The following is a 72,089-nucleotide window of genomic DNA, read 5'->3' as shown; positions in this document are numbered from 1 at the left end:
TAACCTGTCACCAAACCCTTATCCCTCATAACCTGTCACCAAACCCTTATCCCTCATAACCTGTCACCAAACCCTTATCCTTCATAACCTGTCACCAAACCCTTATCCCTCATAACCTGTCACCAAACCCTTATCCCTCATAACCTGTCACCAAACCCTTATCCCTCATAACCTGTCACCAAACCCTTATAACCTGTCACCAAACCCTTATCCCTCATAACCTGTCACCAAACCCTTATAACCTGTCACCAAACCCTTATCCCTCATAACTTGTCACCAAACCCTTATCCCTCATAACCTGTCACCAAACCCTTATCCCTCATAACCTGTCACCAAACCCTTATCCCTCATAACCTGTCACCAAACCCTTATAACCTGTCACCAAACCCTTATCCCTCATAACTTGTCACCAAACCCTTATCCCTCATAACCTGTCACCAAACCCTTATCCCTCATAACCTGTCACCAAACCCTTATCCCCCATAACCTGTCACCAAACCCTTATCCTTCATAACCTGTCACCAAACCCTTATCCCTCATAACCTGTCACCAAACCCTTATCCCTCATAACCTGTCACCAAACCCTTATCCCTCATAACCTGTCACCAAACCCTTATCCCTCATAACCTGTCACCAAACCCTTATCCTTCATAACCTGTCACCAAACCCTTATCCCTCATAACCTGTCACCAAACCCTTATCCCTCATAACCTGTCACCAAACCCTTATCCCTCATAACCTGTCACCAAACCCTTATCCCTCATAACCTGTCACCAAACCCTTATCCTTCATAACCTGTCACCAAACCCTTATCCCTCATAACCTGTCACCAAACCCTTATCCTTCATAACCTGTCACCAAACCCTTATCCCTCATAACTTGTCACCAAACCCTTATCCCTCATAACCTGTCACCAAACCCTTATCCCTCATAACCTGTCACCAAACCCTTATCCCCCATAACCTGTCACCAAACCCTTATCCTTCATAACCTGTCACCAAACCCTTATCCCTCATAACCTGTCACCAAACCCTTATCCATCATAACCTGTCACCAAACCCTTATCCCTCATAACCTGTCACCAAACCCTTATCCATCATAACCTGTCACCAAACCCTTATCCCTCATAACCTGTCACCAAACCCTTATCCCTCATATTACATTACATTACATTACAGTCATTTAGCAGACGCTTTTATCCAAAGCGACTAACAATAATTGCATTTAACGTAGGAAGAGCCAATGTACTACTACTTGCCAGAACTCACAAGTGCATCTTCTTTCTAAAACAAACAAGTGACTAAGAGCATAATCTAGTGCTGAAGGCAAAGTGCAAGAATCACAATCTAAAGTACAGTGCAATAAAATATAATAAGTGCTTAGGTGGGAGGATTGCTGTAGTACTTCTTGAAGAGATGAGTTTTGAGCCTGCGACGAAAGATGGGCAGCGACTCTGCTGTCCTGACATCAGTGGGCAGCTCATTCCCACCACTCATAACCTGTCACCAAACCCTTATCCCTCATAACCTGTCACCAAACCCTTATCCTTCATAACCTGTCACCAAACCCTTATCCCCCATAACCTGTCACCAAACCCTTATCCCTCATAACCTGTCACCAAACCCTTATCCTTCATAACCTGTCACCAAACCCTTATCCCTCATAACCTGTCACCAAACCCTTATCCCTCATAACCTGTCACCAAACCCTTATCCCTCATAACCTGTCACCAAACCCTTATCCCTCATAACCTGTCACCAAACCCTTATCCCTCATAACCTGTCACCAAACCCTTATCCCTCATAACCTGTCACCAAACCCTTATCTCTCATAACCTGTCACCAAACCCTTATCCCTCATAACCTGTCACCAAACCCTTATCCCTCATAACCTGTCACCAAACCCTTATCCCTCATAACCTGTCACCAAACCCTTATCCCTCATAACCTGTCACCAAACCCTTATCTCTCATAACCTGTCACCAAACCCTTATCCCTCATAACCTGTCACCAAACCCTTATCCTTCATAACCTGTCACCAAACCCTTATCCCTCATAACCTGTCACCAAACCCTTATCCCTCATAACCTGTCACCAAACCCTTATCCCTCATAACCTGTCACCAAACCCTTATCCCTCATAACCTGTCACCAAACCCTTATCCCTCATAACCTGTCACCAAACCCTTATCCCTCATAACCTGTCACGCCACCTTTGTCAAGCGCCTCCACAGCGGCAAGATTTCTCTCTAAATCTACTACACTCTTATTTGCCCTCAAATCTACAGGCCATAGTATCAGCGGTTTCACACAAGATGCCATTGTGATCGTTCGACCACCATTTCCTGCCATTGCGAGAGTTGATTAAGGCCCAGGTCTACACCAGTACCAGGAAATGTCAAGAGGAAGAGAACAAAGACATATTTCTTCTCAGAATATTAAAAGAGGTGATAAACTGAACACAGGACTGCGCCTAGAGGAAGGGTTTTTCTGTAGAACACTAAGCTAGCCCTGAAGAGCAGGGAGGAACAGCTGCCCAGTGTCCATGGACTGGGATTCCCATTGAAATGTTACTGTAATGTCAGCAGATAATACTATATTATTGTAAACATATATACTGTATAATGGTGCTTAGTAGCCCCATTGAGTGCAGTGTTGGGGTCAAACTGTGCTCTGAAATGCTCCAAGACCATCACATCCGCTCAGAGAGATGTGTACAGTTCAGTCAGTTAAAGGGTTTATTTGTTGAGTGAGTTTTGAGATTAGAGTAAGTTCAAATTCATGTATCTAATTCAGAGACTTTTGCTGACATTGCTTTCTCTTGTATGTTTTTACCGAAGGAAAATTGACATCAAGTAATAATGTACAGGCCAAGTAAAAAGGCCTCTGCAACTGATACAATCTCACAATACCAGTCCAACAACTAGATCAGCATAAAACGCCTGGTGTCTTTAATCTGGGAGGGGGGGGGGGGGGGAGTCTTTTTTCTTTTCTTCTCAGAGTTCATTCTCTAGCAATGCAGGGCTTTAGCCTGTGCTCAGCATGTTCAGCCTAGCCAGGGAGGTCGTACTGTAGCTAGATCTGTTTTCAATTAGTGCTTATTGCTAACCGGCCTTTGATCAGAGGATCTGGATCCACCGAGGGACCACAGGAGACCCAGGAACAGTCCTCTGAGATTTGGCTTCAGGGTGGATCTTTGTTCTCTGGGGAGACAGAACCTCTCCCTCCCCTAACCCTGCTCTCTGGGGAGACAGAACCTCTCCCTCCCCTAACCCGGCTCTCTGGGGGGACAGAACCTCTCCCTCCCCTAACCCTGCTCTCTGGGGGGACAGAACCTCTCCCTCCCCTAACCCTGCTCTCTGGGGGGACAGAACCTCTCCCTCCCCTAACCCTGCTCTCTGGGGAGACAGAACCTCTCCCTCCCCTAACCCGGCTCTCTGGGGGGACAGAACCTCTCCCTTCCCTGACCCGGCTCGGGTTACAACCCAAACGATACGCAGACTACAATGCTGCTGAAACAGTACACACACAGGCAAAGCTGTGTTTAAAGTCACTTTAATATCACTTTAAATGTTTGTCTAGCAGTGTTATGATGCTGCTTATTTTCAATGAGATGTCACACTGTCAGTATCCTTCCGGTAATGTTACTTCCTGTTCTGTGGCTTTGTCATTGATACCATACATACAGTGAGTGGTGTTCCACCCTGGATTCCTGGATTGTAATAACTACCTTATAACCATAACCACTACTTACTGGTAAACATTATAGGTGTGTTGCCACATTGCTGCCATTATTTCTGCAGATTAAATGGTCTGTGCTCTGCATTACTTATTGCTCAACTGTGTGTGTGTGTGTGTGTGTGTGTGTGTGTGTGTGTGTGTGTGTGTGTGTGTGTGTGTGTGTGTGTGTGTGTGTGAGAGAGAGAGAGAGGGATGGCCAGACACATTGACAATCTTGAATGTATTAATTGTTGCCAGAAAACAAACCGTGTCATCCCTCCAGGGCCGGACTGGCCATGTGGCGTACCGGGCAAATGCCCGGTGGGCCGGACCTACTTGTGGGCCGATCTAAAAAAAAAAGAGCTAACGAACGGCCCATAGAGCAGGGACAGCGGCCCATTGGTCCATTTTCTATACTGACACTGGGCTGGCCCAATCATATGTAGGCCCCACCCCTCCCTCTGTTAGTTTCAGGTGTCATTTGCGTGGGCCGTTAGAGAGCCAGCTGGCCTGTCCCCCCGTCAACAAATCGCGCAGCAGCACCCCCCCCCCCCCCCCGTCAAGAAATCGCGCAGCAGCATCCCCCCCCCCGTCAACAAATCGCGCAGCAGCACCCCCCCCCCCCCCCCCCCCGTCAACAAATCGCGAAGCACCCCCCCCCCCCCCCCCCCGTCAACAAAACGAAACTGAAGGTGTTCCATCTCACCGCGTCGGCTCGGCTAGTGGCCTGACTGGGGCTACATTTCCCGGTAGGAAATATTCACCCAGTCCAGCCCTGGGTCCGGCCGATTGTGGTGGGCCGGTCTGGGCCAAAAATGCCAGGGCCGATTTTTTGTCCCAGTCCAGCCCTGCATCACTCCGGTATGCACCGCCACCAGCTGTGTGACCTTTGACCTTTGAAGAGTCAGCAGAAATCATCAGAAATCCCTTGGCCGTAATTTTGCTGACATCATACCTGAAACATGTACTTCCATGGCGTGTGATTGTGTCAGAGAACTACTGGAAGGTTCACTTCCTCTATTGTATTCAGGAGTTTCCAGGCAGGAAATGTTGAACTGTTTTACACTCTTTGTGAACTTTGTGTTCATTCCTTTTTTCTAGTTACATGTCTCCCGTAGTCCTGCAGTTCAAGGTTCCTGGGTTGGACGTCAGCGTGGAGTGAAGGTTCCTGGGTTGGACGTCAGCATGGAGTGAAGGTTCCTGGGTTGGATAGAAGCGTTAGAGTGAAGGTTCCTGGGTTGGATAGAAGCGTTGGAGTGAAGGTTCCTGGGTTGGATGTCAGCCTTGGAGTGAAGGTTCCTGGGTTGGATGTCAGCGTGGAGTGAAGGTTCCTGGGTTGGATAGAAGCGTGGAGTGAAGGTTCCTGGGTTGGATAGAAGCGTTGGAGTGAAGGTTCCTGGGTTGGATGTCAGCGTTGGAGTGAAGGTTCCTGGGTTGGATAGAAGCGTTGGAGTGAAGGTTCCTGGGTTGGATGTCAGCGTTGGAGTGAAGGTTCCTGGGTTGGATGTCAGCGTGGAGTGACAGTTGACAGTCATGAGGGGATGACGTCAGAAATGTCCCCGCTCTTCAAACCGTAGCGATAACATCACCGTCGTCTAGAGTGCTGGCGGCATGCTCTGAATACCTCATGGTTGAAGGAGAGGTGTACGAAGACCATGGCGGTAAAAAAAACAACAACATTCCCTCGGCTAATATATCCAAAAGCTTTAAAGTGGGCCTAATAACTGCTCCTGTGGTTATTATGCTATTTTCTATCAGAGTTACAACCCGTTCCGGGCCTGGTCTGGTCAGGAAGCATGCCCAGCCCATAAGACAAACAAGCCGGGTGACTCCCATGAGATCATCCACAGCATGCCAGCTGAGTGGCCAGCTACCCTGTCCACTGCCCACTCCCAGATGCTGAAACACAACACACCCGCCCAATATTAGCACAACAAACAATCACAATGACCTCATGGTGATATTTAAGAACACGATGCAGTATTTTGTTAGAACGCCTTAAGGGTTTCCACAAAAGAAGAGCAGGGTTTGAAACAGCAAAAATGTAAATTAAGAGTGTTACTGCTGGGAATGTGGTCAGGCAAGGTTGGGTGTGGCAGGAGGTTGCTCTTAAAGTCATTATTTTAGGAATATTAGGACAGAATCTCAAGTTTCCACTCAAAGTATTTCCTTTGTGTTCTTAATACTGGCAGCAGCTCGATCTACAGTATCCCCAAAATCAAATTACAAAGATTACACACTGTAGGTCAACTCTTGAGTCAAGATATGTAGTTTAAACTGTTATGATGATGATGAAAACGTTGAAAACAACAGGCCGGAGTCGTCCATTCTCTCTGAGTCCATCCAGTCATGGCGACGGGGGAGAGGGGGGAGAGCGGGCGGCCGGTACCTGGCAGAAGGCTCTGGAATGTGGGAGCAGTAGGCATTCTTCAGCCCTGTGTTGTTTTTATAGTCCCTCGCACAGGAAGCCCACTCTGCTGGGGCCTCATTCATGTTGTCTGAAAACCGCTGACCGCTACGCTCCCTATGGCTGCTCTCCGAGACACACAAACACACACACACACACACACACACACACACACACACACACACACACACACACACACACACAGACTCATTTGCTTTTGTCCTGGGGTCAGGGGTCAGTGTACTCTCCCCTCCCCCACAGGCTCAGAGTTTCATTTATAGCTCTATTTACAACAAACAATAAACAACAAACAACACCTGGGGGAAGATGAGGGTTCTCTCTCTGTGACTTCAGTCCTATCCGTTTCAAAAGATGAACTTCAGATAAAGTGAAAGAGTCTGGATTCCTCTTCTGTGCAGGTGACAAGCCTGTGTGATTGAATCACCCAGTCTTCTCCCAGAGTGGTGAGGTCACTTTAGTAAATGTGATACTATAGTCCTGTGTCTCAGAGTTCAGCTGATGAAACAAGATCAGACTTTATACAAAATACTGACATGTAATTTTGCTGTGTGAGCATTTTACACCACCTGGTGTGTCAACTGCTCATGACAAGCGTGATTCATATGTGTCAACCATGACATGTTTTAACTTAGTGAGTAGACCTGTAGATCTTATGAACTTGATGTCATTTCCTCAGGAAACTAGACATAAAATCACAAACTTGGCACTTTTAACGGTCATATATGTATTTATACATGACCAGAGCAGCACAGGGTGTGCTAATATGTGCACTGTATGCATACTTGTGTAAACCTGCAAAAACCAGACCAGCCAATGGCTGTGCTTGTAGTGTCAGACTGTGTGGTCAGCCAATCAGAAGAGAAACGCTGCCTCAGTGCTTTCTGCCATGACACCCACCGACACACACACACACACACACACACACACACACACACACACACACACACACACACACACACACACACACACACACACACAAATCGGATGACCAGCCAATGACCTCCCAGTGTCCAGAATACCACCTGCAGTCCACCACAATGATCCAGCGAGCTGACATGCATCACATGGTTTAACAAGACTGCTCTCTAGTCCTGTATTCTAGTCCTGTATTCCAGCTCTCTAGTCCTGTATTCTAGTCCTGTATTCTAGTCCTGTATTCTAGTCCTGTATTCCAGCTCTCTAGTCCTGTATTCTAGTCCTGTATTCTAGTCCTGTATTCCAGCTCTCTAGTCCTGTATTCTAGTCCTGTATTCTAGTCCTGTATTCCAGCTCTCTAGTCCTGTATTCTAGTCCTGTATTCCAGCTCTCTAGTCCTGTATTCCAGCTCTCTAGTCCTGTATTCTAGTCCTGTATTCTAGTCCTGTATTCCAGCTCTCTAGTCCTGTATTCCAGCTCTCTAGTCCTGTATTCTAGTCCTGTATTCTAGTCCTGTATTCCAGCTCTCTAGTCCTGTATTCTAGTCCTGTATTCTAGTCCTGTATTCCAGCCAGACACACAGCACAGATGAACCTTTAGGAATCAGTGCTGAACTGAGATGTGTGTGTTTGTGTCTGTGCTTGTGTGGCTCTGGGGAAATGTGTTTGTGTCAGACTGGACATCTGGTCGACCGTACGTTTATGATCCCACTGCGTACGGATGTATTGACCACGTCTGCTCTGTGGTCGCCAATCAATGGTCAATCAATGGTCATCAGGGAGTTGACCGCATTTCTGGGAGTTTGGATGGTGGGTGTGTTTGTAGGGGTGTATAGTTTCCCAGTCCTGACCCAAGCTGAATGTGTTTGCTATCAGATGTAGTAATAGACACTGGGAACGAGCAAAGCCTAACAAATAAAGACCTAATATACAACTGACTTAAGTGTTTCATCAAGGAAAGTACATTGACATCAAAGCCCGGTCCACTTGGAAGAGCTTGTAGTACCAGAACACGTCCGGATTATTTCAAATCACGGTTCCCATCTGCAGCAACGGGACACGCTCAGCTTCCAGACCCAAAAAGAGAGAGATTCTGTCCATTTACTGAAGCCGAGCGATCCTCTTCCCTGAAGATGAGCAATGTGCTGCTCGCTATGATGACAGATTAAAAACCAGCAAGACAAATACTGGGTCCAGGGAGAGGGAGACGGGGATTTATTACCTGTTCACGGGGGAAAAAAGTGGCCATGGGTTAGTATTATGGGTTAGTATCATGGGTTAGTATTATGGGTTAGTATTATGGGTTAGTATCATGGGTTAGTGGGCTAGTGTGGGGATAATTATCCTGGGTTAGTATTATGGGTTAAAGGGCTAGTGTGGTGATAGTGTGCTGGGTTAGTATTATGGGTTAAAGGGCTAGTGTGATGGTGGTGATGGTGTGCTAGGTTAGTATTATGGGTTAATGGTCTAGTGTGATGGTGGTGATAGTGTGCTGGGTTAGTATTATGGGTTAATGGTCTAGTGTGATGGTGGTGATGGTGTGCTAGGTTAGTATTATGGGTTAATGGTCTAGTGTGATGGTGGTGATAGTGTGCTAGGTTAGTATTATGGTTTAATGGTCTAGTGTGATGATGGTGATAGTGTGCTAGGTTAGTATTATGGGTTAATGGTCTAGTGTGGTGATAGTGTGCTAGGTTAGTATTATGGGTTAATGGTCTAGTGTGATGGTGGTGATAGTGTGCTAGGTTAGTATTATGGTTTAATGGTCTAGTGTGATGATGGTGATAGTGTGCTAGGTTAGTATTATGGGTTAATGGTCTAGTGTGATGGTGGTGATGGTGTGCTAGGTTAGTATTATGGGTTAATGGTCTAGTGTGATGATGGTGATAGTGTGCTGGGTTAGTATTATGGGTTAATGGTCTAGTGTGATGGTGGTGATGGTGTGCTAGGTTAGTATTATGGGTTAAAGGGCTAGTGTGATGGTGGTGATGGTGTGCTAGGTTAGTATTATGGGTTAATGGGCTAGTGTGATGGTGGTGATAGTGTGCTAGGTTAGTATTATGGGTAAAAGGGCTAGTGTGATGGTGGTGATGGTGTGCTGGGTTAGTATTATGTGTTAATGGTCTAGTGTGATGATGGTATTAGTGTCCTGTGTTTGTGGGGTTCTTATAATACTGTAAGCCTATATTGCTGGTTCTGACCATGAGCTTGAATTCTATGGATTTGGAAATAAATAAATACAAATGGAGTAATCTTTACTTACAATGGAAGTCCAACTGAAACAGGCCTGTTTTATCTGGGTCAACCAAACCTTCAAGGGAAGGTGCAATAGAGCTGAACTCTTATTGATCCATTCCTATAAGAGGAAAGTTGCAGGTCGGATGAGTGGACAGGAAGATGACTCACTACGTTTACTGACACAATGTAATAGTGTAAGTGTTGTTCTCAAGAAACAAAGTAAAAAATAAAAAAAATAACATAACAAAGTACTACTACAGATTTCATCACAGTTATGTGACATTCTGAATCCCAATGAGACATTTCACAGTTCCTGATCATCTTTAGACTAGATAGACTAACGTTTTAGACTGGTGTGCAGTGGTACGACCACACCTGATATGCCCGCACTTTGTGATTAGTGTAGCAATGTGGGATAGAATGACCAGTTAATGAGACAGGATCTGTCAGCTGTATTTCCCAATTTACTGTAGGACAGTGACAAAATGTCATCGCTGTACAACTATTCGATATTGTGGGATATGATTAGTTGCTAACATGTTTGAACGCAGGTGGCCTGGAATACAGCAAGCATTACAATGTATCACTAGAAATATTAACTTTAAAGTTCTTATAAAATCAGTGTTCACTTTGGTTTGAATACAAACCCTGTCATGTTCAGACAACAAAGCAGGTGAACATAACAAGCCAGAAGAGCACATTAGGCAAATGCGAAGAAAATGAAAATGGAGTCTTAATAGTGATCTAATTTGCCATCTGGAGGATGCCTGTGCTTAGAGCCGCGCTAAACCAATTCAGCCAAGAACTCTTTGTCTCTCTTAAACTGTCTCCCAAGCTATAATCTAATACCAGAGGGCTCAGGCTCCTTTCACAGCCGCCTTATTCCTTCCTCTCTCACACACTTGCTAAAAAGGGAAAACGACAACTTAATACCACACTAGTCTGGCATGCTGTGCGCCTGGTGGAAAATGAGGAGATAATTGAGGAAATTAAAGTTCCCTGTTATCCGCAGATGTCCAAGGGTTGGGAGACCTGCTGTATTCTGCATTCAGCATGTTAGCAACATGGCTTTGAGGTTTGCGTCCTGACTGCCCACCATGGAGCATGTGACACTGTAGCAGGAGAGACACATTTGAGAACCCCTCAGGTTGGCCTATTATAAACCTCACTGCAGATATGGGCTAACAGGATTAAGAATAGCTACAGTAATAGGTCTACAAATGTAGATGTCTGTTTTTGCAAAAGAACCTCTCAAATATCTTGTACAGTTTAATCAGGAATAATATTCTGAAATTGGATCTGTGATCATTGAACAATAGGCTAGGAATTGGTTTGTTAGTGTGTGAGTCAATGATCAAAAATCCAAATAGGAATTGGGATATGAAGTTTAATCTTTTATGATTTTTATGATTTATGATTTTCATGATTTAATCATGTGTGGGCTGATGTCATCATTGTTGAGGCTTGTAGGTGCAGATTGTGCTGGATTATACAACTCTGGCTGATCCATTGATTGCAAGTCATCAATATGTATTGCACTGTGTGATTGAGTAATTTAAGTAGGTTAAAGACACTCTGTTCTGACAACTAGCTGACCTGTTAAGATTGTGCTAGGCATATACAAGAAAGTTACCACTTGATTAATAAAGTATTCTTTGATTTTGAAACAGTAGCTGTATGTTGTTATTTTGGTTGACTGTTGTTATTTTTATGGGTTTTCAGCAATGGGATTCCTTTTAAGATGTGACTTTAATAAGATGTGAATTAAGACTGAGCCAATGGGGCGGCTGTGGCTCAGTGGTAGAGTGATCGTAGGGTCGGCGGTTTGAATCCCTCCTCCTCCTGTCCACACGTCGAAGTGTCTTTGGGCAAAGACACTGAACCCCAAATTGCTCCCAATGAGCAGGTTAGCACCTTGCATGGCAGCTGCCGCCATTGGTGTGTGAATGTGTGTGTGGATGGGTGAATGAGAGGCCATTATAAAGCACTTTGGATAAAAGCGCTATATAAGTGCAGTCCGTTCACCTTTACCAGTGTTGCACCTGAACATGGCCACTCTGGCTGAAACATTGTGTTTTAATAAATCTCTTGGGAGCTTTGGAAACTGTGTGCAGACCTCTCTTCTTTCTTCAGTTTATAGTTTTTGGTCGAGCACCTGCCACTTTTCTCCTTTTTAGTTTTATTACAAGGCCAAGCAAAAGCCAAAATACCACCTTCTCACTTGGCGAGTACGGTAGCTCAACAAGAACATGACCTTCCCTTGTCTGAGGTCATGAGTTCAAGCCTTGGGCGATGCAGAATAAACATGCTACTGTCTATTCAGGCATTGTACTGTGTGGATCTCAGACTCATGATTTTTGGACATATTTTTAATTTAAGAAGTTTTAAATAATTACAGTAGAGACCCTCATGTATTTGTCATTTGTCTCCTCCTCTTCCTCCTTCTTCATATTCCTCTGCAAATCATCTTCAGCTGTGATCCACCTTGTTTTTCTCACAAATAACCGGTTGTGTGATTACAGGGGAGATATTATCATTATTTTAACTTTAAATGTTACAGCCATGTGTGTGCCTTTTCCCCTTCCATGCGTGTGATGTTATAACCAAATGAAGATCTCAAGTGACAGCGTATCTACAGGATCTGCTGTCATTGTCACGCACACGTTAGTCACAGGGTCATGAAAACGAGGTCAGCAGACGACTGAATCATCACAGACCAACTTCCCTCACTTCACATTCCATACATTGAGTTCCACAGTGTGCCAGTACTATCAGAGTATATACCAGTACTATCAGAGTATACTGTATATACCAGTACTATCAGAGTATACTGTGTATACCAGTACTATCAGAGTATACTGTGTATACCAGTACTATAAGAGTATACTGTATATACCAGTACTATCAGAGTATACTGTATATACCAGTACTATCAGAGTACACTGTGTATACCAGTACTATCAGAGTATACTGTATATACCAGTACTATCAGAGTACACTGTGTATACCAGTACTATCAGAGTATACTGTATATACCAGTACTATCAGAGTACACTGTATATACCAGTACTATCAGAGTACACTGTGTATACCAGTACTATCAGAGTACACTGTATATACCAGTACTATCAGAGTATACTGTATATACCAGTACTATCAGAGTACACTGTATATACCAGTACTATCAGAGTATACTGTATATACCAGTACTATCAGAGTATACTGTATATACCAGTACTATCAGAGTACACTGTGTATACCAGTACTATCAGAGTATACTGTGTATATCAGTACTATCAGAGTATACTGTATATACCAGTACTATCAGAGTACACTGTATATACCAGTACTATCAGAGTATACTGTGTATACCAGTACTATCAGAGTATACTCTGTATACCAGTACTATCAGAGTATACTGTATATACCAGTACTATCAGAGTATACTGTGTATACCAGTACTATCAGAGTATACTGTGTATACCAGTACTATCAGAGTACACTGTAAAATGTATACTTTAAAAGTAATATAGTGAACAACTCCATGGCCAATAGATGGAATTATGTGTCAATTCTAAAATGTAGGGGTTAAAGTTATCTTAGTGAGAACTTCAAATTGGTGAGAAAGGTGAATACAGACGGCTCTTTCTCAGAAGCAGATGGCTCTTTCTCAGAAGCAGACACCTTTTTTTCTCAGCTTGTAATGTTGCCAGACAAAAGCCAATAAATCTGCGATGACAAACAAACCAAGATGTGCCAAGGCCGTCACACGGCTGTGTTCTCCAGGGCAGCCAGTCTCCATGTTCAACACCAAACTGGAGCCCGTTCATTTACCAGACTAACCTAGAAACTGTGGGGGACGTGTGTTGGTATGATGTTCAGGGAGGAAGACTTTTTGGTCTTCATCACTTACCAAAGGTGAAGTGTTGAGGTGGCAAGGATCCTGGCAAGAGGCGTTGACACTGATTCTGGCACTGGGTCAGTAGCAGTAACTAACACCACAATTAATCCTTCTAATTAAGGATTCCAATTAGAATCCTTCTAATTGAGGAAGTGAAAGAATGTTCTAAGCAGAAGAGGTGCTGAGAAGGAAATTATGTGTAATTAAAGTATAACGTTACATCTTAAATCCAAAGCCTAGCGTGCTAATGACTTGGGGGTATGTTCACCTTTCACAATATATGACGGGTATTGAGAAAGCATGGGATGACTAACATCCAAAACAGCACATTTTAGTTTTAATTTGCTTCATATTTAACGATGGGGATGCATAACATTTTATGTGGGCTAAAGAAGATTTGATACTTTACTAATCTTCTGAGACCATTTCTGGTTTCATCTGACCGTAAAGGAAGTCAGAAAAGTGCCAAGGCCTTGACTGAGGTTTTACAATCGTATCTATGGATTCATGGGCCAGGTGAAAAAGCAGGTGAAAAACCTAGGTGTCATTTAATAATGTTAATTATTTTTACATTTAATATGTCCAAAACCGCTTTTTACAACCTGAAACATAGCCAAGGTTCACCCATCTCTCTCTAGTGCACACTGAGAATCTTAGCCATGCTTTTAGCCATGCTTTTATCACAAGCACACTTGATTAAGGCAATGCTGGCTTGTGCCTCCTGCGCCAAGCACTTTATGGACTGATTATACTTGAAAATTGAAATGCATTATGTGTTGTTTTTTGTTAGGTATATAGGTTTGTGGTATATAGTTGTCTGTATATGGTATATGTGAACACACACCAAAAAACATTCCTATCAACTGTATTGTTGAAATGGCTAAATAAACTTGAATCTCCAGTCTGGCCTACCCAAGAAAGCAACTGGTCAGAAGTCAAAAACAGAAAATACAGAAGCACAAGTTCTGACCAAGACCAGACATACAGCAGAGCACACATAACCCCAGTTTTAAAGTCTTTGCTACCTGTGAGGTCCAGAATTGATTTTAAGATTATTTTATTCGTTTTTAAATCAATCAATTAATGAAAATATATGTGCACCGCAATTTATGTCAGACTTGCTTTTAAGGTCTGAACGCTTTCGAGTCCTGCGGTATTGTGGTACTGGTCTTCTCTAACTACCAACGCCCAGGACTCAGACATGAGGCAGCTTTTATCTTCTCTAACTACCAACGCCCAGGACTCAGACATGAGGAGGCAGCTTTTATCTTCTCTAACTACCAACGCCCAGGACTCAGACATGAGGCAGCTTTTATCTTCTCTAACTACCAACGCCCAGGACTCAGACATGAGGAGGCAGCTTTTATCTTCTCTAACTACCAACGCCCAGGACTCAGACATGAGGCAGCTTTTATCTTCTCTAACTACCAACGCCCAGGACTCAGACATGAGGCAGCTTTTATCCTTCAGGCCCCCAGCCCCTAGCCTGCCAGAGAGCTTGAGGAGAGACAGAACTTACAGCGCAACTTTGCATTCGGATGCTCTTATTGTGTTGCATTCATGTTTGAAATGTGCAATACAGATAAAAAAAAAAGTTTTGTTTGACTGATTGATGGGCGCTGATTTCGGATAGCTGTTAAACTGATGCTTAATGTCACAAGATATGTCATCATGTTTCCTCGTGTCGTTGCTAAATGTCACAAGATATGTCATCATGTTTCCTCGTGTCGTTCTGGTGTTGGTTAACTGTTCAGTTGTTATATAATGAATCAATATTCAACTTCCACGTGGAACTACCCGCAGATTTGAAACAGGCAGAGGGATAAAGCGAGGATGCCGTTAAGCACCATTCGTATTCTTACTGGTCACACAGGCAGTGGCACTTCACGTCAAAAAAAATATAGTTTTAGAGGTTTTAGAGGTATTGAAGTAGTGGAACAACAAAATGTTGTCAGCCTGCAGATGACAACACTAAAGAATAATGATACACAAGTTTTAACTCAGGATAGAGTGAAACAAGGCTTAAAACCCCACTGCTCCCCCACTTCCTGTATAAGACTTGGTCTCTCCCTTGGCACCCCTGTATAGAAGGACTTGGGCTCCTCCACCTCTGATTTGATCCATTCCTACTCAAACAAAGGGGGGCCGCACATGGGTGGTGATCAATGGTGGATCAATACAATGCATTCAAAATGGTGTCATGTGATTTTGAAAATGGGATGCACCAAAAATAGTCATCCAAGTTCAAATGGTGCATGACTTCTCGGACACAGCATTGCCCGTGACAGATGGACTCTGCTATGTGTACGCTTCTGCAACAGAAAAGAGCCTTGTACATCTTGAAATTAAATTACATGTTTATCCCTGACTGCATCATTTTGAGATGCCCTGATTTGATTACATTTCATGCCGAACACAGAGCAGGATGTTAACCGACACACTCCTGCAGATGGTTTTTGAGGACAATGTAATTTCCTACCCATTTAACATCCCCTATTATATAATTGAGGGAAGCCAAAGGCGAAAAGTAATGGCATAATACCATTTGGTATTGTCTTTCTTTTCAATGATCACACTTCTATCTACAAGAAATAAGAAATGGATGAAAACTAAATAATGAATTCAGGATTGAAAATGTTATGCTGCACATGAAACAGGTATTTGGTAGTGTGACACACACTAAATATGCATTTATTAAAAATCATGGGTTTAAATAAATCTGTTACATAGGTTTACAGGCAGCATAAAAAGTCAAACATGTATACATACAGATACACAAGATGTTACAGTAGAAATTGCTTACATTTCCAGAATTACAGTAGAAAATGTTTCCATTATATCAAATACAATTAATACAGTAGTGTCATGGCACACCAGATTCATAATGACTCCCAGAGCTGAGGGAATTGAAAACCACATATTGAATTAGCGCAGTACAATATGATATACAATAGAGAAATACTTCAAATGCAACATATTGACTAATATATTGAGAAAATATTGTCCGTGTGAAGCTACAGCAGATGGTGACCTCATAAGGAAACAATCCAGACCAATTGTTGAATATGTATAATCAAGAGGTGCTCTAGAGGGGTCAATTAAACACATATTTAGGGTTACAGTGTACCACAGACTCGTACCTTAGAGCTAAGAGTAAATAATTGTGCCAGGATAAATGTACCAGGAGGATACATTCATCTTGTAAGCATACAGTGTCATCCTACTTGACTTGACATATTTTACATACACTTAAAATTAAGATTAAGGCCAAGAGAAAAAAAAATGCTGTGCACAAAAATACAAAAATAAGCACTAATAAAAGAGTGGCTACATTTATATTTTTGATTTCATTTTAGCAAGAAACCTAAAAACAGCTCACCAGTCAGAAATGAACAAAACACACAACATATACTCCATCTCAACCATTCAGTCATAATCTCTTGAAATGAACAGCCAAGCTAGATATTGGACTGGAAATGTTGATTTTATCACTTATATTTCCCCAGCTGTGACTGCATGGTGCACCAACAAACCTAAACAAAATCATACTACCTCAGAAAGTGAATATTCATGCAATCCTTAGAAATACGCATGTAAAACGTACATACTGTACCTGAGTTTATGCTGCTATGAGTAATACTCCCACGTATGACAATAAATTGCACAATCATATCAATAGAAGATCTACATTTACTCGAAAACAAATCTACTGTATGTGTCCGTGTAGTAGTTCACAGTATCAAGCCGTTTGATAACCTCAACACAAATCCACGTTTTTGGTTATCATAGTGGGCAATGAATACGTCTTCATTATGTACAACAACCAGGTAACTACACGAGCGACTTTGAACATAAGTAACATCATACTGTTCAGTTCAACTTAATTTTACTTTAAAGGTTATTCACCCTCTGTTCATGTTTTGGGGGTGTACTGTGCCTGTAATAGTAATACTGAATATAGTAATGTAAAGTAAAGTCAAACAAGCCATAAAAAGTAGCGGTGGATATGGATGTTGAACAGGGTGCGTTTACTAGTGGTTGTAAATAAACTGATGATGAGTACTTGTATGCGGCCTAGCAGGGTATTGATGATAGTGGTCATGTACTGATTGTCAAATAGCATGGGTAGAGAACTCTGATCCCGAATGGCTGTATGGTTTGCAGTCTTTTGTCTCCTCTTTCATAATGAAAAGTTAGAACAAATGGCTGCGCAACATACAATCGTCCAGAGACAGAACTCTCTGACCCTGAATTGTGGAGTGCATAGGGTCATACTACCCAGTACTGGTTCTGCTGGATTGTAGAGTGCATAGGGTCATACTACCCAGTACTGGTTCTGCTGGATTGTAGAGTGCATAGGGTCATACTACCCAGTACTGGTTCTGCTGGATTGTAGAGTGCCTAGGGTCATACCCAGTACTGGTTCTGCTGTAGAGTGGGGTTGGGGACTCTAATCAGCTGTGAAGAATCTTCTGGGTCTGCGCCGTTCCAGGAGCAGGGCGGAGAAGGTGCACCATGGGAGTTGCTGGCTGACCGTTGATTGGGCAAGAGTAGCCTGTCGAATACAGCGCTACTGGGACAGCTGGGGCTAAGGGGGGTAACAGTTACCATGGGAACAGTTGCACTCCTCTGAGGTTGGCCCAGATAGGACGAACTGCTTGACCCACCAGGAGTAGACGAGGGCTTTGTAGCAGCAGGTTTCTGCTTCCGCTTCCTGTTATGTCGCAGTAAGACAACAAGCACTACAAAGATGATGACAAGGAGCAAGAGGGCCAACAGAGGCAGGATGACCAGCAGGGGGTTAGAGGCTGACTGAGCGTAGGACTCCACTCGTACCGGTGTGATCTTGTAAGGGATGTCATCTCTTGCAAGAGTGGGTTTCCCAAGAGTCGTAGTTGCCGAGTTATTCCGGCCATTACCCCAACGGTTGCGACCTTTGACCTTCTGTTGGTTCTTACTGGGGCGCTGGGTAGAGAGTAGCGAGGTGGACAAGGCTGGGGAAGCTGTAGTGATATTGGTTGTTTGGTTAGAAGTCTGGAAGACGGGCGTAGTGGTCAGAATGGGACTCTTTGTGGTCTTGAAAAGTGACGGATCGTAGGGTACGACGGTGAACTGGAACTCTCCTCTAGCGGGCTGGTAGTTCTCCGCTATTAGGACGAACACCAATGAGTCGTTCAGTTCTTGCACACCAGTCATGTTAGCGTTCAGCTCGACGGCAATCTTTCCTTGCCTTACGTCTTGGAACGAGAACGCCTCGACTAGTTCAGCTACCTTGTCCTTTTTGCTTTTTATTCTGACCACCTTTCCATACTTTGGCTGGGCGACAACTTCAAAGACGGGGTCACTGCCGCTTAAAGCAGCCAGTTCAGAGGCATTTAGAAAACCTGTGTTCAGTTTGACAGGGATGCCATTGGGAATCCTTACCCCTTTGCCAAATTTGATCAAAGGACTAACTGTGATGTTGAGGACCTGATCCGTTACATTAGCTTCTGAGGTGAAGGCTGAAAACTCAAAGCTATCTTGACCGGACGTAAGGGTCACCATGTGGTAGGAAAGGCTTCCTATACGAAGGTCCTCCTGTTTAAACTGTGTGACCTCTTGGTTGTCCATGAGAAGCTTGCCGTACCGTGGAGGCCTAGTGACCTGGTAGTGAACTGTAGTGTTCCTTCCATTGGTCTGAGCAGCCAGATTCTCCTGGGTCAGCGAAACTGAGGTCTGCCCTTGCTCCAGCATCAGCCCGGTGTTGTTGACCAGTGAAATGGTGATCTCTGTTACTTCAAGGTTGAAGAGTTTGTAGACCGGCTTATGATGGCCATCTGTGACACTGAAATAGAACACTCCAGATGCAGGACTTCCATCGTGAATGAAGTGCACCTTTCTGCTATCAATCTGTGCCTGGGTGAAGGCCACTACTGACTCATTCAGTCTTCCTTCAAGCGCCAAGTAGCCATTGTTTGGCTTGCTGATGACAGAGTACTGGACATCCTCAGGTGGGTTGTCCAAGTCTTCAACTTTAAGGTTTTCAGGACCCAGGACAACAGTGTCTCCTTGTACCACACTCAGGCTGGGGGCTTTGGTCTTCAGCACCGGTGGTTGGTCATTCACAGGGGTTACAGTGATGTTGAACCACTCCTCTACCACCTGGCTATCCTCTAGAGGGCGCTGTGCTGGCTTCCCCTTGGGGTTCAGCCACGTATCGAAGACAAAACGATCATGAGTGGTCTCAGAGTTATCGTGCAGGTAGGTGATGCCATATTTGTTGAGGATGAACTGGGAGAAGTTGGGTTTCTCCTTAGTGAGGTTCCTCTCACCCACAACAATGAAGCCGTGCTGGGGCAGGGACCGGACCTGGAACCAGACCTCCTGGGAGCTCCGCTGGGGGATCGGCAGCTTGGCCATGAGGTTAGAAGCATCCAGCTTGGATTTGTCAATGATGACACTCTGGCCCTCTATGACGACGGCACCTGTTGAAGAATGAGACAATGATACCAGGTTTCCTAATACCATTTTTCATCAAGCTGGTAAGAAATGTGAACCACAGTAAAATAGGCCAGGTTCACATGCAGATTTGTATAATATCTGATCCATATCTATACATACCTGTGTTCGCTAAAAGCAACGTCTTGTGGTCAGGCCCAGTATTCTCGTAAGAGATGTCCATCTTGAAGGTCTGGGTCTCAAGAGATGCCGGGGGTGATGCCACAGAGAATGTCATGGTGTCCATGGCTGCCCATCCAACTGAATCTACGGGACCTTGTATATACAAGACCTTCCTGTGATCCACCTGAGGTAAGAAGATCACAGGCACTCAACATCACCATTATCCACACAGTACGGACAACCATAGTAAAGTCATCATCATTTACCACTGTTCACTTACTACTGCCATTGGTCATTATGCATGCTGTACTTCCATTCATTGTGTGGCATTTTTCCAAAACCTATTCTAACGTATCCAAACCCTATTCTAACGTACCCAAAACCTATTCTAACGTATCCAAACCCTATTCTAACGTACCCAAACCCAATTCTAACGTACCCAAACCCAATTCTAACGTACCCAAACCCTATTCTAACGTACCCAAACCCAATTCTAACGTACCCAAACCCTATTCTAACGTACCCAGACCAGTAAAAGCAGTGAACACACAGAGCGGCTTACAGTGCTACCAACTAGCTAGCTACAGATAGCCTGCCATTAGCATTCTCGCTTACTGTAAGAATAAAAAAGGTCAAAATACCTAAGGAACAGAATATGTTGATGTACATTAGTGTTTTCCCTAGGATGGCAGCGGAGGTGATGAACGTGTGTGTGTGAAATCATGTACAGTTGTTGAATGAACTTGGTCACCTTCTGGTCGATCTAGCGGTCAGTAATATCGACCAAATGTCAAGAGGTGGACATCATTGGATTCCTCTTGGCCTACAGAATCTAGCTATCTGCTTTTGAGCAGCTTGGAGTCAGATCAATAGTTGGTTGTTCAACACTTTGAAACTGAGTTGTAAGACTATTCAGCTTTGGGTGCATTCATTTCGGATTGTGGCATGAAAGACAAATTGTTTCCCTCTGTGGTGTACACCGGAGGTGATCATTTGAATGGTGAATTTGTGTTGTGAATAATGCTTTCTATACATGTGCAGCCCTGGAGAGAGAGATAGAGAGATAGAGAGATAGAGTCTGTCTGTCTGTCTGTCTGCTGCCCTGGTGTCTGTGTTCTTGGTGATTCCTCTTGTCTCGTTAAGCCTTCACTCCCTGCCCTTGTGTGTGTGTGATTGTCTATACCTGTCCCTCGTTATGTTCAGTACCACCTGCACCTCATTACTCTGCTCCCCTTACATGCAGTCTTAGCTAGAAGGGATCATGGATGTATTAATAGAACTGGATACAGCCACTCCATTCACTGACCGCTATCAACAATGAAGCCCTATTGAACCGCGCCATCTTGGCAAATTTGTAGTCATTTGACTATTTCCGGTGACCTTTGTACTTGCGCAGTTGAGCTTTTCTGGCCTTCCGGTGACTTTTGTACTTGCGCAGTTGTACTTCTGTCCTACGCGCGTCCACGTCCACGGTCAACGTTGGCACCGCTTCTAGCTATCGAATGGCCGACTGGTGTAAGATGGATAGCCTAACGTTAGAGAGATAAATGTTTATGGTTTCAGTCTATGGTTATGTTAATAAAGCTAACAATGATGTTGTAACATGCATGCAGCACTGCCGATCTGAACGATTGATTCATTATTACCATGGATCGGTATTGGGATTGATCAAGGGCGAATGTGAAATAGCAGCCACGAACTCAGCGGGTTATCCGAGATGCGGTAGCAGCGGCCAAAGCTCCTGCTGGCGGGGAGTGAAGCTCTTCAACTCGCCGGTCACTGGCTCCCTGGAGGAATTTAGCCTGGCTGCAATAACGTTATCGCGAACGGAATGAATACCATCTACTAGCAAACAAAACATGTTCAGTTATATTTAACCTGTTAAAACTAAGATGCCTGGATGAAAAAATAATTTCTCCAATGGATATATTTTACAAAAACAGGTTAATATGCAAGCCGGTTTTCATTGCTAAATCAAAGCAGGGAGAGCCGGGAACGTGCGTGGACGCGCGTCGGACAGAAAAGCACAACTGCGCAAGTACAAAAGTCACCGGAAATAGCAAAACGACTACAAATCTAGCCAAGATGGCGCGGTTCAATAGGCCTTCACTTTAGATTTCGAATCCTGGGGGCTTGGAAGGGATACAGCTACCGCCAGTGTAGCCGGTGTAGAAGGCTAGTTCCCATAAGTGCAGAGACCGGTCAAACCCTAACACCAACCCTTAACCTTAACCTTAACCAAATCCTATACCTAAGCCTAAACCTAACATTAATCCTAACATTAACCCTAAACTTAACCCTAAATGGCCTCTGTGTTAATGGGAACTAGCCTTTACCCTCCTTCTACACTGTGCTGTAGCTGTATCCCTTCTAGCCACAACCCTCATGTGCATGTTGGATTTCTTTTCACTTGGGACTCTGGTCCTACCCCTGCTGCTACACACACCTATCTTGACAGGGTCATCTTCTTACCATGGCTTGTGTGAACGAGGAGACGTCCAGAGTAGAGTTGTCCGCCTGCATGGCCACCAGTCTACCCAGCTTGGGCCTACGGATCACGCTGAACGTAACGGTGCGGTTGGAGGTGTCACTGTGGTCATTGGTCACTGCCTGCAAATCCCTGTTAGTGATCGGTGTTGTGGATCCTGAGAAGGGAGAGAAAGTGGTCAAAATAATAAAGACACCATCTTGTCAAACGTGCCAAGAATATGTCGGTTTGGTGTGTCATAACACAAGCGACCTGAGGTTCTTGAAACACAAATGTTTGGGTGCTCATTCTGTAAGGAATGTGTGAAGGCAAATATTTTACCAAGACTCATTTCAGGTCAAGCTCTCTCATGAATTTCACACTGGGAAAATCTAGTCATTTGTCTGGCACTTCACTTGAATGTAACCACATAATTACAAACTGTTTTCGCTGAAAAGGTTTCACGACTTTTGACTCCAAATAAAACAAGGTCTCGAATTGCCATTGGAAAAGTCTTTGATCTGAATACAAACCAGTCAGATGCCTTAGATCGTCAAGTAAAGCTCTGCTCACTATTCCCAAGGTTAATTCTAAATCAGCTTCTGGTGCCTTCCGCCATTATGGTCCTACTATCTGGAACTCCCTACCACATGAATTGAGGTCTGCTGCAACTGGGTCTTCTTGTAAAAACAGGCTAAAAACATATCTTTGCACAAGCTTTCAACCTCTAAGTTTGTTTTATACTTTTATTGTCTCAGTACTGTAATTATTTTATTATCACGTATGTTTTTACATGATTTTATATATATTATTTTAATGTTCTATCATGTATAATGTCTTTTTTATTCTTTATGCACATTGAGTCTATGCTTGTCGCATGAAATGTGCTATATCAAATAAACTTGACTTGACTTTGATCTGTAGAGCCTACCGCAGACATCACAAACGCTTTATGACATCAAACTCCAGTGCTGTTACATGAGGACAAACAACACATTAAAATGCATGAGTTCTCCGCAGGCTTTGGCCTAATAAGACTTTCACAAGGAAAATGTCTCCTAGGCATGACAGTGGAGGGTTCTGGTAGCACTTTATATGTGAGATTAATGGTAGCTACCATGTCATAACTCAACTGCCTTGCTGTAGATACAACAGACAGAGGCTGAAGACAAATGATGGAGAGAGGGGGAATCGGGGGGGGGGGGGGGGATCATGGTGGGGAGGGGCACACAGTGAAGTTCATTCATCACTTCTCTCACTCCCACCCACCCCTCTCCCATCCCTCTCTCAAGGGAGTCTTCCTTCTTAGCGGAGAGGAGCTCATTCTTCTCCATCATTCAAGGGCGTTCTGGGAAAACGTGCTGTTGGCCTCTGAATCAGACGTTTCCCAGCCAAAGGTTACGACCTTTCCGCCTCGGTCTACGAAAACAAGTTATTTGTAGTCTGTGGTCGCCCACCTTTGAATACCAGCTGCGCATGAACATTGGATCCAAGGGGAGAGGTATACAGCTAACATCCGTTTGAGCTTCTACAGGTTATTTTTGACAGTGGTGAGATGTCTTGTACACAAACTACATGGAAGCCTCTTACAAAAGCAAACCTTTCAGATATATGTTCTGCTTGTGCGTCGCAAGAGGTTTTTCGACCAGTGTTTCCAAGGCCGTGAGGGCTCAACACCTACACACTTTAGTAAGACGCTCAAAACACAAGCCGTGAAACCAGAAGAGAATGAACACACTCTCGACTCATTAGAACCTCAGAACTACTGTTCATTTCCTGAGATGGATAATATATATAGAAACTGAACGTTTGAAGTACCAGTTCACCAGAACCTCTTCAGTGCCAAATGAAGCGGGCACAGCTTATCAAGTACCCATTCACCCACTGTCTGCAAAGCCCATTCAAGTACCCACTCACCCACTGTCCAGAAAGCCCATTCAAGTACCCACTCTCCCACTGTCTGCAAAGCCCATTCAAGTACCCACTCACCCACTGTCTGCAAAGCCCATTCAAGTACCCACTCTCCCACTGTCTGCAAAGCCCATTCAAGTACCCACTCTCCCACTGTCCAGAAAGCCCATGCAAGTACCCACTCACCCACTGTCTGCAAAGCCCATTCAAGCTTGCCAACTGGCTGTTAGCTGCCACCAACTCCCAAACCAGATGCTGTAGACAGTGCAATGATTGGCTCAGACCTGCTTGCAAACAGTAGGGGCTGGGTCAGTCTATATTTAGCCCTAGCTATTAAAATATAGCCTATGACTAAACTATCCCTGATTAAAATAATGACATCATCCAGTTGAACCCAGTGATGCGCCAGTCTGGGACTTTTTGTGAGTTAACAGCTCATGGCAAAGGTGGAGTAGAAAGAGGAACTTGGTGAATGATTCAATCAAACCAGTTTCCCAGCAGTATGAACCCTTTTAGACTCTGTGCTCATGTCTGAATGTGCTATTCAGCCCAGGAGGGGTGACTGATGCCCTTGATTGAACATACTGTATACGTCCAAACACGCAAGCCCAGAGGTGGTAAATATCTCTTTACATTCACAACATGTACAGTAAAATGTAGGGGTGTAACGATACACTAATCTCACAATACGATACACGATATTGGGTTGATGATAACAATACGATACGATACACTAAGGGCAGGTGTGAAGTGTTGCAGTAGCGCTGCTGTTCACACCAATAGTGCATTTCTCCACATTTCTACTCTAATTCACTGTGAATTTAGAGTTTAATTGTTGTAATATCATGGATAGGCCTAGAGACAAAAGATGTTTGTTACCAGCGTTGTGTAGCCACTAGCCAGTGTTCACTGATATACAATAAACATATCACAATATTGTTTTCACCTTGACGATACGTATTGTGACGTTTCTGTATCGTGATATATTGTGGCACGATGTATAATAACACCCCTAGTATAACGACTAGCCGGCTCGGTTTTACTACGCGGACCGTCTCATTCTCATGTTTCATTCTCAGTCTCGTTTTTGTAAAAAGGGGAGCAAAAATGGTTAGATCAGATAGCGTGGTCAGTGGTTACAACCAGAGACGGAAAAGAACAGGAAAGATATGCAATAGGTTTCAGTTCCCTTTTCAGGTCAGTTCACTACAGTGATGCATGTAGAACACTACAGTGTGATGCGTCTTCCAGATTTCATCTGCTGCTACTCAAGTAAATTTAAAAAATGCTTTTTATATACTGTACCTTAAACACCATCTTTTTGTTCAGCCAATAGTCATGGAAAGACTCCAAATAGCCCTATGCTTTACATTACATTACAGTCATTTAGCAGCTGCTTTTATTCAAAGCTTACAATAATTGCATTTAACGTAGGAAAAGCCAATGTACTACTACTCACCAGAACTCACAAGTGCATTTCCTTTCTAAAACCAGTGATCAAGAGCATAATCTATTGTTATTAAATGATGATCATGGGATGAAGAGGCTTCTGCGGGTTACCTGGAAAAACTTTGAGGGGGCGGTTCCTCTCCAGGCTGAGAACCAATGCGCTGGCTGTGATGCTGAAGATCTGCCTGGGGGCAAAGTTCACCCCGTCGTTGACCTGGAAGTTGAACCCTCCGGACATGGCACCTTTATGTGTCCACAACACAAAAACCTCTGGTTACATGTTGCTCTCTAAAACAGTGGTCCTGTCTGCTCTACTGTCTCAGTTAACGATGCAACTGGGCGTGTCCCACACGTGTGTGTGTGTGTGTGTGTGTGTGTGTGTGTGTGTGTGCGCGCGCGCGCGAGTAGCTGAGATTGGCTACACTGCATATAATTCAACTGCTGTTTCGTTTTCAGGTTTGCATTGCAAATGTTTCTGCAAAGGGATATTTGCTTCTCAGGGGCAAAGAAGCTTTCAACAGTGGCCTCTTATGGACACAAGAAAAACGACCACAATAACTAAGAGTGACATCATACCTCCATGAATACAACAATGAAAAGGCGACATGAAAGGGAGAAGTTATTAACACTGAGAGACAGATATAGAATCCGCTCATTCAATACTCATACCCAAATCTGAATCCTAAAATGGCAACCTCACTACTGACCACGATAGACCAGGTCACTGCATGCTGTGTTGCTTCCCCCCTCACCTGCCCCTCGATGGGTTCCATCTTGGGTCCTCTGACCGACAAACACACTTCCTCCACCTCCCATAAACACTACTTTAGCCACCGAAAAGCTCGCAAATCGATGCCCCGATGGGAGGTGTTTATACTGAGGAGTGCATTTAACCAATTCAAGTCGTTTGCTACATAATGTGGCCAACTTCATTCAAGTCCAAGAGCTAGCTGAGAGTGGTTAGCCTTACCGCTGTGTACAAACAGGAGCTGGCCTTGGTCTACGTGGGCCTGGGTGAAGTTCAGGACTGGCCTCATGGGGGCGCTCTTGAGGGCTAGGTGGCCGTTGCTGGGTGGGGTCACCATGAACTGGAGTTCCTCCGGGGGCGAGTCCTTGTCCTGGGCGTTGAGATCGTCCAGACTGATCTCTGTGACAGAGGCCACCCACACCTGGGGACAAAAACATGTCACATGATCTCTGTGACAGAGGCCACCCACACCTGGGGACAAAAACATGTCACATGATCTCTGTGACAGAGGCCACCCCCACCTGGGGACAAAAACATGTCACACGAACTCACATCATACTTCAGGCATTTCCGATTTATTTTAAAAGATGCATTAAACTTAAGTACGTGAGACAATCACACGAGGCAATCATGAAAGCATCGTTCTAAACAGGCAAAAAGAACAGCAAAGTATAATTGGGAAGCTTTCTTCCTAACAGTGTCCGTGCACACACACAGAGCTATGCATGGGTGACCTCACACAGTGACACAATCACAAGCAAGAAGACCACAGAAAACGTCACATCACTAAATATCGCCGTGGGATGGAGGCCTCCGACACTCAGCGGCAGTGACATGAGTGACACGCATCACAGAGAAGATAAACTACAGAGAAACTTCTTATTATGTCCCTCTTTATCTGAATCACATCTGTGCTGGGATGGAAAGAGAATAACATGTTATTACACTGCTATTACTGTATGTCTGAATCACATCTGTGCTGGGATGGAAAGAGAATAACATGTTATTACACTGCTATTACTGTATGTCTGAATCACATGTGTGCTGGGATGGAAAGAGAATAACATGTTATTACACTGCTATTACTGTATGTCTGAATCACATGTGTGCTGGGATGGAAAGAGAATAACATGTTATTACACTGCTATTACTGTATGTCTGAATCACATGTGTGCTGGGATGGAAAGAAGCATCACTTCTCACTACGGCCAGAGTTGATCACAGAGACATGTTAATAGTCCCTCACACCCAAACCTTTCTCAACATCATTGCAAGAAGTGTACTGTAGTATATTAAGGATATTGAACATTTTAGGTGCCTCCTTATATAACAATCCTTAATAAAAACGAGGCCTATTGGTCTTGGCAGATAGTTTTAAGCACTGATAGTAAAATAGCAATTAGCACTGAGGTGGTCTGTGCTTTCTGTCATGGCGAGGCGCTCGTACTGGAGGGGACACATGTGGGAGAGATTTTTTCAATTAGCACCTGGATAACGTGAGATAAATCGCTGTTGACACCCCACATCTAGGCTCCACAGGGGAGACTAGACACCTCAAAGGATGTGTGTGTGTGTGTGTGTGTGTGTGTGTGTGTGTGTGTGTGTGTGTGCGCTAGTAGCTGAGATTGTGCATGGGGCTCTACTGAGAAACAGGTTGAGTCTCTAGCAAACAGTGAATGAGCCTTTTACTAGATTCACAACAATAAGGACAAAAGGAACAGATTAAAACCAGAAGGACGCACACTTAACTAAGAGTTATTACACGTTAAAGCTCAATGAGAACTTTTTTATGGTTCAATATTCACTTTTACTTGCTATGAGTTTATGAATTGGCCTTAGCAAGACCCCAAAAATTTTTGTGACGAGACTGCATGAGACCCTGTGAATTTATTATTTTAGTATTTCGGTGTACTGGCTAGTACACTGGCGGGAAATCTTGTGGTGGAAACGGAAGTGACACGTTTTGCGTGTCACAATATCAGAAACTTGGAACTTTGAAACTGATATTTTAAGATGAAATCAACAACATAGTGGGGCTTCAAACAACATTATCACACTTTAAAACCATGAATTCTCAGCTTGTGTGTGTGTCCGTGTGCATGTACAAACACAACTCTAATAATCAGCGATTTCACAGGATGTCACAAAGGGCGAGGTCAGCAAACAGACAAACAAGACCATGAGTCATCATTTCCCAGCGAGGTCACATGCTTCTGATGAGCCCGATGTTCCGAGTGTCACGGAACTCTCAGTCCATACAGTACATGCACAATACAGGGGCATCTCAGAAAATTAGAATATTGTGGAAAGTTCATTATTTTCGGCAATTTAATTCAAAATGTGTAACGTTCATGTATTCTAGATCCATTACACAAAGTGAAATATTTCAAGCCTTTTTTGTTGTAATCTTTATGATTGTACAGTCTGTTCAGTATGTTCATTTATACACTCAATACTTGGTGGGGGCTCCTTTTGCACAAATTACTGCATCAACGTGGAGCGTGGCATGTAGGCTATCAGCCTTGAAATATTTCACTGTGTAATGGATCTGAATATATGAAAGTTTCACTTTTTTAATTAAATTACGGAAAATAATGAACTTTCCACAATATTCTAATTTTCTATATTTCCATTCTGCTAACATTTGCAAATGTGTGGTTTCAGAGACGGGTCCTTGTCATACTATTCCTAGCCTCATTAGACTGTATGCAAATTTGTTATTTGCATGAATAATTTGTCACGTACGTATTACCCTTCACCATTGTATAGGAAGGTCGTTTCTGTGGACATCCAATCAATGAGAAGAATTTCTAAAGATACAGTAGATGTGAATACACACACACACGTGTCATTTAACATGTCTGTGATGGAAAAAGGACAGAGAAAAGATGACACACCAAATCATTTGTGTCATTATTCCATACCCTGAGGAAGAGTTGTGGGCCCTTTTCAGAGGAGACCCCAGCATCCTGGTGACCTAGGCCAGTGTTCCTCAACCAGGGGTCCATGGACCCCTGTGGTCCCAGGCATAATTACAGGGGGTCCATGGACATGGAAAGTGTTTAACATATTTATGTTAAATGTATCAACATTTTTTTAATAATATTATATAAGCCCATCATATTTAACAAAACGCAATACTCTTAAGATGAACTAATAGGCTACGGTAGGCTTATTCGCACACATTCACAACTCTCACGTTAGTAGAACTAGTGGAACTAGCTCACTCATTCATGAAACAATGATTCACAAATGATTCAAACAGAGCAAATTAAGTGTCATAGAAGCCATAAAATGTGTAAAAATGTTACTTCTTGTGGTGCCAAAAAGTGTGTGGAGAAAAACCTGCAGCGATGAGCAACTAGCTCCCCAGCTGCGCCAGGCTCATTTGAATGTATGTAAATGAGGTACTTTTAGCTACCGTGCAAAATTGCCCCAAATAAACCTTGCGTCTGATCCACAAACACCATGAGCTAACTGCCACACACAGTTAGAGGTAACTGGTAACTGCAGCAGTCAGCGCGCACTCTCTCCTTCTGTCTCTCCTCAGAACTTATGAGGTTTGAATGATAGAATTGATATTGGATGATATTAAGGGTGAAATATATATAGAGGGGGATTTAAAAATCTGTGTCCTGAAATATGGAGAAAAGCTTGACACACTGGGGAAAGATCCGACTATATTCAAGATCTCATCTATTACAAGAGCAAATTGCATTCAGCGGGTGGTATTGTAAGTGCAGCACATGTAAAGAGCCGACATGCCCGGGCTCTCCAGGGATCATGGCAGCATTACTGTAGCCAGACGAAGGCACCATCATGCCAGGCGTGCGCAAGAACACCTACATGGCGAACTGCAATAATGGGTGAAAATTGCACACAGTTGGCAAATGTGTGGGGGTGTTTGCCAGGGCATATCATTAGAGAAAAATCTTTTGTGGATATCATGCAGATTGCCATTGCAATTGCAAAGTATCAAGCTATTAGCGGGAGCAATCCATTCTCTGTGGATTTGGGCCTTAATGTTATTAATTAATTAAACTATGGGCGCCAGTGGAGGGGCACTGGCACTTTTGGGGTGGGCCAGGCCCCCTAAGGCCCGCCCATAGCGCCGGCCATGCTACTAAATAATCTATATTGTTGTGGGGAGGTGGGGTGGGGTAGCCTGATATCACACAGAACGCCATCTTGTTACACTCCATCAAAATCTTCAAGAATCAGTCAGCTTCGGTGGAGTGGGCGTGTTCGGAAGTCTGGACCCAGGCTAAGGTGGGAGGTCCTTCAAGATTTTTCAAAATATGCCAGGGGTCCAGAGCTCAAAAAAATGCTGAGCACTACTGACCCAGGCAATGACTCGTTCTAATCATAAGTATCAGATTTATGAAACTTTTGTTTACTTGTTTACATCGGGGTCCTGAAAAGTGTGTTCCAGTCCCTCATGACTTGGATGGATCACTGGTGTCATCTTTGTAATTGATCCTTCTAAACTGAACATAGCATACTAATTCAGCACCAGAATAAGCAGAGATAATACTATAACAGAGGTTCTATGGCAGAGGATAGCTTGTAATTAACAACAGCCTTAGAGAGTCTCCTGATAGGACAAGCATCTCATAACATTGCCGTGTGGCACCAGAGAGCCACCTTGTGGCCAGACTAGGCCTACATTCAGAGTTTAACCATCACAGGTTTATTTACCAAGAACATTTTCACATACAAGGAATTTGACTTGGCGGAACCTACACAGAAGACTTGCATATTAAAAAGAAGCAGATTAGAACAAGAAGTTAATTTAACCTGTAATTTCCCCTCAGGGATCCCCTATCTACCTACCTACCTAAACATAATAAAAAATATGAAAATATATACACAATAGAGGTCAAGTAGTAAGACTGGACTATATATAATTATACATAATTAAAAGGCTAATGTGTTATACTATAAATAAATATGGAAAATGTACAGATATCTGTGGTCCTATTAGAGAGGGGCTTCTGAGGTCCACAACCATCTCCACAGTTTGAGCTCCACGTCTACTAATTCACTCAAACAAATATATCATTTACATAACAGTCCCATTTCTACATAATATGCCAATTCACCTGCAAAAGACTTAGTAGATGTGTGAATGTATTCAACAATCTACTGCATCTTCCCCATGGTTTATGTTTCAGACATAAATCGAGGTGTGGTTAATCTCTTGCTCTACGGTTCATTTACAGTCAAATTAACTTTGAACTTTGCGATGAAAGGGAAGAAAGGGCAGAGAGGAATTCAGAGTATTCGGGACAAAGCCTTTCATGAGAAGGAAAGGCAGGACTTCAGACACTTTGAACAGCTGGGCTTCTCTCAACCAGAGCCACTCATCTCAGGTGACAGCTAATGGCCACAGCGTACAGGTTAAACGGCAGGTGGCCGGACATTTCAAGTTACAAAACATATCCAACTTACACAACTTGCTACAGTAGCATAGAATGAGTCCTACATGAATGAGTTGGTGTGAATGGCAGCCAAGGGAGCATTTCCATTTAAAACGATCCAAAACTCTTTTGCACAGTACAGATATGAACTGTTAAGTATATATCAGTGAATAATGAATAGAATACAAGTCTAAATGAGCATGTTAAAAAACCTTCCCTAGCTCTACTATCGCTTCCTTTGTCCTCTTCATGAATAAGCAGAGCAGGCAGTGTCTTTCTGTGGGAACGTTTTGGTTCCTATGCAGACTTGAACCTCCTCCACATAGCTCACATACTTTCCCCCAAGCCAGCCTTGGCTGTTCCCAGCACTGCCCACGTGAACCATATTTAACACCAAGCCATGGTGCCAGGGCCGCTAGTAAAAAGAAAGATTTTTTTTAAAGGATGAGGTTTCAATATAGCCGTGCACTCACCCTAAGGCCCCGGTTGGCTGTGATAACAGGAGGCTCATCGTTGACGGCGGTAACCTGGATGTACACTGTCTGGGGCAGGCTCTGCTTCCGCAGGCTGGTGTCGTTAGCCATGACAGTGAAGTTGTCTTCTGAGGTCTCACTGCTGTCGTGGACATAGTAGATGAATTCATGTTCCACCTAGGGTCAAGAGAGAGAAAAAATGATTAACCGATGAAGATGGACGCGTCCAACTTACTGTAGACAGCTGCACTAAATAAAAATTGCATAACTTTGGGAAATATTTTCCCAAATATTTATTTTCATTAACTATTTCCTTCACATGGGAAGTATGTAAATGACAGACTGTGTCTCACCTGCCGTCTGGTGAAAGATGTTATGGCCACTCCGGGATAGCGTGAGTGCTCAATGTGGCCGTTCAGTGGAGGCCGAGACAAACTATATAGGAAGTTCAGGCCGGAAAAGTGACGGTTGGTGACCCTGATCACTTCCTGGGTCAAGGCCTTTAAGGCACCCTCCTTCAGGGTGAAATTTGACACTTGGAGAGGAATGAGCCGGGGGATGATGTCAACAGACATCCTAATGTCATTGACCCCTGTGACCCCATTGCTGATGTCCAGAGAGAAGGTGTCGTTGACCTGGCCAGGTTCCACCTGCATGTACTGGATGTTACCAGCGTTTATGTCCTCTTGTGTAAACGTCTGTATGGGGGTTTGTTCCGATCCGACAAACTGCTCTCTGGCATCTACAAAGCGCCTGAGGTACCCATGAGAGGGCGGCACTTTCACGCTGAAAACAATCTCAGATGGCAGGTTGTCCTCGTGTGTGACCTGGAACACGGGACAGATCATATTTATCACTTCTATTTGAGATGCTTGCCATGTCACTTCATATCAATCTTACTTCCAGGCTAAAATAAAGATAAGCACAGGACTGAGAATCAGAACTTTCTTATACTGGGGGAAATCAGTAATACAACAATGTATGTATGTATCTCTAAAATTAATCGTATTTCTGCAATTCGCATTCCCACACAACCTTACCTCAAGTTTACTTTCGTCAATCTTCACTGGTTTCCCCTCCTCCACTACGAGGCTGTTGTTGTGCTGGACGATGGGTGGTCTCTGATGGCTTTCCAGGTAAACCTTGATATTGACCCTTGCATCTAGGGTCAAGTCTTTCGCCTTTACTGTCACACTGAAAGAGTCTGTCAGATTGCCATCACTGCTATCATCATGCTGATAGGATATGAGGCCCTTTCTTAGATCGTGGTGTGTGAATGACTTCACTCTGGCTTCATGGTGATACAGTTCACCATTCTTAGGAGCATTGAACACCTTGTAGGTGACCTCACTGTCATCTCTAATGTCAAGGTTGGTAAGAACGCTGAAGTTACTGGTAGTCAGGGTCACGGATCTCCCTTTCTGGACCAATAATCCTGTATTGTTGCCAACCTTCAAGAAAGGGTCGCGGGCGCTCACATCCAGAAGAGTTGAGACAAAGTGCTTCCCGTCTGACACGAAGAGCACAAACCTGCCAGTACTCACCCCTTTGTGAATAAACAACACTCGCTTTTCTTCAAGGTCTTTCTGGCGAAATTGGAACAGCCTGTGAGATGTGTCATTTACAAGAACTAGGTCTCCCATGGGGATTCCACGTCGGGTGTAAACCAGCTGGCTGTCGCTAAAGTCAGTGTCTGCATCATGGTAACACAGGTCATCTACAGTCAGCAGTTTCTGTCCATCCTTCACTACATGGAAAACTTTATCGACAACGCGAACAGGCTTCTCGTCATTGACTAGCTGGACAGATACGTTGAATGTCCCCTCTTTGGATCCAATTTCTTCATCTGTAATAGAAGTCTTAAACTCTTGACTAGAGGACACTATGAAAGTGAACTGATCCTCAGTCGTCTCACTGTTGTCATGAATGTATATGATACGCTCCTCCAGGATATCCTGGTTGCTGAAGGCCAGGATGTTGTTGTAACTAGCGTTGGAGTTGGACAGGTTGATGCGTGCCAGCTTGCCATGTCTAGGACTACTAGTGACAGTGTAAAACATGTCCTTGGTGCTAAGAGTCTCTGCAAACAACACATCTTTTGTGATCAGTTTACTCTCTCCCTCCATAATTGAGAGTCCATCGTTTTTCATAAACACACTATTTACATCGGCTTTTATGGAAAACTTGAAATCATAACTTTGTGTTTGAGCGTTTTTGGAGAACACTTGGAATCTGAACATGTCACTTGTGTCTTCATAGGGTCTGTCAACCAGCTCATATTGTACCTTTAGATCAGTCACATTCCTTTGGCTAAAGGTTGAGTTCTTCAATACCTCATTGTCAAGAAGGAGTTTTCCTTTCTTTGGCGAGGAGAGAATTCTAAAGTAAACATCATCCTCAGGCAGCATCACAACTTCAGAACTGACATAAAGATACTGTGAGTCTAATGTCACTTTCCGAACTTTATCAACTTCTACCACGACATTTCTAACTAGGTTCAAGTTCACCCACTTCACTTTGATTGGAAAAACCAGTTCGGCGGTGGCTCTTGCAGCCACAGTGATCTTGCATTTGAAGAGGTCCGTAACGTTGGATGTCTGGATTTCTCTGAAAGTACTGAAATACCGAAGGCGCTCTTTTTCTAGCAGTCTCTGGGAGAATGAGCTGGTGGGGTTCCATTCTCCGCTGGAGTGAAGCCTCTGCAGCTCCCCGAACTGAGGTGCCTGGAGAACGTCATAACGGATGTCCACTACCTGCTTTGGAGCGTTGGTCTGGATGGCCAGGTGCTTTGTACCAATCACAGACGTCTCACCTTGAATGATCTCAATCCCTGTGTTGTTGGCAATCTTATACTCCAAAGCTACGGCCATGACCCTTAGCACCACTGTATTGCTCACTTTTTCACCATCGCTAACCCTCAGCACTATCCTAGAGTTCCTCATGCCCGTGTGAACATAGTTCACTTTCCCTTCCTCCAGGTCTGGATAGGAGAAAGTAGTGACTGCAGTGCTGGGGTTGCTATCAATCTCCAGAAAACCTGCATCTGCATTTAGGTTCCCCAACACAGAGAATATGAGGTCGTTATGGTTGCTATCAATATCGGTGGCCTTCAACACCTCTGTGGTCAAATGCTTCCTCGAATTCTCCAGCAGGACAAACAGATTGCCTTCAGGAAGACTCAGTTCAGGTGCGTCATTGGTGGGGGTGACAGTAATGTTGTATCGGTACATTTTGTTCTCCTTCAGGTAAGCAGGGACTTCCTTCCTGCTGCTAGAGAAAATGGAGAACATGAAGAAATCACCTGGATCCTCCGAGCCTCCATGGATGTACATAACCCTACCATGCCAGAGGTCCAGCATACTGAAGGTGTTCTCCTCTTGATCCTGGTCAACATCAAGCCTCATCTGACCGTGCACAGGTTGCTCTTGAATTCGGAACATGATCTGAGACTGTCTGACACCGAGCTTCTTAAAGTCTAAGAGAACCTTGATGTGTTTGGACTCCAGGGATGCTCTGCCGCCCTCTGGAACAACAAGGTTTCTAAGATGTACAAAGTTTGACCCATATCTCTTGTCAAGACCCCTGGCCAGAGTGGACATGTGCAGTGCCGGTGTTGGGGTGACGGTATCAAGGCGGGGTTTGGGGACAGTCGTTGGACTCATCGTGGTGGAAGGCTCTGGTTCTTTCTCAGGTTCACAGCCCACCGAGATGTCCTTGGTGAGCACAGCGTTGGGGAGACCCATCTTGGCACCGTTGACTTTGATGTCCTTCAGACAACCCTTGAAAGATCCTCCTCTGACACGCTTTCCAGATACAGACAAAAGTCCCATCTTTTTGACCTCAGAACGAGTACTGTCGTCAATACCCCCAAGAAAGAGAGAACCTTTGAGCTGAAGTCCTTTAGGACGAGAACTGATGCTGGTCATTACTGTCTCATCATCCACTGTCAGCTGGAGGCTTTTTGGGGTAAAGTATAACTTGACTGCATGCCATTTCCTGTCATTGATGAATGTAAGGGAGCGTAGTTCTGTTTTGGTTCCACTCTTTCCTATGATGGCTACCAGTAAGCCATCCTGGACTTCCACAGCAACAAACTCCCCCTCTCTCGCTGAACTGTACAGAACGATGCCCTCTTTGGCAGAAGTGTGCACCACACACTCAAATACCCCCTCCCGTTGGACATTCCAAGGTGGGAAGGAAATGTAGGCTCTGGAACTGAAGAAACTAATAGGGTCTTCCTCATTGGCAAAGAACTGTGGACTGCAGCCTAAGGAAACTTCATAAATGTTCTTGAATCCAGTGTATGGCCTTAAAGATGACAGAATGTCATACTCGTTGAAGACAGCCTTGTCAATGCAGCCACGAAAGCCTGTCAGGTCTCTGGGCAGGTAGAGTCTGTCGAGACCCCCTGAGCCTCCAACATGAAGCCCATCCTCAATGTTAAGGTCCTGCTGTGGTCCGGGCATCTTCAAACTGGTGTGGGAGTTTTTGTCCACAGTTAGGGTGACGTTATAGCCCTCATGAAGGATCTCCACTGAGTGCCATGCCAGGTCGTTGAGCTGGTCGCCTCTTTCTGAATGCAGTAGCCGCTCACCAGAACCCAGGTCCAGCTTGACCTGAGAGAAAATACAACATTTGGTTAACTTTAATTAATTATACAATATATATTGTGAGTTGTGTGTGATACTGTACAGGGGGGGGCAGGCAATGTGTTGCTGTGAATGTACAGTATTGTGAATGTTTTGTTCTATTTATGTATTTTATGTGTATATGTTGCGGTTACGCCACGGCCCTTGTATGCCCAAGACAAATTTCTCCCTTGGGAGACAAATAAATTCTTCTGATTCTAAGGAAAACTGAGGAACGACAACAAAGGGCTTGTCATTTGTAACGCTGCCAGTATTCAGTAATAGAAAGTGCTGATATCTGTGTTCACACGCTCAGTTTAATTTCTATTCTTTATATATTTGTCAATTATAATTGGTAAAGTGATTTACAATTCCTGTTCAAATGTTCATCAATCAACCAATCAGGAACAAGTGCACAGTGAACATGTTCTCCCCCACCCAGGAAGTACGTCTTCATGTACAGTTGTTTAGAGTGTAAGTGTGCTTGTATTTTTTTTTTTTTTACACATGTCAAAAAGCATCTTTTCAGAATGTAATATTTTCACTGGCAGTCTCATCTAAATATAGGAAGAACTGACATTTTGACAGACTGACAGTGAGCTTTGTTTTTGTCTTCAGCAGGAAGAGCACTATTATCTTGCCTTCAGCTATCCTACAACTGTGACCATCTAAGAGTATGGCTGCATGTAGACGACATGCTTGTCAAGACTTGCTAAGTCCCAGATATTCACGCAAGGGTCTCAAGGGAGCAATGTTTATCCTTATCCACAAACCTGGGGACAACTTTAGGGAGAGAAAATGTAGATTTGATGACCCGAGACGGTTTCAAGGGACAGAGGTACTGTAGTTCACCCCTCCCGCTCACAGAAATACATGTGGCGCAGTCATCAGGACAATTCATGTCCCGACATGAAACCTGTAGCCTGAGGAGACGTTCAGTCGGAAGAATTTCCCGTGGGTGACAGAGTGCAAATAATACAAAAACACATATCAGGACTTTGCAAAAATGTTTCTTTTGAACATGTCTGCATTTCGAAAGGTTCTATCTCTGTCATTGTCCTGGGTTGATATCTTGTGACAGGAATGGAGGACGACAAGCAAGTGGTGTCTTCAAGGGGACGAATGTATTTTCTCCTTTCACTCTGTCAGCATGGCTCAAACTCTTCCAGCCCATAAATAGTGTGACCACACCGAGAGGAACGTAAACACTTGTGCATTGTGGGGGAACTTGGGATTGTGGGGGAACTTGGGTGGGATACCAGCAAATACAATGCGTCTGCTGACTGTGTATTCAGAGATTCCAGTAATGGAATACTGATTAGTCTCCCGTCATGAATATCTACTGACTTCTACACTGATTCGTTGGTCTTCAGCTGTGCCTCTCTGTCTAATACTGTATGTTTTTTATATGAATATGTCAAATTATGAATTATGTTATTTTGTGATGTAAACTGCTAAACATGTTTATAATGGGTTAGGGTTATAATACACTGCCATTATTTATCCAATCAGTTTACAAAACTAGAATATTGAATCCATGCATGTAAACAAATCACAGATCAATGCACACTGCCTCCTTCATCTTAACTTGCTCTTAGTCTTCCTCTGTGGGAAGCAGCGGCTGGTATGCAGAAAGACCAGCTTGTTTCTCTGCTTGTGTAGTTGTGTTGAGTGAGTGACACTATCAGCTGGGATAGACAGAGCTGGAGGGGCTGTCTGTGTGTGTGTGTGTGTGTGTGTGTGTGTGTGTGTGTGTGTGTGTGTGTGTGTGTACACGTCTATGTGGTGTGCGAGCGTGTGCATGCGTGTCATATATGTGAGCCGGAGGGGCTGTCTGTGTGTGTGTGTGTGTGCGTGTGCGTGTATGTATGTGTGTGTGTGTGTGTGTGTGTGTGTGTGTGCGTGCGTGTATGTATGTGTGTGTGTGTGTGTGTGTGCACGCATGTCTACGCGGTGCACGTGCGTGTGCTTGTGTGTCATATATGTGTGTTGGAGCAGCAGATGTACGACCTGCAGGCGCCCGGCGTCCAGCTCCACCAGGAAGTGATCGGTGGCGCCGCCGGCCAGAAACAGCAGGCCGCTGGAGCTGGAGGTTCGGAAGCGGAGATGGAGGGAGTTACGGTCGGGCGCCTCCACGGCCTTCAGCTGTACGAAGCCATCGCCGTAGAAGGAAGCTGGAGGTGGTAGTGGGGGGGGGGGGGGGGCAGAAGTAGAAACTGTAAATGACTGAGCATTGCACTTCTAGCAGTGTTTTGTGACTTTTTTGGCTACGAATGGTGTCATACTCAAATCAAACTGAGTTACATCTATTGTTGTAGCTCAGTTGTAGCTCAAACACAGCAGAAAGCTGTTCTAAATATAGCATAAATGTATGTGACATTTGAGTCTAATTATCAGCCTGGTTGCACTTAACGGTTGCCATCTGTACCGGCTTAACACTGGCGAGGCAGGAAAATGCTTTACGCTGGACTGTAGAGCCCAGACATTCTAGCACTATATCTACCCCAGACCTGGGTTGGAACAGAAGTGACTTTATTTAGATTTCCGGGTGGATAGGACGGGCGTGGTGTTACCTTCGTACAACTGCTTACATTATGGCAAAGCATGCCCAATGAATGAAACAGAAGCATCAAAATACCGTTTGAACTCACTGAACTACATTTGCGTATGCAGTAAGAAACGTTTTATAAGTGTCCGCCTTATTCCGCTGGTCTGACAAATTGCACACCCTTCTAATCTCTCCTGAGGTCTCTTTCCAATTTTTTTACCCAGCATGCCTCAGCTCTCCTACCCATTCTCTACCCAGCATGCCTCAGCTCTCCTACCTATTCTCTACCCAGCATGCCTCAGCTCTCCTACCCATTCTCTACCCAGCATGCCTCAGCTCTCCTACCCATTCTCTACCCAGCATGCCTCAGCTCTCCTACCCATTCTCTACCCAGCATGCCTCAGCTCTCCTACTCATTCTCTACCCAGCATGCCTCAGCTCTCCTACCCATTCTCTACCCAGCATGCCTCAGCTCTCCTACCCATTCTCTACCCAGCATGCCTCAGCTCTCCTACTCATTCTCTACCCAGCATGCCGCCTCTCAAACCAAGTGAACCAGATGTCTCTCTCTCTCTCTCTCTCTCTCTCTCTCTCTCTCCTCACTGTGCACTGCGACCCAGACCTGCCCTGGAAACAGGCAGCGGCCCAGATACACAGAGGTAAGCGTGCGAGCGCAGGCATGTCCTGCCCCGACAGCAACCCTCAACCTGAACATGAAAGACCCTGACGTCGTCTCAGCCTGGCTGCATCCTCAGAGGCCATGGAGAGCCGGTACAGCTGTTCCATCCACCCCCCCCCCCCTTTGTCGCTCTACATCTCCCTATAATCCAGAGTAACGACCAGCCATGCTTTCTGCTTTCTCATCTAGCCTCAGCGCAGCACAAAACCCCACGCCTTGAGAGCTCAACACTTGCTCACCCTTATTGTTGTTGTGTGTGTATGAAACCTGGATGGTTGTGTGTTTTTATTGTGTGCTGCCCTCTTGGCCAGGTCACTCTTGAAAAATAGATGTCCTTTAATCTAAGGTTTTATCTGGTTAAATAAAGGTTCCATAAAAAAATAAGACTTTTTTTGTTAAATTCTGTTTACACACTCAAAGGTCAAGTGTGCAAGGATCTTTATTTGCCACATGTGCAAGATACAGGTACTGAGTTCAGTGAAATGCTTGAATGGTCTTGCCTGTGGCACGATGTTTTGACATGAGATTAGGCTTTCTACAGGAAGGAACACAATTTAACCTTCTCATCAATGGTTAAACATTCCTCATTATCTTCTACATGAATGAATGATCATGTGAATTCCATTATGTTTATAACAATTAGCGATAGTGAACAATATAACACGTAAAGAGATTGATGTAAAGAGATTGATTGGTTTTCATGGAATTCTCTTTTTCCTTCACTTGATAGATTATACCAATCAAAAGTAGGTGGAAGGTGTCTTGTCAGCAAATTACATAGGAAACTGTTGGTGGGATACTCTGCTAGAACTTAGTGGTTATATTTGCATATGTGGTTATATTTTGCATTTGCACTGTCATGTCTTTGCACTGTCCTGTCCTGTCCTGTCCTGCTCCTTGTCCCACAGCATGTCGTCTTCATCTGCGTACGCCATTACCCCAGTCAAATTCCTAGTATGTGTAAACAATGTACATGACGAAGTTCTTGAATCTTGCCTGGTGGAACTGTACTCTCTCAATCCCAGTGCAAGGTTACCACCAATGCCAAACTACTGCTTTAATCATCGTCTTTGTCTTCAAGGCAACAAGAGAGAATCTCAAGTTCTTGACTGACTAACATGCGGAAAACAATGCAGCCGAACGTATCGGCTTGGCCGATAATTACGGCCGATATTCACGTTTTGGCGTCATATCGTCTATCGGCTTCATAAAGCCGATATTGCGTCACTGCCAAAGAACCATATAATGTTGGTGACTAGCGCACCAAGCGGGCGTCGCCAAGTAACCTGGAGCAGTTGTCTACTACTACTACTAATAATAATAATAATAATAATAATACTATTAATTCATTTATGTGTGAGCTGTAACATGATGTGTGCCCAGGTGATGACCAAAATAAAAACATAATGTAAACTATTTTATTTGCATATCTTTTTAATTCAGCTTTCTCTCGTCACTTTTACGTTTGTAAAAAAAAAGAAAAAGAAAAAAAAGTGCATTGGTGATATTGAATATTGGCCTTATATATCGGCCACCTCTGAACTTGGCAATTATCTGTATCGGTATCGGCCCTAAAAAATGCATATCGGTCGATCTCTCATCCACCCATCCATCCATCCATCCACCCATCCATCCATCCCACCATCAATATAACTCAGGGGACAACTTTGTCATCCTTATTCTTTTAGCCTCCGTTTCCATTCATGCGATTCATGTTCCACACACATCATGAGAACAGACCAGCGAAGCTGCTTCCCACACTGTCCAGCTCAGTGACCTTCTCCCTCAACCTCACAGGGATGGGCATGTCTGCTCAACTGCACGCCGTTGCTTTTCACGTGACACACAGTCTCATGTTTGCTTTAGTAAAGGCTATTCCTCCTTTGCCTTAGGGACATCCATTTCTTGGAGTGCTGATCAAACAGCATCTAACAGGCATGGGGGCCGGGCACACTTCAGTTCACCTCACTGCGTTAGGAGGGACGTTTCAGAACCCTTACGTGGTTTTAACTGACCTCCGGCTCCTTCTTCATCCCTTAGAAAATAAGACAGGAGACTAACCTATAATCAATTAAATATACTGTATCCATAGCAGTAAATCTCTATGTGCAATAGTCCTCTTTACACAACAGCTGCTCAACAAATACAAAGGATTCACCTCCTCTTGTAGTTGGAGGGGAATGAGAAGATAAGACCTTCCATCGTCGAACAGCCAGGAGGCTTGTCACCACATCAGGACTGACCTTGGTGGTACGGCAATAACGTTACAGCATAAAAGATGTTCCCTCGCTGAGGGATGGGAATTCAAAATATGTTCATGAAAGAGACTGTGCTTTTCCCAGGCAGAGGCCTGTTACTGTAGCCTGGATGTAAACACACACTTCTCTCAATATAGCCTGAGAACAGGAACAACAGTTCTGCTTCTTTCATCTGCAACATGCGTGAATCTGTAAACAATGGGTTGCAAACAGCATATTATCACTGATTCCACAAACCCTTCATTTAAAAAGCATTCCAGGGTTAATTTGAGGTGACAAACATTGTTCACCCATGACAGTTTCAAAAGGACTGATACAATACAGTTTTTATGACCCTTAGCCTCTGGAGTATTGGTCACATCTCATTGTGGACCGACCAAACAAAACACACACGCACACACACACACACACTTTAATCTCCGATGGAATTCAAGACAAGCTACGCTTTTTGAAATACCACTGGTAGAATCTGCAATAAGATACATGTTTGTATTCTTGACAAATGAACATTAAATGAACATTATTCATGGTGAAATACATATGTGCCACAAATTACTCTTAGCATCCAGAGTCTGAATTCAGCAGACCACGCCTGTTCTCATCAGTAAATTACATAGGGAAATGAATGTTTGGATGAAAATATAGGGTGTTTACTCAGAATTAACTTGTCATTGGTTAATGACCCTAGGTGCTCGGGTCAACCTCTCTTTGTATTTATTTCTGGTAAGTTGAGCTATGACCATGTATGAGTAGATCCGCTCAACGCAGACTGGAGGTTTATGACCGTGGCAGTTGGTTATTCCAGTGCAATGAACATCTTATTTCTAGTGTTGCCCTTGAGAATGTGGCTGGCTGGCTTGTGTGATGTCACTGGCAATGTTGCTATTAGCAAGGAGCATAAAAACATGTTTATACTGCCTGGTTATTAGATAAGTACAATGGCATATTTTAAACTTCCCAGCAGCTGTAACTATTTTAGATTCAGTTCTTTAACTGTAGCCTATACTACTAGGCTACAAGAACTATACTAGGCTACATCAACATGTTATTGCATAGGCCAAGTAACAGGGATTGAGTCCAATGCGTTTCAGAATTGATTTGTCAAAATGGGAAATATTAGACTAATCAATATAGCCTTGTAGATCATCATGTGCATATGCCTACGATGGCTCTAGTCATTTTATAAGTATGTGTTAAGTTTATATCTTGTGTGGATGATGTTTTAATTTAGCCTTATCCTGGTTGATCAGGTAGCCTATCATAGCATACCAACAGCATTTCAGTCATGTCTGACATTAATAGAACATAGCTCATGAAGTGTAGTATACATAGCTCATGAAGTGTAGCATACATAGCTCATGAAGTGTAGCATACATAGCTCATGAAGTGTAGCATACATAGCTCATGAAGTGTAGCATGCATCGCTCATGAAGTGTAGTATACATAGCTCATGAAGTGTAGCATACATAGCTTATGAAGTGTAGCATACATAGCTCATGAAGTGTAGCATGCATCGCTCATGAAGTGTAGTATACATAGCTCATGAAGTGTAGCATGCATCGCTCATGAAGTGTAGCATACATAGCTCATGAAGTGTAGCATGCATAGCTCATGAAGTGTAGCATGCATCGCTCATGAAGTGTAGCATGCATAGCTCATGAAGTGTAGTATACATAGCTCATGATGTGTAGTATACATAGCTCATGAAGTGTAGTATACATAGCTCATGAAGTGTAGCATACATAGCTCATGAAGTGTAGCATGCATCGCTCATGAAGTGTAGCATGCATCGCTCATGAAGTGTAGCATGCATCGCTCATGAAGTGTAGCATCACTCATGAAGTGTAGTATACATAGCTCATGAAGTGTAGTATACATAGCTCATGAAGTGTAGCATGCATCACTCATGAAGTGTAGTATACATAGCTCATGAAGTGTAGTATACATAGCTCATGAAGTGTAGTATACATAGCTCATGAAGTGTAGTATACATAGCTCATGAAGTGTAGTATACATAGCTCATGAAGTGTAGCACACATAGCTCATGAAGTGTAGCATGCATCGCAGTGTAGGTGTGAATGTTCGTGTATCAGAACATTTATCGGAAGGCTTGCCATGAACAACAGGCTCTAGGCGATGGTAAAACTTCAAGGATTCCTTCACCTCCGCTTGAAAGGTGGGCTTGTCAATACACTGTAATAAGCTACGCGTCTGTCTGCTCATCATAAACTGGACAAAGTTTTGTAGAACTCAATGACAAATTAACAAATCAGTATCCAAAGCACTGAAATCAGACCAGCAAAGCACAGCATCGGTGAAGAAGTTGGGTTCTTACCTCCCAGGGCCAGTCCGCTTACGAGCGACCACACCAGCCCGTAGAAACACAGCTTATTCAGGTTTCTCCCACCAGATTCCATGTTCTCCCGCTGGATGTGTGTTCAGAATGAACCACGACAGTTACATATTTACAGATAAGCGACACTGTTTAAGATTTCGGTCCCGTTTTCGACCCGCTTCATTGAGAAGTTGGGCTCTTCTCTCACTCCCACCGAAGCAGCCAGTTGGTTTTAACTCCTCCTGTAAAGCTCTGTTCTCAAACCCGCTCCAACCCGCCTGTGGCCGTCGGTGGGAAAACCACTTGGGATAAATCTCATTGGATAAAACTAAAGAAAAAGATCCTTAATTTTAAGGAAAACTCAATTACAGAAGAATTATCCAAATGTCTCTCCCACGGGGTTTCCAGTTAAAATACACAACGCAGACGAATTGAAATCTGTCACAAATGCATAATAAGGGGTTATTAACCCTAATGAGGCATTGCAAAATGCATAAAACAGTGCATATTAAAGGGTTTATAAGGCACTGTTCTCACTTTAGATCTGGTTCTTGCAAAATGCATAATAACGTGCATAATATGTGCATAATTAACAGATAAGTAAGTAGGCTAGAAGAAACTAATAAGGCTTGTATTATTGTTCTTAAGCAGTTTATAAACTGTTTCTGATAAATGTCTCATCTTAACAATAAACATTCATAATACATGTATTAACACTTATACATGTCTTATTAACATGTATTCATGTTAATCAGCATCAATAGGGACCTTAGTACCTATTAACTAATGCTTAATAAGATGACCTTAATATAAAGTGTTACCGTGTTGTTGTTTTGTTTTTTATCTGACTGCATGATATCATGCCAGTATTATTCCCTTCTCTTAATTTTGTCAGCGCTCAACAGTGCCCTCTGGTTTCGTAGTGAAAATAAGCAGGAGCGTGTCGATTCCCAGGGTCTTCCCAGGGTCCTATGTTCCCAGGGTCCTATGTTCCCAGGGTCCTATGTTCCCAGGGTCCTATATGTTCCCAGGGTCCTATGTTCCCAGGGTCCTATGTTCCTAAAGTCCTATGTTCCCAGGGTCCTATATGTTCCCAGGGTCCTATGTTCCTAAAGTCCTATGTTCCTAAAGTCCTATGTTCCCAGGGTCCTATATGTTCCCAGGGTCCTATATGTTCCCAGGGTCCTATGTTCCCAGGGTCCTATGTTCCTAAAGTCCTATGTTCCTAAAGTCCTATGTTCCCAGGGTCCTATATGTTCCCAGGGTCCTATGTTCCCAGGGTCCTATGTTCCTAAAGTCCTATGTTCCCAGGGTCCTATGTTCCCAGGGTCCTATGTTCCCAGGGTCCTATGTTCCCAGGGTCCTATGTTCCTAAAGTCCTATGTTCCCAGGGTCCTATGTTCCCAGGGTCCTATGTTCCCAGGGTCCTATGTTCCCAGTATCCTACAGTATGTTCCCAGGGTCCTATGTTTCCAGGGTCCTATGTTCCCAGGGTCCTATGTTCCCAGGGTCCTATGTTTCCAGGGTCCTATGTTTCCAGGGTCCTATGTTCCCAGGGTCCTATGTTCCCAGGGTCCTATGTTTCCAGGGTCCTATGTTCCCAGGGTCCTATGTTCCCAGGGTCCTATGTTCCCAGGGTCCTATGTTCCTAAAGTGTCATGTTCATCCATCAAATCAACACAAAATAATACTTTTTCTTGTACCACTTATGCCTATTAACTGTAAGGGTTCTCTCATTCCACAAGGTGGAGCCATGTGTGAAATTGTGTAAAGGTCATTTTCCAGTAATGCAGTAGGTGTTTATGGAAATTCGACGGTTTGGTAGGCAGCTTGGAAATCTCAAAATCACATCTCAGCAAAAATACCAACCCTCCCACTTTCCGGAATATACATTGTATTATGTGAAACCATATCGAACCAGGCTGTGCCAAATATGCTTTATCAAATTTAACTTGAACACTCCAAGATTCAAATTTAATGGCTTGTAGATCACCATTCTTATAATCTTTTATCACCTGAACTTTATTTACTTAGTGGGTTTTATTCCTAGATAATGAAATTACAAGTTGTATAGTTAACCGCAGATGCTAATATTCGCTTACAAAAATGAGGGGCTTTGATTTAACACACTAGATGGGCAGCCTGCGCCTCTGCGCCCCCTAGCGGTGATTGAGGACAAAGCGCCGAGATTCTAGATTCTGTCAAATGTGACAGCAACAGAGGCCAATTATGCATTTTTACAATTGACATCGAGGGTACAACCAAATAGGCTAAAATCGACAATTAGATTCGTTCAGTAGCAATTGTTTTGTGGTCCCTGTAGTTTGGTGTAATATCCGCAGTGTAGCAGGCCTATGCACTGTATGTACTGTATGCTGCATATGTCACTAGAGTGGACAGCCCAGTCCCAAACATGGCTCTGAAACCACGAATTGTGTGCATTTTTATTGGCTCACAAACATATCGGTATAAACCCTACACAACACATGGCTACGTGGGTAATATTAAAGCACGTTTGCACTTAAGCACAACCGTGGATGTATGCTATTGGTTATCAACAGTCAACAAAAGGCAAAACACACTGTCTTTATTCCCTTTAAGTTACAGCGAGATAAGCCTAGTAATGACGGCTTACATTAGCCAATAGCGGTCGCGCCTTAAACCACGTTAGCCATTTAGTCCCGCCCCCTACGAAATAAACACCAATAGAAAGAAGGAGCTGCCAGATGGTACAGTATAGTACATTATAGTACAGTACCGCGGCCATCGTGATGGTCTGAGACACCGGCATCTACGACCTGCAATCTGCAAGCACCGGAATGGTAAAATAACCCATTGAGTTGTTCTCCTACTGAGGCTTTGCGCTGGGATATTGCGCATGTTGCGGATTTAAATGTGTTTTCCTTCCGGAACCAGTTGAGGTTTCATAACCTTGACATAATGATAGACCAAGCGCCCGCTGTAGCCTATCTAGGACAATACCTCCTTTTAAAACATTGGACTAGCCTATTTAAAACAAACAACCCTTCCTCTGTTAAGAAGCTATTGCTAAAGTGAGCCTTGATGCCTTACGGCATATGCAATTGCTGATTAGGCGTGTAGACTATAACTAGGATTCAGCAAGCATGCCATTGACATATTGTAGGCCTTTAATATACCAGTACGACTGATAACATCACGTTTTGGTTGGTTTAGTGAAATAGCACAACCTGACAGGTCATTATGTCACCGGGTCTTCTGTGTTGTAACATTCATCCAGCCCTGATTCGCCTACCTGGCATTTTTATCCCCGGTAGAGGCGCACACTTGCGAGTTCATTATGTCCGTCTGATTCATAGGCTATCTATACCAAGTTGCTTCTGCGTTGGTATCACACAAGAAGATATTGTTTTATAATATAATTAAATAGAATCTCGTTTCATAGCAAAGGCTACATGTAGTTGGCTACTTATTTTCATTTTGAGAATGAACTCTAGAAATAGAATAGAACGTTTATTTGCCATAATACAGACGTGGACACAATTGTTGGTACCCTTTCGTTAAAGAAAGAAACACCCACAATGGTCACTGAAATTACTTGAAACTGACTAGAGTAATAAATAAAAATTAACTGAAAATTAACGGGTTTAGATCAGGGCTCATAGAAGGCCACTTCAGAATAGTCCAATGTTTTGCTCTTAGCCATTCTTGGGTGTTTTTAGCTGTGTTTTGGATCATTATTCTGTTGGAGAACCCATGACCTGCGACCGAGAACAAGCTTTCTGACACTGGGCAGCACATTTCACTCCAGAATGCCTTGATAGTCTTGAGATGTCATTGTACCCTCCTGCACAGATTCAAGACACCCTGTGAAGGTCTTGATAGTCTTGAGATGTCATTGTACCCTCCTGCACAGACTCAAGACACCCTGTGAAGGTCTTGATAGTCTTGAGATGTCATTGTACCCTCCTGCACAGACTCAAGACACCCTGTGAAGGCCTTGATAGTCTTGAGATGTCATTGTACCCTCCTGCGCAGACTCAAGACACCCTGTGAAGGTCTTGATAGTCTTGAGATGTCATTGTACCCTCCTGCACAGACTCAAGACACCCTGTGAAGGCCTTGATAGTCTTGAGATGTCATTGTACCCTCCTGCACAGACTCAAGACACCCTGCGCCAGATGCAGCAGAGCAGCCCCAGAACATAACCAAGCCTCCTCCATGTTTCACAGTAGGTACAATGTCTTTCTTTGTTTGCTTGATTTTTGCCTCTGTGAACATAGAGCTGATGTGACTTACCAAAAAGCTCCAGTTTTGTCTCATCAGTCCAAAGGACATTCTCCCAGAAGCTTTGTGGCTGGTCAATATGCATTTTGGCAAATTCCAGTCTCGCTTTTTTATGATTTGCTTTTAACAGTGGACAGAGTCCTCCTCGGTCGTCTTCCATGAAGTCCACTTTGGCTCAAACAGCGACCGATGGCGCAATCTGACACTGATGTACCTTGACCTTGGAGTTCACCTCTAATCTCTTTGGAAGTTGTTCTAGGCTTGTTGGTTACAGCTTAGGTCTTATAGCTTTCACCTTTAACATGCTCGTCTATCATTTTCTTTCTAATCTCCTGAGACAACTCTCTCCTTAGCTCTCTGTGTCCATGTTCAGTGTGTCCATGTTCAGTGTGGTTCACACCATGATGCCAAACAGCACAGTGACTACTTTCACCCTTTAAATAGGCAGACTGGCTGATTACAAGTTTGAAGACACCTGTGATGCCAATTAGAGGACACACCTTAGCTTAACATGTCCATATGGTCAAACTATTTTCAATCTTTTCTAGGGGTACCATCATTTTTGTCCAGGCCAGTTTCATTAGTTTGTTTTTTAAAATGATTCAAAAGCAATGTCTGATTTTCATTAGTTAATTTTCAGTAATAAAAAAAACAAAAAACTTTCAAGTTATTTCAGTGACCATTGTGGGTTTTTCTTTCTTTAACGGAAGGGTACCAACAATTTTGTCATGGCTTGTCCTCACAGTATCTTATCAGCACTAAGTTCCTCATTCAAGTTCCTAGGAACACAGCTAGACATTATAAGGCTCTCCATCTGGCAATTTATTATCCGTCATCTGTACTCACATCTGTCAGTAGTCACTTGAGTAGTGCTTTGCTCTTCTCTGTGGATAAGCTTTAATATTAACTGTTCTATACTTTGTCCATTTCTTTCTTGCCTCCCATACAGAATACAACTCTACGATAAAACATCTCAACTTGGACTTAAAAATGTAAGCACCATAGTCTAATTTGTCTAATAGTCTAATTTTTGACACAGTAATGAAATCGACTGCGTAATTGAAAGAGTGGTTTCCCTCCCTCTCCAGGATTGGACTGAGACACCACGTGTCCTTGCCCATGGCAGCCGGCGCCCTGCTGGTGGGCATCCCCTACTCCATCTCCCTGGTGGCTCAGTGGTTCTACGGCTGGCCCAACAAACCCGGATACAAGAAGTACATAGAGGCCCTGAAGCCAAGGTGACTGGTCCAGGATCTGCTGTTGAGCTAGAGACTGTGTTGAACCAGAGACTGTGTTGAACCAGAGACTGTGTTGAACCAGAGACTGTGTTGAACTAGACACTGTTGAACCAGAGACTGTGTTGAACCAGAGACTGTGTTGAACTATAGACTGTGTTGAACTAGAGACTGTTGAACCAGAAACTGTGTTGAACCAGAGACTGTGTTGAAGCGGTTCTGTGTTGAACCAGAGACTGTGTTGAAGCGGTTCTGTGTTGAACCAGAGACTGTGTTGAACCAGAGACTGTGTTGAACCAGAGACTGTGTTGAAGCGGTTCTGTGTTGAACCAGAGACTGTGTTGAAGCGGTTCTGTGTGGAACCAGAGACTGTGTTGAAGGGGTTCTGTGTTGAACCAGAGACGGTGTTGAAGGGGTTCTGTGTTGAACCAGAGACGGTGTTGAAGCGGTTCTGTGTTGAACCAGAGACGGTGTTGAAGGGGTTCTGTGTTGAACCAGAGACGGTGTTGAAGGGGTTCTGTGTTGAACCAGAGACGGTGTTGAAGCGGTTCTGTGTTGAACCAGAGACGGTGTTGAAGGGGTTCTGTGTTGAACCAGAGACGGTGTTGAAGCGGTTCTGTGTTGAACCAGAGACTGTGTTGAACCAGAGACTGTGTTGAACCAGAGACTGTGTTGAAGGGGTTCTGTGTTGAACCAGAGACTGTGTTGAAGGGGTTCTGTGTTGAAGGGGTTCTGTGTTGAAGGGGTTCTGTGTTCCCGTGATGAGCCTGACCTGCGTGTCCCTCTCTCTCAGGAGGATCTACTGTCTGACCAGAGCTGTGCTGGAAACGCTCAAGTACTTGCAGTACGGAAAACTCTACTTTCAATGGAAGTCTTGGTACAAGAATGACAAAAACCGCCAACATTATGAAAAAGTATGTATGTTTTGATGTATGTATGTTTTGATGTATGTATGTTTTGAGTCATTTTAGCGGTTTTTAATGAGGAAAAAAGTGCTTAGTGAGGCCCTAAATATGTAATCTTTCAATATTGCTGATAGTACGTAAATGTTCATAAAGATTATGGAGCTGTGATTTGTTCCCCTGTCCCAGGGAATCACGTTTGGTCGCAGAGGGAACCAGCTGGACCTGTACTACTCCCCCACCGTGGGCCAGTCGGGCCGGAGGCCCGTACCCGTGGTGGTCTTCATCTACGGCGGAGCCTGGGGCTCCGGAGAGAGGTCCACGTACTGCCTGCTGGCCATGCAGATGGCTAAGGAGTTGAGCGCCACGGTCATCTGCCCCGACTACTGCACCTATCCAAGGGTAAGCCTCCCATCTTTTTTCAGTTTTTTTTTTAGATTAGGAAAGTATAAATTGTAAGCTTTCAAATGATGTGCCATGCATTGAGATCTGCAAATATTTGAGGAAGATATGCTTCTGGGAAGGTTGGTACACCTGAAGTCGTTAAGCAGAGAAAAGGGACTTTAAAGATTCAGAACTGTTCACACTTGTCACAGGACATGGATTTTGATGACAAAATATGATACATTTAGTGATGCTTAAACTGTTGTTTGTTATATAGAGTGGGTTCCTCGCAAGTTCAGTTTTCATAATATAAATAAAAGGAAATTAGGAAAAAAACAAAATGTACCGGTTTTTTTCCCTCTAGTGCATTTTGAGGATTGCAGACATCAGGACCAAACCTCCAGTGGCGGTCACATATGTGCTAACAGAGTCAGACTAAAGACTCATGTGACAGCGGTCACGGAGTCAGTATTGCTTCCACCCTCACTTACTCAAGCTCGGCTCGATCTGACTTCAAACATGAGCCCACCACTCATAACCCACTCACTCGTAACCCGAACCCTATGCCACCAAAAAGCAAGCGATTTGACGGTGCAAGTGAGCGATATTTATCCTGAGGAGTGAGTTAAAACTTTGCTACACTAAAAGGTGACATTTCTTTTCATTCTTTTCTAGGGGAATGTTTTGTGTATGATTCAAGATATTGCTGACTGCCTTGTGTGGGCAAGAGAGAGCGGACATAAGTTCAGATTTGACAAGGTAAGTTACTGATGCAATGGTTGAAAATGTAAACGTGATATCATAACTGAGCATACAGTAACTTAATATGTTGACCTTATTGACAGTGTGTTTGTATTGTTTACATTCAAGAATCCAAAGAGAGAGAGAAGAAACAAGTTAAAGGGATAGTGTGCTATTTTGGACATTTAGCCCTATTTGTGGTCTGTTGACCATGAACCTGAAACATAGAGAGCATAACATCACTGATGGTTCCAGTATTGAGCTAGTTGACGTTTTTCTGCAGGATCTCACTGGGCTACAATGGAAGTCAATGGGGCAACCGTGAATGCATTGGAACAACTATGATAAATGTGCTTTTCCAAGACGGGAAGCACAGGGTGTAATCTTACCAGTCTCAATATGCTCTCCTGTGAAATGTATCGCATTCTGAATATTTTTACATTTTTGGCATGGCCTGGACATAAGCATTCCCCTGGCGCTTGTTTTCACTGCTCCCATGGAGGACTATGTGCGAGTCATGCCAAACACCTAAAGATATTCGGATTGTGATACACACATTCACAGATACATTTTCCTCAGTTGCTCTTGCTAAGCAGTTCTGGTAGTTAGGTGTGATTGTGTGTTTTGTCTTTCCTCAGGATAATATTGTGTTGATAGGCCATTCGGCGGGTGCTCACCTGTCTGCTCTGACCACTCTCTTCCTTATCGAGGGGCGAGCAGAGCTGTTCATAGAGGCAGCCAAGCAGCAGGAGGTCACAGCTGCTATCAGAGGGGTCATCGGTGAGCATCCCTGATTGGTTCATAGAGATGAGTGGGTTTCAGAATGTTCAGTGATGGCACATCTGTGTATGTAACCCAGTTGTATCTATCTATCTATCTATCTATCTATCTATCTATCTATCTATCTATCTATCTATCTATCTATCTATCTATCTATCTATCTATCTATCTATCTATCTATCTATCTATCTGTCTGTCTGTCTGTCTGTCTGTCTGTCTATCTATCTAGCTATCTCTCTCTCACACACACACACACACACACACACACTAAACACTGCAGGGCTGCACAAGTATAGAAAGCATTACTCACAAATAAATCGGGCAGATAAATCGACAGAATCAGTTAGAGTTCACCATTCAAATCATCACCTCTGGCATATACACCGAAAGGAACTATTTTTATTTCATGGTACAAACTGAAAGGAATGAACCCATTACTGAATAAACTCTGTTTCATCAGTGTTGAACAACTATTGATCTGACTGTAGATAATATTTAGCTTCTGAGATCTATGCCCATTCAAAACCGCCATGACGTGGCTTCCCCTCTATTGTACGACCGTATTTCACCATTCAGACCCAATTGAATGGCGGTCAATTGTCCGGTATTCTCTGTGCTTATAGCGACAGTAATCAACTCTAAGCTGCTCAGAAGCGGATAGCTAGATTCTGTAGGCCGCTAGCTGGTAGCATTGTAAGCCGCCCCTTGGTATCATGGATCCTGGTATGGGGTTGACCGTAGCACTGGATGGGAGCGTATCCTTCCACCCGGAACTACGCCCGTCAAGAACCTCTGATCAAAACAACTTCGCAGGCGACACTGCACATCAGGGTGCTGAGAAATAGAGCCGCCAGATGTCAACTTCATACATCAGCTGGTTCTGGAGATAATCATGGACATAGCCCCGAGACAGAGAGAGACACATAGCCCCGAGACAGAGAGACACATAGCCCCGAGACAGAGAGAGACACATAGCCCAGAGACAGAGAGAGACACATAGCCCCGAGACAGAGAGAGACACATAGCCCCGAGACAGAGAGAGACACATAGCCCCGAGACAGAGACACAGACACATAGCCCAGAGACGGAGAGACAGACACATAGCCCCGAGACAGAGACACAGACACATAGCCCCGAGACAGAGAGAGACACATAGCCCCGAGACAGAGAGACAGACACATAGCCCCGAGACAGAGAGACAGACACATAGCCCAGAGACAGAGAGAGACACATAGCCCCGAGACAGAGAGAGACACATAGCCCCGAGACAGAGACACAGACACATAGCCCCGAGACAGAGACACAGACACATAGCCCCGAGACAGAGAGAGACACATAGCCCCGAGACAGAGAGAGACACATAGCCCCGAGACAGAGAGAGACACATAGCCCCGAGACAGAGAGAGACACATAGCCCCGAGACAGAGAGAGACACATAGCCCAGAGACAGAGAGAGACACATAGCCCCGAGACAGAGAGAGACACATAGCCCCGAGACAGAGAGAGACACATAGCCCCGAGACAGAGAGACACATAGCCCAGAGACAGAGAGAGACACATAGCCCCGAGACAGAGAGACACATAGCCCCGAGACAGAGAGACACATAGCCCCGAGACAGAGAGAGACACATAGCCCCGAGACAGAGAGAGACACATAGCCCCGAGACAGAGAGACACATAGCCCCGCCCCCGAGACAGAGAGACACATAGCCCAGAGACAGAGAGAGACATAGCCCCGAGACAGAGAGACACATAGCCCCGAGACAGAGAGAGACACATAGCCCCGAGACAGAGACACAGACACATAGCCCAGAGACGGAGAGACAGACACATAGCCCCGAGACAGAGACACAGACACATAGCCCCGAGACAGAGAGAGACACATAGCCCCGAGACAGAGAGACAGACACATAGCCCAGAGACAGAGAGAGACACATAGCCCCGAGACAGAGAGAGACACATAGCCCCGAGACAGAGACACAGACACATAGCCCCGAGACAGAGACACAGACACATAGCCCCGAGACAGAGAGAGACACATAGCCCCGAGACAGAGACACAGACACATAGCCCCGAGACAGAGACACAGACACATAGCCCAGAGACAGAGAGAGACACATAGCCCCGAGACAGAGAGAGACACATAGCCCCGAGACAGAGAGAGACACATAGCCCCGAGACAGAGAGAGACACATAGCCCCGAGACAGAGACACAGACACATAGCCCCGAGACAGAGACACAGACACATAGCCCCGAGACAGAGAGACACATAGCCCAGAGACAGAGAGAGACACATAGCCCCGAGACAGAGAGAGACACATAGCCCCGAGACAGAGACACAGACACATAGCCCCGAGACAGAGAGACACATAGCCCAGAGACAGAGAGAGACACATAGCCCCGAGACAGAGAGAGACACATAGCCCCGAGACAGAGAGAGACACATAGCCCCGAGACAGAGAGACACATAGCCCCGCCCCCGAGACAGAGAGAGACACATAGCCCCGAGACAGAGAGACACATAGCCCCGAGACAGAGAGAGACACATAGCCCCGAGACAGAGAGAGACACATAGCCCCGAGACAGAGAGAGACACATAGCCCCGAGACAGAGAGAGAGAGAGAGACACATAGCCCCGAGACAGAGAGAGACACATAGCCCCGAGACAGAGACAGACACATAGCCCAGAGACAGAGAGAGACACATAGCCCCGAGACAGAGAGAGACACATAGCCCCGAGACAGAGAGAGACACATAGCCCCGAGACAGAGAGAGACACATAGCCCCGAGACAGAGAGAGACACATAGCCCCGAGACAGAGAGAGACACATAGCCCAGAGACAGAGAGAGACACATAGCCCCGAGACAGAGAGAGACACATAGCCCAGAGACAGAGAGACACATAGCCCAGAGACAGAGAGAGACACATAGCCCCGAGACAGAGACAGACACATAGCCCCGAGACAGAGAGAGACACATAGCCCCGAGACAGAGAGAGACACATAGCCCCGAGACAGAGAGACACATAGCCCCGAGACAGACAGAGAGACAGACATGGTCCGTGCCATTTAAGATAGTCCATTCTACTCAGGGGTCCTTCTACTTTTCAAATCCACAGAATTGAGATGTTGAGGAGCTTCGTTGCTCGTCTGGTCCTTGTTCTATGTGTTAGGATTCTCATAGGTTCACTGCACTGGAACTTTTATTCCTGTATTTTATTTTTCCTGCATTTTGTTTTAAATGTCCTTTTTTGCATTTATGACCTTTTATGTGTTGCACTTTGTCTTGATGCTTTTAATGTCTCGTGAAGCACTTTGAATTGCCTTGTTGCTGAAATGTGCTACACAAATAAACTTGCCTTGCCTAGGTTAGTGTAGAGGTTAGGTGCATTGTGGGTACAGTTATTAGTTATAGTTGTTGTATTTCACAGGATGTTGTTTAAGTAGTTTGATAATGTTAGATAGATAGATTAGACCAGTATGTCAACTCACACTTGCGTCCATTGTGTGTGTATTGCTTGTGTATGTGTGATTACAAGTGGCTTGTTAGTCGAAACATTCATTAACCTCCTCACATCTTCTGCATTGATGTTCTCCATTCAGGTTTGAGTGGAGTTTACAATATCATGGACCACTACCAGCACGAACAGATGCGAGCCGTTGAGTACGTCTCCACGATGCACAAAGCCATGAATGGAGTGGAGAACTTTCCTTACTACTCACCCACACACATACTGAAGAACTTAGACGAGGAACACCTGAGAAAGTAAGAAGATGCCGCAGTGACAACAACGAAAATATCAATGAATGTTTAGTTTTCTGCATGTGTGTATATTTGTGTACAGGATATGCTGTTGATGTGTACAGGATATGCCGTATAAAGCGCTGCATTGGTATTTTAAAGTATAAATAAGAGAACTTCCTCTGATGTTCTGGAAAAAAAACATTGTCAAGCAGAACTTTTTAGCTCCGCCCCCGCGACAGTGCAGGAGCGGTCCACGGGCCCCGCCCACACACGCCTGGCTATTCACAGCCATTCATTTTTTGGACCAGGATAACGCAACAACTACCTGACCAATTTTCATTAAACTCAGAGGAGGGGTGCAGTATGAGCCAATTTAGAACCCATTCAATTATGGAAGAGATCCGAATGACGGGATAGGTCCACAAGCCGCCCAAACACGGCCATTCACCTCCATTCGTTTTTTGGACATTCATTATCAATGTGGGGAATTGAAATGGCCATATCTTGACCTGGGAAGGTCACAGAGACAGAGGGTTTGGACTGGCATAAAAATCTCGACCTACTAAATGCAGCAATACCAAACGTGCACACAGAGCCATGAAAAGCATTCAAGAGCAGAGGCCTGTGCTCTCTGAACGTTCTAGTTGAACCTTATAATATATGACAATATTCCTTCTCATATGTGGAAAAACATTGTCAATCAGCACGTTTTGAGTGAACTTGTTTGCTTAATGACAGCGTTCCTCCTCATGTGTGTCCAATCTTACAGAGTGCCGCCATTTTGCTTGCTCCACGGAACCAACGACATCATCGTCCCCGTGGCGTCCTCCATCAAGTTCTCAGAACTGCTCACCTCCCTCCATATTAAGGTGTCGCTCTACCTCCTGTCTAAAATGGACCACACCGAGATCGTGACCGACCTCATGGCTCCGGACCGCCACTTCTACCACTCTGTGTACAGCAGTATCAAACAGGAGTACAGCAAACTCTCTGGGACCTGCTGAACTTTCACCAACTCTACACACTAGAACATTCAATATTATTTCATGGCGTACAACACAATTCTTTGTTTACATCCTCTCTTCTCATACAACAAACTTCCACTTGATTTTATCCTGACTGATATTGACTTACATCCGTTTTAATCCAGTTATGATTCCTCTATTGTGCGTTTCCTCATGGTCCATGATTATAAATGACTACGTTGCTGGATGCAGCTGAATGAAATCTGGACTGTAAGAGGCCGTTTGTTTTTTAACCAAGAGGCCTATGGAATCACCTACAGGGCCTGAAATTCAACATTCAACCTTGTTAGTTGATGTGTTGAAGACATAATGCAACACAGTTGTTGGACAGTATTATGTAAGATGGCGTTTTTTACAGTATTTTAAGGAGACAAAGAACTGGTGGTAGATCTTTCTTTTTTTTATTGGTACAGTATTTGTTGCATGCATTGTGGTCAGCTGATGGCACAGGTTAATAGTTTGTGACATGTTTTCTAATGTACATCCTAATTTATTTGAATCTGCTCCTATAGCCATTTATTAATTCATTGAAAGTAATCAATTGAAATGAATTGAAATGTTTTATTTGCATACATATACCATATTTAAACTGTTATGTAATTGACAAGAAAATATTGCCCCCACTCCTATGAAATCGGTAGTGATTGATCGACCCGTGTACAGTGTGTGCGTGCATGCTTTCGTCCGTCACACATATACCAGAGATCACCACCAGGGGGTGCTGGTCACAGTTCATTTCCCCCATTAAGTACTTTCCTCTGTAGGCCTACATAAGGTTGGCGTTTCAGTAAAAGTAGCCTTCTACTTAGGAGCCCGTCTGCTTTCTAAATCCAAAGAATCCGGCTAGAAACGAAACAGCCCGGCCTTGACTGGGCTCATTAGTGTAGCCTACATCTCGCGAGATCAAGATCAGGATGGTCTTAGAGGCAAACCTGCAACTAGGCAAGACAAGGCAAGTTTATTGGTTGTAGAGCACAATTCAGCAACAAGGCAATTCAAAGTGCTTTACATGAGACATCAAAAGCATCGTGACAAAGTGCAACACAAAGGTCATATAGAATGAAATGCAAAAAAGGACATTTAAAACAAAATGCAGGAAAAATAAAACAGGAATAAAAGTTACAGTGCAGTGTATGGATGAATAATTATTTGATTTAATAAAAAGCAGCAGCAAAAAGAAAAGTCTTCAGTCTTGATTTAAAAGAACTGAGAGTTGCAGCAGACCTGCAGTTTTCTGGAAGTTTGTTCCAGATATGTGGAGCATAAAAACAACGCTGCTTCTCCATGTTTTGTTTTAACTCTGGGGACAGAAAGCAGGCCTGTGCCAGATGACCTGAGAGGTCTGGATGGTTCATAGCGTAGCAGCGTTTGTTTAAAAATATGTAGGCTATGGTTATAATTTACATCGATTTCTGTTGCTCTAAATCATAGTTAAAAGCAGTATCACATTAATTACCCATTTCGGTGCAGTGTTCTTTGAATTGAGACCTCCAACATGAATATGGAAAGAGTTGTGAGGTGCAGGAATGTGTATTATCATTCTTAAGTAAATACTTTTGGATTCATCACAAACAAGAATCACAGGCAGTAATGTAGTTCGCATATCACCACAAAATGAAATGATTTCAACAAGTTGAACAGACATGTTTTGAGGGTAACACAGAGTTCTGATAATGTAAAGAGGATTTGACTCAGCCCAAAATTAATTTACACGAAGGCCTACAAGAAAAACATGTAAAATTGATTTAAAAAAAAGCCCCACACCCACAATAGTAAGAAATATGTTTTCACGTCAAGGTAATGTGATGTCGCAAGTGCTGTCCCATTCCTTTTTATACCAATTCAAGCCCTTGCAGCCTCTCACACTCAACCACTTTACCAGGTGACGTCAATAAGTCTGTGAGGGCTCAGGGCTTGAGGGTTTAGGGGGGACATTGGGACTGGGCCACCCTCTCTCTCTCTCTCTCTCTCAGGGCTTGAGGGTTTAGGGGGGACATTGGGACTGGGCCACCCTCTCTCTCTCTCTCTCTCAGGGCTTGAGGGTTTAGGGGGGACATTGGGACTGGGCCACCCTCTCTCTCTCTCTCTCTCAGGGCTTGAGGGTTTAGGGGGGACATTGGGACTGGGCCACCCTCTCTCTCTCTCTCTCTCTCAGGGCTTGAGGGTTTAGGGGGGACATTGGGACTGGGCCACCCTCTCTCTCTCTCTCTCTCAGGGCTTGAGGGTTTAGGGGGGACATTGGGACTGGACCACCCTCTCTCTCTCTCTCTCTCAGGGCTTGAGGGTTTAGGGGGGACATTGGGACTGGGCCACCCTCTCTCTCTCTCTCTCTCTCAGGGCTTGAGGGTTTAGGGGGGACATTGGGACTGGGCCACTATAGCGTGGAGCAAAGGCAAGACAATTACGTATATGGAAAAACGCGGAAAGAAGATCAACATTTCGGAGACGGATGTGCATGTGCTTGTTGGTGAGGTCCATGCGAGTTTAAAAAATCATCTTCGGAAGGTATTTGTACGAGCCTACCTTTATACCCCCGACTAGTGCAGACTGCTGCTGACTAGGACAGACTAGGCAGGATTGTGAATCATGTATAAAATCGGGCATAATATCTTGTAGTGTATCCTCTCGAAATAGCCTACGTCTTGAGGTGTCGCAGCTAATGATCTTAGGCGGGGGGGCTCGTGCCCCCATGCTCGTGCCCCCATGCTCGTGCCCCCATGCAGCACCAACTCAGACTTGGCTGGACCTGGACAATCATGAAGAGACTCAATCTGAAACAACTGCAAATTAATTTTTGTACAAATTATTCATCGAGTAAGCCTTATTTGGCATTCAAGGGAGACATTGAATGAGTACAGTACTATTCTAATTACTTGTTTTCAAATTTTAGTACAGCATTCTGTCAAACTTTCAAATCTTTATTGTTGATATCATTGAATTATTTTTAGCCTGCTATTCTATTGAGTGATGTAGGCTATCTATATATTTTAACGTCCCTTCTCTTTTCGTTTTATTACACCCAACTCGAACATAAACCGAGCGACAGAAGCGAGAGATTGAATCGCTTCCAGTATTCTCAATAAACGTGTCCTAACCAGTGACATGCATAACACTCAAATCATGTGTAAACATAATATCCCATAATTGTCAGTATAATATTCCTCATTCACAAAAGCACCTATATATACACGGCCCACTTTAACAGCTATCACAACAGACCGCTATCTCCCGGAAAGAAAATCACTATCCTGATCTGGGTCACAATTCTAGCCACAGACTAGAACATTCTGAACTGCAAGAACACATTAAAGTGGTGATATGCCACTAGCAATTAGTGCACAATGGTTATTCAGGTTGACAGATGAGACATTCTTCTCAACAGCTGATTGACTCCTACGAGTACAGTTGACTGGGTAAGAATGGTATGTTTGGATAACCTCAAAATCTTGTCTGTGCATTTGATCTTTACTCAGACATGGCCAACAGCTGAGGGGGTGGTCCAGTGACCTGATCCCCACTCCTACGGAGATGTTTACTTGAGTTATCATGAGTGTGTTTGGCTTCATTTGCTGTAGATATCTATTCTATAGCAGCTTTTTAGATTATCTGATGAAGATGACTTCACCAGAGGCCAATCTTGCCACTGTGTTTGCAAGGTCTCTCCTGCCAAATTGTGAGACTCCAGATTCAATAAAATCCTAATCTAGATTGACGATGAGCTGGATGTTATGATGAGCTGGATTAGTCTCATGGTCTAGACTAGACTGACCACAGTGCTTAGCTGGCTGGGTTAGTCTCATGGTCTAGACTAGACTACCCACAGTGCTTAGCTGGCTGGGTTAGTCTCATGGTCTAGACTAGACTGACCACAGTGCTTAGCTGGCTGGGTTAGTCTCATGGTCTAGACTAGACTGCCCACAGTGCTTAGCTGGCTGGGTTGGTCTCATGGTCTAGACTAGACTGCCCACAGTGCTTAGCTGGCTGGGTTGGTCTCATGGTCTAGACTAGACTGCCCACAGTGCTTAGCTGGCTGGGTTGGTCTCATGGTCTAGACTAGACTGACCACAGTGCTTAGCTGGATCATGGTGTTAGTGAAACGTACGCTGCAAAGCTCTATCTGTATATCTCTTATTTGAATGCTTGTTGTTACTGTCTGTGTGAGGACTTAATAAAGCATTTCATTGTAAACATACCCACACCTTGTATATACAGTATGACAAACCTGAACTAGTCACTCTCACTGTAGAACCCTTATAACTGTGCTCACATCACCGTCTAGAGACGACAAGAACTGCATGTGGTTCGACAGAAAGAATCAGATGCAGTCAAGAGTTTAAATGTAAATAAAAATCAGAACACTGTCAAATCCAACGCAGACATTTTAATGAAATAATAAAAATGTATAAATGAAATGCCCTTAATATGGGTGGTGGATCCAGCCTCCTGCTCGTTCTTCTCCAGGTCCATCTGAATCCCCTGTCCACTCCTTGGAGATCACTCAGCTGCTTCAATGACACACAATATCCAAGGCCTGCATAGGCTACAATCAAACCACCATGGAAACACAAGGTAAACAAAATTGATTTAGATCGCTCTGATAATTCCACTTAGTAGTGGAGGTCAGAAATGTTATATACATTTTTTTTCTATTTCAAAATTATTTATTTTATTCACAAAAAATCCTCCATAATGTCCCTCATGAGAAGGAGCTGGGTACCTTCGCTGGACTGAGGCAGGATGGTATCAAGGGCTGTGTCCTTCACCTTCTCCTCCTCCTTCATATCCATGAGAAGCTTCAGCTTCACTAGCCAGCACTTGCCTGGTATCAGCAGATAGCTCCTGGCTCTCCTGGAGCAGCATGTTGTCATCCACAGGTGTCTGGAGCTCCTCGCTAGTCTTCAGCAGGCTGGCTCCATAGACGGCCACTGGTTTCAGGTCAGCGTTGGGCAGGATCACAGCAGCGTCGTCCAGAGCTGCCTCACCTGGTTGGAGCAGGCTGGAAGCAAGAGGATCCACCAGTGGCGCCCACTCATCATAGATGGATACTTTAATGATTCTTCTAGGGGGAAATTTGGCATTTCAGCAGTGGAAAAATCACAGCAAATTAGGAAAATAAACTAGATAAAGAGGAGTAAGCATAACAAAGAGGACAAACAGGGACTATATGCATCTATATGTAAAGCATGTGTATAGTATATCTTTTTTTTTTTTAAGTACATACACACATCCAGTCTGTATAAATAGATATATGTTTAGGAGCACACATATCCATACATACAAACAGGCTGTCTAGTAATACACATACAGTACATACATGCACACACACACACACACACACACACACACACACACCTCCATAACACTCAGAACGCTATGGCGCTGTTAGACTTACAGTCTGATGGCTGCTGGCACAAAGGAACATCAGAGGAGGTAGGCCTCCTGAGTCTGGGTTGAACTCAGCCCAGACCTGATGCATGTCAACAGATGTAGGAACATAGCAGTATCTGTTCCCCAGCACAGCCCTGTAACTGTGGGAGATGTAATCGCTGTCCACTCCTTGGAGAGCACTCAGTTGCTTCAATGACACACAATATCCAAGGCCTGCATAGGCTACAATCAAACCACCATGGACACACAAGGTAAACAAAATTGATTTACATCGCTCTGATAATTCCACGTAGTAGTAGAGGACTGAAATTTAAATTACGATTTTTTTTTCTGCTTCAAAATCCTGCTTCTTATTTTAAATAGATTTTTTTTTTTTAAATCCTCCATATTGTTGTTTATGACAAGTTGCTGGGTGCCTTTGGTGAACTGAAGCAGGATGGTATCAATGGCTGTTTCCTTCACCTTCTCATCCTCCTTCCTATCCATGAGAGGCTTCAGGCCCTCAGTAGCCAGCACTTGTCTGGTATCAGTGGATGCAGGCTTAAGGTCCTGGGTATCCTGGAGCGGTATGTTGCCAGGCTGGATTCATAGACAGCCACTGGTTTTAGGTCAGTGTTAGGCAGGATCACAGCAATGTTATCCAGAGCTGAAGGCTAACCTAGGTGGAGCAGGCTAGAAGCACTGAGCACCATGGAAACGCAAGGTAAACAGAATTGATTCACATAGCTCTGATAGTTCCACTCAATAGTGGAGGACTGACACTTTAACTTTAAAATAATTATCAAATTTTACTCACAAGATAAAATAAGCTTCAGTCCTCAGGGCCATAGGTACCTCAAGGGGCGGTAACCCTCGGACACCGTGGTGGACACCGGTGGTCAGGGAAGCCGTCCGACTGAAGAAGGAGGCCTTCCGGGATATGTTAGCCCGGGAGACCCCAGAAGCAGTTGCAGGGTATCGACTGGCCCGGAGGGCTGCGGCTTCGGCCGTGACCAAGGCAAAGCAGCGGGTGTGGGAGGAGTCCGGAGAAACCATGGAGAAGGACTTTCGGTCGGCACCAAAGTTTTTCTGGAAGACCATCAGACACCTCAGGAAGGGAAAGCGGGGGACCATCCAAGCTGTATACAGCAAGGAGGGGACACTGCTGACCTCAACTGAGGAGGTTGTTGAGCGTTGGAAGGAGCACTTTGAGGAACTCCTGAACCCGACTAATCCACCCTCTACGATCGGGGCAGAGCCGGAAGATGATGGGGGGTCGTCAATTTCCTTGGAGGAGGTCACTGAGGTAGTCAAACAACTCCACAGTGGCAAAGCCCCAGGGACTGATGAGATCCGTCCAGAAATGCTGAAGGCGCTGGGTGTTGAGGGGCTGTCTTGGTTGACACGCCTCTTTAACACTGCGTGGAAGTCTGGGTCAGTGCCAAAGGAGTGGCAGACTGGGGTGGTGGTCCCAATATTCAAAAAAGGGGACCAGAGGGTGTGTGCCAATTATAGAGGCATCACATTACTCAGCCTCCCAGGGAAAGTGTACTCCAAGGTGCTGGAAAGGAGGGTCCGGCCGATAGACGAACCTCAGATCGAAGAGGAACAATGCGGATTTCGTCCTGGTCGTGGAACCACCGACCAGCTCTTCACTCTCGCAAGGATCTTGGAGGGGGCTTGGGAGTTTTCCCAACCTGTCTACATGTGTTTTGTGGACTTGGAGAAGGCTTACGACCGGGTCCCTCGAGAGGTCTTGTGGAGGGTTATGCGGGAGTATGGGGTGAGGGGGTCCCTACTTAGGGCCATCCAATCCCTGTACACCCAGAGCAAGAGCTGTGTCCGGGTCCTCGGCAGTAAGTCGTCTTCCTTTCCGGTGGGGGTAGGCCTCCGCCAGGGCTGCGCTTTGTCACCAATCCTGTTTGTGATTTTCATGGACAGGTTATCGAGGCGTAGCCGTGGGGAGGTGGGTTTGCAGTTCGGTGAGCTGGGGATCACGTCGCTGCTTTTTGCAGATGATGTGGTCCTGATGGCATCATCTGCCTGTGACCTCCAGCACTCTCTGGATAGGTTCGCAACTGAGTGTGAAGCGGCTGGGATGAGAATCAGCACTTCTAAATCTGAGGCCATGGTTCTCAGCAGGAAACCGGTGGCCTGTCCGCTCCGAGTAGGAAATGAGTCCTTACCCCAAGTGAAGGAGTTCAAGTATCTGGGGGTCTTGTTCACGAGTGAGGGAACCATGGAGAGGGAGTTTGGCCGGAGAATCGGAGCAGCTGGTGCGGTTCTGCTGTCGCTTTACCACACTGTTGTGACGAAAAGAGAGCTGAGCCAAAAGGCAAAGCTCTCGATCTACCGGTCTATCTTCGTCCCCACCCTCACCTATGGTCATGAAGGATGGGTCATGACCGAAAGAACGAGATCACGGATACAAGCGGGCGAAAAGAGTTTTCTCCGGAGGGTGGCTGGGGTCTCCCTGAGAGATTGGGTGAGAAGTTCAGTCATCCGGGAGAGACTCGGAGTAGAGCCGCTGCTCCTTTGCATCGAAAGGAGCCAATTGAGGTGGTTCGGGCATCTAGTGAGGATACCTCCTGGGCGCCTCCCTAGGGAGGTGTTCCAGGCGTGTCCGGCGGAGTAGATCCAGGACTAGGTGGCGGGACTACATCTCCGCAGTGGTCTGTGAGCGGCTAAAGATTCCCCAGGCAGAGCTGGTTGATGCTGCTAGGGAAAGGGATGTCTGGGGCCCCCTGCTGGAGCTGCTGCCTCTGCGACCCGACCCCGGATAAGCGGATGAAGATGGATGGATGGATATCTTAGGACAGCCCTATTCTGCTCCACCATGAAGTTAATCATAAAAGCCTGACGAGTCTGGTCTGATGAGTCAACTCTCTCATCTGTGCAGCGAACTCCGTTCAGTCCAGGGTGTCCTGGAGTCACGACATTCAATACTTTGATACACAACACTGACGTAACGTGTCTGACGAGCTGACATGTTGTCATTGGCCTTCCAGGTGAGGGGCTAGATTTGACAGTGACCGTCAAGTAGCTAACTTCGCTGAAGGTGGATAAAGGCTCTCCAACTGAAGTGGAGGGTCCAGTGTTGATGTTATCCTCAGATCTAAGAGAAATTATATAACAAGAAAAACACAGCAGTGAAGTTATCTAAGCACCAGAACCGCTACAGAGAGCTATTCCTATGATAAAATAGGCCTAGGCAAGTGCAAATATAAACTACTCCTAAAAACATACTCACGCACACATCATCGGCGGTCAGTCGGGGTGGAGTGTGACTGTCCTCCTTCTTGGTCCCTGTGGGTCTTCAGGTGGCCGAAGAGGCCGATCCTGGAGCCACATACTTTGGTGCAGTGTGGGCAGGGTGAGGGTGGTGGTCCTGGGTCTAGTTTGGTGCAGTGTGGGTAGGGGTGAGGGGTGGTGGTTGTGGGTCTAGTTTGGTGCAGTGTGGGTAGGGGTGAGGGGTGGTGGTTGTGGGTCTAGTTTGGTGCAGTGTGGGCAGGGTGAGGGTGGTGGTCCTGGGTCTAGTTTGGTGCAGTGTGGGCAGGGTGAGGGTGGTGGTCCTGGGTCTAGTTTGGTGCAGTGTGGGTAGGGTGAGGGTGGTGGTCCTGGGTCTAGTTTGGTGCAGTGTGGGTAGGGGTGAGTGGTGGTGGTGGTTGTGGGTTTAGTTTGGTGCAGTGTGGGTAAGGTGAGGGGTGGTGGTTGTGGGTTTAGTTTGGTGCAGTATGGGCAGGGGTGAGGGTGGTGGTCTGAGACGGTCTGATTGACTGATTGATTGATTGATAGGTAGATTGATTGATTGAATGGGAGGACTCTGTTAGCCAAAAACCAAGCAAGACTTTTCTCAGTTGTGGACAGGAGGGAAATGCCACGGTAATTTCAGTTGCCATGTCTCCCTTCTTAAAGATAGAAACAAATAGGGCGTCCCTAAGTTATGGGGTGGTGTGGAGAGACCAGCAGGCTGTGGCTGGGGTGGTGTGGAGAGACCAGCACAGGGGAGAGCAGGCCATGGCTGGGGTGGTGTGGAGAGACCAGCACAGGGGAGAGCAGGCCATGGCTGGGGTGGTGTGGAGAGACCAGCAGCAGGAGAGCAGACCATGGCTGGGGTGGTGTGGAGAGAACAGCAGGGGGAGAGCAGACCATGGCTGCGGTGGTGTGGAGAGACCAGCACAGTGGAGGGCAGGCCATGGCGGTGTAAGGAGAGACCAGCACAGGGGAGGGGTGGTGTGGAGAGATCAGCAGGTGGGAGAGCAGGCCGTGGCTGGGGTGGTGTGGAGAGACCAGCACAGGGGAGAGCAGGCCGTGGCTGGGGTGGTATGGAGAGACCAGCAGATGGAGAACAGGCCATGGCTGGGAGGTGTGGAGAGACTAGCAGGTGGAGAACAGGCTTTGGCTGGGTGGTGTGAAGATACCAGCACAGAGGAGAGCAGGCTTTGGCTGGGCTGCTGTGGAGAGACCAGCACGTGGAGAACAGGCCATGGCTGGGTGAAGAGACCAGCAGGTGGAGAACAGGCTTTGGCTGGGTGGTGTGGAGAGACCAGCAGGGGAAAGCAGGCCATGGCTGGGTGGTGTGGAGAGACCAGCACATCGGAGAGCAGGCTTTGGCTGGGGTGGTGTGGAGAGACCAGCAGGGGAGAGCAGGCTATGGCTGGGTGGTGTGGAGAGACCAGCAGGTGGAGAGTAGGCCATGACTGGGGTGGTGTGGAGAGACCAGCAGATGGAGAACAGGCCATGGCTGGGTGGTGTGGAGAGACCAGCAGGTGGAGAACAGGGTTTGGCTGGGGTGGTGTGGAGAGACCAGCAGGTGGAGAACAGGCCATGGCTGGGTGGTGTGGAGATAGCAGCACAGAGGAGAGTAGACCATGGCTGGGTGGTGTGAAGAGACCAGCAGGTGGAGAACAGGCTATGGCTGGGGTGGTGTGGAGAGACCAGCAGGTGGAGAACAGGCCATGGCTGGGTGGTGTGGAGAGACCAGCAGGTGGAGAACAGGCTTTGGCTGGGTGGTGCGGAGATACCAGCACAGAGGAGAGTAGGCCATGGATGGGTGGTGTGGAGACACCAGCACATCAGAGAGCAGGCTTTGGCTGGGCTGCTGTGGAGAGACCAGCAGGTGGAGAACAGGCCATGGCTGGGTGGTGTGGAGAGACCAGCAGGTGGAGAACAGGCCATGGTTGGGGTGGTGTGGAAAGACCAGCACAGAGGAGAGCAGGCCATGGTTTGGTGGTGTGGAGAGACCAGCAGGGGAGAGCAGGCCATGGCTGGGTGGTGTGGAGAGACCAGCAGGTGAACAGACCATGGCTGGGTGGTGTGAAGAGACCAGCAGGTGGAGAACAGGCCATGGCTGGGTGGTGTGGAGAGACCAGCAGGTGGAGAACAGGCTTTGGCTGGGGTGGTGTGGAGAGACCAGCACATCGGAGAGCAGGCTTTGGCTGGGTGGTGTGGAGAGACCAGCACATCGGAGAGCAGGCCATGGTTTGGTGGTGTGGAGAGACCAGCAGGGGAGAGCAGGCCATGGCTGGGTGGTGTGGAGAGACCAGCAGGTGAACAGACCATGGCTGGGTTGTGTGGAGAGACCAGCAGGTGTGGAACAGGCCATGGCTGGGTGGTGTGGAGAGACCAGCAGGTGGAGAACAGGCTTTGGCTGGGGTGGTGTGGAGAGACCAGCACATCGGTGAGCACACTTTAGCTGGGTGGTGTGGATATACCAACACAGAGGAGAGACCAGCAGTACATCGGAGAGCTTGCTTTGGCTGGGTGGTGTGCAGAGACCAGCAGGGGAGAACAGGCCGTGGCTGGGTGTTGTGGAGAGACCAGCAGGTGGAGAACAGACTTTGGCTGGGTGGTGTGGAGAGACCAGCAGATGGAGAAGAGGCCATGGCTGGGTGGTGTGGAGAGACCAGCACATCGGAGAGCAGGCTTTGGCTAGGTTGTGTGGAGAGACCAGCAGGTAGAGAACAGGCCGTGGCTGGGTGGTGTGGAGAGACCAGCAGGTGGAGAACAGGCTTTGGCTGGGGTGGTGTGGAGAGACCAGCAGGTGGAGAACAGGCTTTGGCTGGGTGGTGTGGAGAGACCAGCACATCGGAGAGCAGGCTTTGGCTGGGTGGTGTGGAGAGACCAGCAGGTGGAGAGCAGGCTTTGGCTGGGTGGTGTGGAGAGACCAGCACATTGGAGAGTAGGCCATGGCTGGGTGGTGTGGAGAGACCAGCAGGTGGAGAACAGGCCATGGCTGGGGTGGTGTGGAGATACCAGCACAGAGGAGAGTAGGCCATGGTTGGGTGATGTGGAGTGACCAGCAGATGGAGAGCAGGCCGTGGCTGGGTGGTGTGGAGAGACCAGCAGGGCAGAGAGCAGGCCGTGGCTGGGTGGTGTGGAGAGACCAGCAGGGGGAAAGCAGGCTGTCGGGATGGGAGCGATCTCTGCTGATGCTGAAAGTTTTTTTGGGCTTGCAGAGCTGAGTACCGGTCCAACAACTGTGCACTGACTACAGCATGACATTTCTAGTTAGCATAGCCTATAGCATCATTTTTCAGATGTGGAAGGAAGTCATTTGGCCTCAAACACACTTAATTTTTTTTGGTAGAAAAACATTTAAGGTGTCATTTCCAACCAAATTGGGGATGCCCAATTTAGTGATACTTTTGAGACTGCCAGAACTCAAGGACCTGCATTTACAAGGTCAAGTTACGTAGCAAGTGCTCTAATGTTCTGCTTGAGTACTACCTCGGTTGTAGGAAGGTTCTCTAGTTCTAGACCTATGTGTGGAGAGACGTTTACCTGATTCCTGGTCTGGAGGAATGTTCTTTAGTTCCAGACTTCTGTGGAGAGCTGTTAGCTGGTATCATTCATGCCTGTGCCACTCTAGGTTGGGACGTATATCTGCACCAGTAATCTCTCTAGCAGTAAGACTGATCCTTCACTGACCTCACTGGGCTGCATAGAAGTTAACTGAAAGCATGATTCACCTCTGAAGAAGACCTCCATATCTCCCCATCATCTGCCCTCTACCCACCAATGCAGAAGACTGTCACACCCGGCAGGGCCGGCCTAGGCTGCTCAAATTAATTAACAACACATCTCTTTGAAAACAATGTTTATTAAAGTGACTGACTAGTAGTCATAATAACCAGGTAGACCATCTGTCAGCAGTTGTCATAGTCAAATTTATTCAGATATTATTTATATAGCACATGTTCATACAAGCAAATGTATCACAGTCATGGTAACCAGGTAGACGTTCTCACGGCAGTAGTCATGAGCTGTGTTCGAAATCGTTCCCTCGTTTACTAACTCCTTATTCCCTATGTAGTGTTCCCTATATAGTGAACTACATAGGAAACGATTAAAAGGTTTCAGACACAACATGGAACGTCATTGCGTCGGATATTCCTATGTCCATGTTTAGTTTTGAATGTTAAATCCCAAATAAATTGATAAAAATTCTAATGATGTGCAAGTGTGGTTTTGTAAACTATGGTGATGTCTGCTAATAGCAAGCTGTAAAGTTGCAAGACTGTGATAGCCAGTTAGCTCATGACGTACAGCAGCTTCCATAACATTAACGGTAGCTGTCGGTGGCTAAAGCTGTTAGCTAATATTACTATGATTCCTGTCATCATTTTGATGCTGTTGGTTCAACTTATGTTTCTGGGCATAAACGGAGGCAAACTCAAACTCGCATTAGCAGCAAAACAGCTAGAGGAATCATCGTAATGTTCTAACTGCTTTAGCCACTGATAGATGCTGTCTTCTTCTTCACGTCTTCTCCTTCGGTAAAACATGACAGCGTTGCATTGTGGTATATGTGAGAAACTGTAGAATATATCTTCTGTTCACTAGAAATCAATGTGAATAGTGAGTATTTTGTAGTGGACTATATAGTGAATTAAATTAACCGTTGAGAACTCGAACACTACAAAAAAATGGCGGACGCACTATATAGTGCACTATATAGGGAGGGAATAGGGAACGGTTTCGAACACAGCTATGGAAACCAGGTAGACGTTCTCTCATTAGACGTAGTCAGGTGACATGTCTTGGTGGGTAATAACGCCGCTGAAACGATAAGACATTAGATCAGTATGAGTTATTAAATAAAGGCTGATCAAGACATTACACAGGTGTGTTATATGCATCGCCAGGCCTGTTTATTAAACACACAAAAGGCCCTATGGTTCGTTAGTCTGGAACTATTTGGGGCAACTTCGCTTAATATGTTGTATTATTATGCAGTCCTACTCATGCTAGCAAGCAGAAAGACATAAAGCTTGTTCTAAGAAAAAAGTTTCAGCAAAAAAGAATAATATGTTCATTACAATCTATCCAGCAGCTTAAAATTATTGTGGCTATGTTCAGTTTAATTCGGTCTGAATCAAAATACAAGTTTAGTGTCGCAAGAAAACATGCTAGCTAGCTAGCTAACAAGCAAAGCCTTATAAACAAGGAGGCTAACTATCTTTTTTGAGCTCTAAGCCACTCTCCTTATTCATCATCCGTACTAGCCCTCCATAGACACATTAACATAACTAATGTACTAAATCATATCACCATACTAATCTAACTAACCTAAATTATATTGTAACTGGTCTAAACAGCAAAAAAAAGCTGGTTTTGAACTATCTTTTTAAATAATTCTGAATGTTTATTTTCACTCAGATTATTATGGATGCTTAATGAGACACCACAGTTTGATATCACATAATAATAATAATAATAATAATGATAATAATAATAATAATAATAATTTTTATTTATAAGGCGCCTTTCAGGTCATCATTTTAATAAATAAATGAAATTACATACCTGGCTACAGCACTCTTCTGTTCTTGTTTTCCTTTTTCTACTACAGTAGAAAACTGAACTATTACAGTGTTTATGCCAGCGGCCAGCCCTGAAAGCATGAAGGAGTGGGAGAGTCCGGCCT

The 72,089-nt window shown here is 44.9% G+C and overlaps 2 protein-coding genes across 2 annotated transcripts; one reads left to right on the top strand and one right to left on the bottom strand.

Annotated features, from left to right (window-relative positions):
• Positions 1-17,522: 17,522 nt before the first annotated feature.
• Positions 17,523-44,797, bottom strand: cspg4ba (chondroitin sulfate proteoglycan 4ba; the record flags this gene model as incomplete). The annotated part of the gene is made up of 10 exons (XM_084439584.1): positions 17,523-19,663; positions 19,800-19,983; positions 22,272-22,444; positions 25,738-25,869; positions 26,597-26,795; positions 32,268-32,444; positions 32,621-33,094; positions 33,308-36,883; positions 38,906-39,069; positions 44,716-44,797. 10 exons carry the CDS (start codon positions 44,795-44,797, stop codon positions 17,607-17,609), a joined length of 7,218 nt encoding a protein of 2,405 aa, XP_084295710.1. The 3' UTR covers positions 17,523-17,606.
• A 4,695-nt stretch (positions 44,798-49,492) lies between these two features.
• LOC311310159 (uncharacterized protein) lies at positions 49,493-57,772 on the top strand (the record flags this gene model as incomplete). The annotated part of the gene is made up of 8 exons (XM_084439583.1): positions 49,493-49,503; positions 50,070-50,219; positions 51,010-51,130; positions 51,308-51,520; positions 52,178-52,261; positions 52,882-53,023; positions 56,627-56,789; positions 57,538-57,772. 8 exons carry the CDS (start codon positions 49,493-49,495, stop codon positions 57,770-57,772), a joined length of 1,119 nt encoding a protein of 372 aa, XP_084295709.1.
• Between the last annotated feature and the right edge of the window lie 14,317 nt (positions 57,773-72,089).

This window comes from Borostomias antarcticus (assembly GCF_949987555.1).
Source record: "Borostomias antarcticus genome assembly, chromosome: 6".
NCBI classification, from domain to species: domain Eukaryota; kingdom Metazoa; phylum Chordata; class Actinopteri; order Stomiiformes; family Stomiidae; genus Borostomias; species Borostomias antarcticus.
The sequence above is the reverse complement of the archived record's forward strand: the minus strand, read 5'-3'. Positions and strand labels throughout refer to the sequence as shown.